The sequence below is a fragment of the Gossypium hirsutum genome, chromosome A07, assembly GCF_007990345.1.
Source record: "Gossypium hirsutum isolate 1008001.06 chromosome A07, Gossypium_hirsutum_v2.1, whole genome shotgun sequence".
In the NCBI taxonomy this organism is placed as follows: domain Eukaryota; kingdom Viridiplantae; phylum Streptophyta; class Magnoliopsida; order Malvales; family Malvaceae; genus Gossypium; species Gossypium hirsutum.
The window spans coordinates 20,757,033-20,829,121 of record NC_053430.1 but is presented as its reverse complement, the minus strand read 5'-3'; the positions used below and the strand labels follow the sequence as shown (position 1 = coordinate 20,829,121).

Sequence of the window (72,089 nt, the reverse complement as noted above, 5' to 3'; positions counted from 1 at the left end):
TCGCAATGAACATATATGATGAATTGATTATTCATCTTTGATACTAAATCTGTAAAATAAATTAAAAACAAAAAAAATATTAGTTCCTATTACAAAAAATATAACTTGCATCTCATACTATTAATTATCAATATATAGTCACATTATACATAATAGTAAAATAAATAAATAAAAAAGTAAAAAGTAATTAAAAACTAATATTACCAATTCAAACTTGATTTCTGAGGTAAAAAAACCCTGAATTTCTCAAATGAAAATTTATTTTCAATTTTAATTTCTAGCATCCTTTTTTCTTCCCTTCTCTTCTCTTGTTTTGTCTGCTTAAAACTATAACTATAAGTAATCAAAATTTGGTTTTTTTTTCGTCGGGAGAGTGGTATATATAGGGTATTGGTGTTGCCACATTGACCAACGGTACCCACTAAAAATATTTTTTTCTCATAACGGTCATATTTTTAAAAATTTTAACCCGATGCCGCCTGACTAGGCATCACTAACATCCTTCAACTTTTTTTCAAAGCTTTTTTTTTGTGTTAGCCATTTTTAAAATAAAATTAAACCGGTGCCGCCAATGCGTTAGGTGACATCTATAAAAAAAAAATTTCCCATATTTTTAAGCTATACAATTGAAAATACATGTATTTTTAAAGAATACATATCGGTACTACCATTGTATCAAACAGTACCAATAAAAAATTATATTTTTAAAAAAATAAAAAAAATAAGATGGTGCTGCTAACCAGTCAAACGACATTGACATTTATTATAAAAAGAATCTCAATTTTGTAATTAATCTATTTCCCATTCCATTTTTATATTTAAATTATTTTAAATTATTTTATAAAATAAACCTTCCAAAAGTACTTAGAAAAAAAATAGTAAACAAAACCTAGGTCTAGGTATATTACAATTATGAATCCAATCATGATTTAATGATTGATTTTGGGTATGGGTTTTGGATGTGTATTGTTTTCTTTTGTATTTTGAACTTCAAGAAAGTAAATTTATCAAATTTTAAAAAAATCAAACACAGATTTTAATTTAATATAAATATATAACATCGTCTATAAAATTTAATTTAATATAATTATGAATCAAAATTAAAATTATATATCAACAATTATATCAAATAAAAACTCATATATCACGTTAAAATTTATATATAATTTTAAACTTTACCCAAAAAAATAACTCTAATTTTGTGAAATAAAAATAAAAATCTATTTGAAAAAAGAGAAGTCACACTAGTTCTCAAGGTGAGTTAGCCCATTCAATACAGACTTGTTATACCCAAAGTGAAATAGGCTAAGGTTCAAGGGAGCCCTTAAAGGGGGAAAAATGAAAATCTGGCCTTACAAGAAGGTTCCTCATTACTTGCTAAACAATAAATAGGCAGTCACGGTTAGACTATAATGTCATTCCTATTATGTAATCTTCTTTCTTTTTTACTGCTCTATTGTAATATTCTTGTTAATTATTATTATTTATTCTTTCCTGTGCATTTATATATAGAGAACTCCAACATTTAGCTTATTAATTAAGGGTGTTCATGCATATCCCCAAAATTATAGGATCAATCCGTAAACTGTGCTTTAATCCTGGATTTTATTATTCATGATATTAGTTTTCCATTCACATCCGAAACTTAATATGTATATACATATAAAAGGAATAAAGAAGATGGGATTGCTTATACTGCTGCTCTCTGTTAAGCTTTATCCGTTTCTTGCACTTCCCAGAGCTTTCTTGCCAAAACCCTACCTCACTCTAGCTATACAACACTGCCTTTGTCATTTAAATCAATCTGTATAATAAATGCTATCATGATAAATATTTATAATAAAAATGAAGTTGCAAAATAATGATGCTATTGTATTCTGATGTAGGTTGACAGACAAGCATATGTCTTATATATACATTTTGATAGTCCATTAATATGCATGTTGCTAAATTTTAACTCTAATGTTTCAATGAAGAACAAAACGTTACAAATAGAAGTCCACCCAAGCGATTGCCAATGCCAGTGAAACTAGGTGATAAACAAAAATCACAACAGTAAACAGGCGTGGCGTTGGTGGCAGAGGAAGAGGCGCAGGTGACAGAGGCAGAGTTGTGTTTGTCGGAGGGGGCATGAATCATTCCCGTGGCTCTAATGGTGCAGGTAGCACCCTCCATTTTGGCCTTCTTTGCCTATCTCTTTTTCCTATATTTCTAAATATCTAATTTAGGATCATATTTTCTAAATATCATATTAGGTTACATTAAGATTGTATTATAGTGGTGATGCTCCTTTGGTAGGGTGTGATTCAACTATCGATCATAAAATTCATTTGCAGATAGATTTTTAAGGTGAATCGCAATATATATATATATAGAAGGAATTTTAGATGAATAATTAATTTCTCTTTAAATTCTAACTCTAAAAAATTTGTTATTTTCTTTTATTTTTTAGTAGGAGATTAGTATTAGTATATTTGCAATTGTTTTTTTTTCCAATTATAATTAAAAAAATCTCATTTAATTTTTTATGTTTTAATATTTATTAATTTTAAAAAATCTAATGACAAAATTATTTATTAAAATATGTCTATTTAAGTTTAAATATCTCACCATCTGTAAGTGATGAAGTCTTTAGAACAAATTTTAGGTGACCTTTTATCACCCACAAAGTGTCACGGGTTATGGATCAAAACCTATGACTAATGTAAAAAGATCGTTTCATTGAGGCCAATTGATTAAATAGGACTCATTCGACCAACTTGAACTGTCCTGATTCGTAGAACATGTGGAAAAGTCTATCTACTTAAAGCTTTGGGGCCTAGTGACGCACTTAAGGAAAATTAGGGTTGCTATGGTAAATATGAAAACTAATCTTAGAAGATTTGTAATATTAGAAGATTTGATTTTGTAGCCTTAGAGGATTGTGTAAATCCCTTAAGAATCTCAATTGTAGATTGACTTTAATCTAGACCGTAGATGTAAAATAAATTGTATCGTTGGATCTGGAGGAGTTCAATCTTCCCCCTCATTTGTAACATCCCATTGTATCCAATTGATAGTAATTGAATACTATTGAGAGCATTTACTCAAACACTTGGTATGCTATTGCTTTCCTATAGTTTTTTCTGTTCTCTCGTTACTTCTTTGTCTTTAAGGTGCTTCTACTTTATTTTTGGTGCATTGAAAAATTTTTCTTGATAATTCTTATCTTTTGAGAGAAAGGTCAACTTAGGTAGATTCGAAGCTAAGGAATTGCCTAAGGTCACACGGATTGTGAGCTTAAAGTTCTAGCCCTGTGACAGTTGGTATCCAAGATAAAGTTTGAAGGCGCCTATTAAGATAACGAAAGAAGTAGACGATCAGATTGAGCCAATAAAGACTCGTAGGAGGGTCAGAAATACTAGCTAATCAAGGGATATGATGTTGGCTTCAGAAAATTGAGTGGTTAATCTAGAGGAATCCATGGGGGATGTAAGGGAGGCACTCGAGGTAGTTGAGGGACGCACTGCAGAGTTGGACTTGATGGAAGAGCAACTAAGGGAATTTGTGTTCGAGTCTTTAGATTCCAGTGTAGAAGGAATGTGAGGGGTGTTCAATTACACAACGGATAAGCTGACAATAAGGAACAATGCTCTCGAGGCTACGATGGAGGCTCTGGAGGAAACTAAAGCCATGAAGAAGACTTTGAACATGAGAATTGAGGAGCTTGAGGGAGAGCTCGTTGTGTGTAGAGCCACTGTAGGTAAATAGTTATTGGGTGCAATACTAAACCCCGATATAGATATCCCCAAACCAGAGAAGTTTAAAGGGCAAGGTCCACGAAGGAAGTGGGCAACTTCTTGTAGGAAATGGAATAATATTTTCATGTTATGGGCATCAAGGATGAAGACGCTAAGGTAAATACTACTACTAGATATTTTATTAATTTCGCTCTTCTATGGTGGCATTATAGGTTCACTGATGAGAGATGAAGCGATACCACTATTGAGACTTGGATGGAGTTTTAGGATGAATTTAAAAAATAGTTTTGCCTACAATATGTCAATGAGGAGGCTCAAGATAAGTTGCACCTGCTTATGCAATAAGGCACTGTTCGAGAGTTCATTGAGTTGTTACTCCAAATCTTTGATTCGAGTGAGAATGAGCCATTCTACTGGTTCAAGGATGAGTTTTGAAGCCTTGGGCGAAACAAGAGCTATGTTGGCTAGGGGTCAAAGAGTTTACCAAAGCCATGGTCAAGGAAGAGTCTTTTGTCGAGCTTGGTCCAAGAAAAAACAAGTTTTAATCTTCTAAGCCCAATAAGATAGGTAATGGTAGAAGAGACCATAAGGAAAAATAAGATAAAAATGGTGATGGTGAAAATGATAAGAATGGTGGCAATGGGAAACTACCTAATGGGAATATTGCTTCTGTCTTAAGATTAAGAAGATTGATTGGATTTCAAAGACACTTTGAGAGGCTTAGTGTTTATAGCCATAGATTGCTCACTTTGTCCCCCTTTGTGAGTTTCTTCTTATTGTCCTTTTTCGGATCTTGGAATGAAGGCTTTAGATTTCCAGAAATTGCCTTACTCAACTTCTTATCACGAGATTGAGTGGCTAACTTTTCAAAGGCTTTTGGCTTAATGCCTTGAAGACTATAGCGTAATCGCTGTTCATTTCATGGATGCACATGTCGAGGGCTAAAGATTCTGACAATCTTTCCTTGGAGTTCAAATTTAGATTCCTCCAACTATGGATGTAGTCAATGATTGGTTCATCTTTCTACTGTTGTGCCCTAGTAAGTTCGATCATGCTTACAATGGAACGAGTGCTGTAGAATCTGTTGAGAAATTCACATTTAAGTTGTTCCCAATTGTTAATTATTCTAGGATCAAGGTCAGTGTATCAGTCGAAGACATTTCCTTTTAGTGACCAGACCAATTGTTTCACCATGAGATCACCACTAGTTCCAGCATTATTGCAAATCTCCACAAAATGAGGACATGATGGCATGGATGTAACTACCCAAAAGTCAGTAGTAACGGAAAGTATGGTTACAGGACTCCGTTTTCGTAAAACTGACTCGTAAATATTTTTATTAAATATTTTCAAAGATATCTTAAAAGTGAATTGAATTTTCGGATAGGTAAATTTGATGAAATAGTGTTTAATTGGAATACAATGACTAAATAGTATAAATTAATAAAGTAAGATTTTTAAAGAAATTATAAATAGAAATTGAATATCTAGGACTCGTAAAATAAATAGATCATTATTGATATGTTTTAATGATGGCTGGTTATGTTTTGTAGTATATGTAATATATATTATGTTATAATACTTAGTTATAATAATGAGTAAATGAAATAAAAATAAAATGAAAACAAGTAACATAGCGAGGAGAAAGAGGAACAGCTTAGCATTTTTCCATTTTCTTGTATGTCAAAGATGGGAAGAAGAACTTGGGAGAAACAACTTAAGGTTTTGATTTTTTAAGGTTAAATTGGTTAGTCAATTTAGTCCAATTTCTTGTAATTTTTATGTTTTTGGGATCCCGGTATTATGAGTTAGATAACCCATGTCCTATTTTTTGGTACTGCTTAAGATTTTAGATGTTACCATTTTTGAATAGCTAAAACTTTAGGGGTTAATTTGATAGATTTTTAGATTAGAAGTGAAAAATGACTAGATTGTGAAATTAATTGTTGATTTTGGGGAATAAGGACCAAATTGTAAAAATTTTGAAATTTAGGTGTAGAAAAAAGAAATAGAGAGAGTTAAATTTGACTTACAGTGAAATTGGCATAAAAATTTGAGGTTAAATGTGGAAGTTAGGCTAATCCCGATTTTAGGGACTAAATTGATTAAAGTGCAAAAGTTATATAAATTAGCAATTGAATGTGAAATTGTTTGTGTATTAATGAATTGTATTGTTTGTTTAATTTTGTAGCTAAGGTCGACCCAGATTCCTTGAAAAAGAAAGGAAAAGATAAGATCATCGACGAATAGCTCGGAGTTTACAGTTTGTATTTCTATAATTCAAACTATTTAAAATGTTGCTTTTGTATATTGCATCATTTGGTAAGTATGCATATATATATATTATTGAGATGTGAATTTGAATTGGAATGAGATGATTGTATGATTATTAATGAAAATGTGTTAAATTACATAGTTTTAAAGATATTGTATAATGTGATATTAGTTACGCACTTCATAACACGACTGTGTGTCTTCTTGATTTTATGTGTAGATTTTTCCACACGGCATCAGGCTATTATATGGCAGTATGACCTTAATTCGAATACACACAGTTGGCGACATGACTGTGTGACCTTATTTCGAAAATTTATACGGGCGGACACATTGATTGGAACACGACCGTGTGATCCATATTTCAATTTGTACACGATTTGGCCACATGATCATATTTTTGAGCCACATAGTTTAAACTCTATCACACGGCCTGGCTACATGACAAATTCAATTAAAATTTATGAATAAATAATGTTGTAGCATTTTCCAAAATTTCTATCAATAACAAAAAAATTTATATATAAATTTAGTAAATATTTAGATTTACTACTAATACATTAAATTTAAATTACAAAAGATTCAATTAAAAACTCCAAGATCGATGAGGTAATTGCGGAACTTGATTCCGTCTCCTCATGAAAATCCAAAACCCTGATAAATAAGAAAAGCCAGCCAACCTTTGTGTGGATAATTACGTCATTTCACCTCACGCCTATCCATCGCCCTGTACCTTCCCCAATCTCTCACTCCATTCAATGGACCTTGCGCCAAAACCCACGGCTAACAAGGTAAATTGGAGTTGGACCTCCGCGTTAATCGGCGCAGCCTCGGCCACGGCCGCCGCCGCTCTCATCAGTGCCAAACCCAAAGACCCAACTTTCCACCTCATCTCCATCAAACTCACTTCCTTCAAGATCAACCTCTCCAACATCAACGCCGACCTAACCCTCACTGTCCACGTCAGCAACCCCAACATCACCCCCATCCATTACTCTTCCACCACGATGTCCATCTTCTACGACGGCTCCTTCCTTGGGGAAGCTCATGTCAAAGCCGGGTCCCAACCGCCCCGCTCTTGCCGGGTCTTGGAGCTACCGGCTCGTCTGGACGGGATAGAGTTGGCTCACCATGCGGGTAAGTTTTTCGCGGACGTGGCCAAAAGAGAGATGGCGCTGGATGCTAAGGTGGAGATTAGCGGCACCGCTAAGATGCTATGGTGGGAACATAGGTTTAAAGTCCACGTGGAGTGTCATGTTACCGTTGATCCGGTTGTCCTTGATGTGATTGATCAAGAAAATGAATCCCAATTGGAGCTTTTCCTTGCTTCGTAGTTAATTGCTGTATATGCTCTAACTTACAATGGATGTACAACTATGTCTCTGCTTTTGATTTATGGTAATAAAAAGTTTACATCAAGTTGTTGACTTGTCATATTCAAGCATGGATAAGCTCTATTGTCGAAGCATATCTTTTGAAAATAACCCAACTTTGGGTGGAGAATCAAATGTATAAGCTTCATAATCATTGCCATCTGTGTGGTGTAAAAATCCCCTTGTTTATCAAGTACTTAAAATCATACATATGTAGCAGGGGAGCTATGATGTTATATTGAATGTTGGAGTTGCATTTGATTAGGCTTTGTGAGATTGGGAAGTACCGAAAAGAAAGAAAAATGGTGTTAGTTTCAAAATTCACATGTCGAAGGCGGAGATTAAGATGAGTAAGCTTTTGGGGTAACATTTCAACCTTTTTTTTTTTTTAAACTACACATGTTTTGGTATGGTATCCGCAATTAAATTGATAATGAAAAATTTTATTCTAATTATTATAATAAAACATTTAGTCCTTAATACTTACATATCCTATTAATTTGATCTCAATTCTAAATAATTTAATAAATTTAACCCTTCATATTTATAAATTTTATAATTTTAATTTTTAAATTTTTTAATAAAAAATTTCAGCTTTTAAAAAAGAGACACTCTACATCATTAAATTTGTAAACCACCACCCAACCAAAAAAAAAAAACTTGTCCAATAAAGCAAATGGTAAGAGGCACTATATTGATATCAAAGTAACCCAAATTTTTTTTTTTTAATTTACAATGCTCAAAACTCACAATTTTAGATATTAACTTTTTTTTATCATTTAACCCATATGATTCGTAAGCAATACAAGGGATATCTCAAGAAAACAAAGACATCCTTTTATATCCCATACAATAAAATATACTAATGCAATGCATGGGCTAAATATGCGACTATTAATTAAAATATATTTAATCATTTTGTAATTTATACATATGGTTTCTAAGTGTTTTTTTAGGATAATTACATTAGTAGCCATCTAACTATTAGTAAATTAAAAATAATTTAAAATTTTTAATTGAATACTTGAATTTAAATTTAAACTATGTAAATAAAATATTTTTAAAATAGATTAATAAAAAATAAACTTTAAAAAAAAACTTAAAACAGTTTCTAAAAAAAAATAAACAAATTTTATAAAGAGTTTTATAAAAAAAAATTATTACAAATAGATTTCATAAATAAAAAATTAATAGATTTTATAAACGTTTTTTCATATATATTTAATCTAGGAAATTATATATATCATATACAATAATGATTTAATACATTAATTTTATTAAATAAGATATTGAATTACAAAATATATAAAATGATTTAAACTTAAATATAATATCAATTATAAAATTTATACAAAATCATAAAATTATATTTTTAATTGATTTATACAATCAAATTCGTGAATCAATTAATCATATATCCAACTACTAGGATAAATTGCACAAGCTAGATGTGTGTGTGTTTTTTTTTGGGGGGGTGTGGTTTACAAATTTATAGACGTAGAATGCCTTTGTTTTAAAAGTTGAAAGTTTTAGTTAGGAAGTTTGAGGATCAAGTTGATAGAATTTATTAATGTAAAAGGTTAAATTTATTGAATTATTTAGAATTAAAATTAAATTAATAAAATATGTAAATATTGAGGACTAAATGTGTTATTATACCAATTAAAAAAAATTTTATTATCAATTTAATGATGGATGATAAAAATATAAACGAATTCAAGTGTTAATATCAAAAATGGTTGGATCACCGTTTGTTTAGTAGAAAAAAAAAGACGGTAATATCACATGATGAAGATCTCAAGTTCTTTCATATGTCATCTTCTTTCTTCTTCTTCTTTTTTTCCCTTAAATTTTGATCTTGCAAATTTCTACCTATAATTAATACTGTCTTTTCTATATAGTATTATTAAATTTTATTGCTATTTAAAGAAAGCAAGAAAATTGATAAAAATAATCGCTCATCTATAAAAATATCATAGAGGTACTTATATTATAAGTCGGATTACATTTTGTCCTATTTACTAAAATAAATAAATAAATTAGTCACTGTACGTTAGATCAAAGAATAAATTTATCCTTCTGTTAAGAATTTCATTTATTTTCATTTATAAAAACTAGCCTCAGTACGTCAGTATGAGGTATAAGTGGCACGACACATGTCACTCTTTGGTTATTCTGTCAGTCATGCTAGTTATTAACAGTAGAAATAGATGAAAATTTTAACAAAAATGACCAATTTGCTTTTTGATCTAATGTACAAGGACATTTATTTTTTTTCGAGTAGAAGAAGCAAAATGCAATATGACACTTAGGAGGTGTTTGGTTCGTTGAATGTAACATTACGATATGTTACATTTTGGAATGAGATTATGGTGTTTGAATTTCAAAATTTCGGCTATCTCGTATTATACTCTGTCATCTTATTACGGTCCATTCCTTAAGTAATCTTAGATTATGAGTGTAATATTAAATTTTAGACCAATTTGCCCTTTGTTTTTTTTATCATTCTAAACAATTTAATTTTTTTTCTTAAATAAAGTCTAGGACTAATTAAAAACAAAAAAAAATATTTTTTCTTAATAGTGAACAAGTCTTTTTTTTTTTAACATCAATCTCATTATAAGTTTTTATCATATCTACTTTTTTTTATACAATGGCTAGAACTACCTATGACCCCTCCTCAACTCTTAAATAGGGAGGATAATGCGTTTTATCGCACTCGAACCCACGTCATCCTGCACTGGCAACAATGCCAATACTAATCGAGTTAAGACTCAATCGGTAATAGTGAACAAGTAGATATCATACAATACAATTTTAATCATTATATTTTATTTAATAATTTATTTATTAATATATTAATTATGATTGGTGTAGCAATCATTTTTCATAAATTATTATAATTATGATTTATAAATTTATTGCAACACAATATATTTATTTATTAATATATAAATAAAAAAAGATTGTAACAATTTATCAAAAAAATTTGGAAATTGAGACTAAAAAAATTAAAGAAATTAAACTTATTTTTTTAAAAATAAATCTATAACAATGACAATTAAATAAAATGTACTTATAGATAATCTTACATTTCATCAACCAAACACTTAAATAATACATTTTAGCCAAATGAACAAAATAAGATAATCTCATATTCCTCTTGTAATGTTGCATTCCCAGAATCTTATTATGAAATGTAATTTAAAATTCGGTAAAGTAAACACCCTTTAATACAAACACCTTCATAGTAATTTTACCCACATATGTGAGATGCACGAGGGATTGTAAATATGAAGATGCCAAGCCAAATCTAACTTGAGAAAAGCAAAGTCAGATTGGGAATGTCTACATCAAATGAAAAAGGAATCTAGAGTTTTCTTTGCCCTAATCATAAATGCTATCATTGCACTGTAAAATGGAACATTCATTCAAAGGGGGTGAACCAACAATCCATTCTCATATCAATTCCATGTGATATTTAATTTATTTTATGTTTTCCAGTTAATTACATCGTTTATTTGAATCCTCCTCATATGTCAGTCCAACCAAATTTTTGACCCTCCAAAACTTAAAATAATAGGTCCTAAGATGAATGAAAATTTGTAAGTGCTAACATTGAATCAAGAGATTTTTAATGGATTATTGTTCATTTTTTTCCCTAAATGCTGTTTTTTTTTTAATTATTTTTCAAATGTGTTCTTTTAAAATGTCAAACGCATGGGATATGATGACATTATCCTACAACAATCATTAGTGCTAAAGTCCAGACTATTAGATCACATCCCAAACTTAGGCTCTAACTGATTTTTGAAAAAAAAATCATTTTAAATTTTATTTTAAAAATTAAAAATATATATGATAAATTAAAATAATTTTTTTTTCGATAATGAGAACACTCTTGCTAACTATTTTTCTATAATCGAGATACGAAAAATAAAATAAAAAAGTTTCCGTTTATATAAATTTGGGGTATTAGATTTAATATTTAAAAGCTTGTTAGAAATTTTTTATGTATATTTATATGAGTTTGAACTAGAATTAATTTATTTAAAGTTAAAATCTATTGTTTTCATCATTTTTAGTTTTACAAAGCTTTTTTAGTGAGAACAATGAATATAATTTTTAAATTTTCAACCAATGTTTTATTCAATATTTTCTGTTTTCCAAGAAAATGACAACTTCAATTCCTTAAAACCAAATGAAACCTTAGAGCTGTACTAATCACTAGCAAAAGAGAAAAAAAAAACAATTAATTGCTTACCCGACTTAAATTTGTTGGTCCTCAATGCATTTAGGAATTACCTTAGCCTCTCATATCAAAATTAAGTTAAGCAGTTTCAAAATTTTAAGTTATCTCTTATAATTGATAGCTTCGATGTGTAAACATTTCAAATTTAGTAATTAAGTTGAGCAACATTACAATGAGGTAAATGTTGTAAAAATAAAAAAAAGCATAATTTTTTTAAAATATCCTCAATATTTATAGGTTTTTGGGTTTGAGCCCTTAACATCTTTTTTTTAGATTGACACTTTCAACGTCCTGATTTTTCAGAAATCAACTCAATTTTAATGATAAACGTGAGTTGACCATAAGTCAAACTGTAGGTCAATTAAGTAGCCTATATGGCATGCTACATAAGCACGAAGTGATGTCATTTAGAAACAAAATTGTTTAACATTTTTTTTTTTTGCTTCAATCTTCTTAAGCTTCCCCTCATACTTCTCCTTCAAGCATAAATCCACCAATTCAATCACTTCCTTCAATGTCTTCGAAACAACCTGCAATTGTTCCTTACAAAGAGCATTTTTCGAAAAGTAAGGATGGGTCAACAAGTTCGATAAGCACAAAGGGATCCATTCCAGTTCCAAAATTATCATCTTCCACCTACTGAGAAACCCTTTCACTTCCATTGTCTTATCAACTGCCATCGGAACAAGCTTTTTATGCGTGCAACTATCTTTCATCCTATTGACAAAATTTGAAGAAAAGAAAGAAAACCTAGAATAAACCTAACCATTAACAATCCACATAGATCATAATCACAGCAATGCAACAAAGGCATGAAACTAGAAATTAAAAAAAAAGTATTGACCTTATCCATGAAAAAAGGGCCAACCCATTTGAGAAAAACAACAACCAATAACCTTAGAAAGGTAAGTAAAATTCTCAACTTCTCCTCCCTCATCATCATTATTATCATCATTGAAAGTCATTGAACTTTCAGAACAAGAACCCAAATTTCCTTTGTTTGTTTCCTGAGAAAATTAGAGAAGGTGAAGCAATAAATAGATAGATGAATTGAAAAGCAAATAAGGGTATCAAATATATTGAGAGCAAGCAACTTTAAACCAAACGAAGCAACGTTTGATTTTTCTGGTTTTTTATTAATTTAAAAGAAAACTAAAACCCTAAAAGGGGTTAGAACAATTAGTCCTCATTTAGCTTCTTACAACAGTGAGGAGTGAAAGGAAAGGGAAAGGTGATGGGGGTTGGAACAGTAATGAGTGAGAGGGAAGGGGGCAGCGATGGGGGTTGGACACAATGGCGACAGTAGTTAGAGGGTAAGAGAGAAAGAGGAGAAGAAAGAAGAAGATTGAATACAAAATGAAAAAAAAATGTTAACAATTTGTTTATAGATGAAGTGACCTCGTGCTTATGTGACACGCCACATAGACTATTTAGTTGACCTGCGGTTTGATTGGCGGTCAACTCACATCTTCTGTTAAAATTGAGCTGATTTCTAAAAAATCATAACGTTGAAGGTGTCAATAAAAAAAAAGAAAAGGTTAAGGGCTCAAACCCAAAAACATTAAGGGTATTTTCGATAATTATGCCAAATAAAAAGTCCTATAAGCTTGCCGTTCAATCTTTCTCCAGTAATGTAGGATAAAACTTAGTTAAAGATCAATAAAACTTCATTTGGCTTGTAAAATTGGCTCAAGCCAAAGTATGTATAAAAGTTTGATTTAGGCTGAAATCTTAAGCACTAGTTACTCATGGATGAATATCAACTAAATGTGTTATTCTCCAACTTCCTTAAATTAAGCACTCAATTCATTTTCGACTCTAACCTTTTTTTCACTCACTTTTTTATCTCTCCAACCTTCAAAATAAAGCATGATATACAAACGAAACAACTAAAATTAATTTTCAAAAGAAAATAACTAAATAAAAGAAACATTCATCTAAAGACACAATGAAACACTTTACTTTTGATTTTCTAATTACTAATAATATGTGCTTTCACTTCTATTTCTATTTTATTTTGTACTTTTTCTTCTTTTTCCTCTTTTTGATTGAATGAATATACATAATCAAATGAAATAAAACAGAAAAAATTACAAAGGAAAAGTAAAAAAAATCATGTTTTATCATCACACACACAAAAAAAAATCCATATTCATGTCTCTAGCTATTCCAATTGATACTTAAAGCTAAAATAATGAATCTATTCAAGCACTGAATACTTAAAGTGAAAAAACAAGGGACTAAGAAGGGTTAGGCACTAAAGTGAAAAAACAAGGGACTAAGAAGGGTTAGGCACTAAGCCTTAATTCACCTAGGTTATAAATCAAACATTTAAACAAATAGGTGATTAAACAAAGAAAAGGGCCTATAAATGTTCAAATCATGAGCACTGAGGATATTTATATATGCAACGTTAGCTTGAAATATCAAATGATCCAAAGATAGCTTAAATCATTCCTTCCACTAAATTTCACCTCAAGATAGATTCTAGGTTCAATTTTAATGCCATTTACACTCATGTAATCAATCTCTAGCTAACTACTAATTCAAAATATGTAACGCCCCAAATTTCTGTAATTTCGGCTTTTGTGATTGTTGAACATGGAAATATCGAAACTTTTGTTTTGATTCTTTTTGGTATATATATATGTGGTTTAAGAGGTTATGTGCTTTGGGGTGTGTTTGGGAGGTCCCAAGTTCAAGTTTTAACTTGGGCTAAATTTTGGGTTTATTTGAGTAAAGCCTGACTGTAGGTCAGTGGGCTTATAAGCAATTGATGGTAAAAACCTAACAGAATGAGCCTGTTGGTCAAGTGGTTAAAATGTGTATTGGTGTGTTGGAGGTCTAGAGTTCGATTCTCTGCAGTAGTGATGGGATTATTTTTGCTGCAAGTTTCAGTAAAGTGTTGGGTTTTATTAAAATTCTGAGTTGAGGGTTTTAGCAAAAATTAGGGGTTTTCTTATTTCCTTCTTTTTGGCAAAATATTTTCTCTGCTGTTCTTCCTCTTCCAAACCCTAGTTGCTGAACTTTTCTTCTTCTTTTTCCCTTCATCTCCATTTTTCTTCTCATTCGTTTTCTTCTTTTTCGATTAGTTGTAGCGTGTTGCTAGTGATTTCGTTGGTTCGGTAAGTTTGGTTTTTAATAAAAGTTAAGGGATTTCCTTAGAGATTTTTTAAGAAGGATTTTGGTTGCTGTTTAGGGAATATTCTAGGGTCTGTGGATAATTAATCGAGCTCTTAACAGCGAGGAATCATCATTATTCGTTGAAGGTAAGTAGATCTCTCATTTCGAGATTTGCCTATTCTTAATAATCTGACTTAAGAGACTGATTTTGGGCTCTGTATTGTCGATTTTAGGCTTTAGAGTGCTCGTGGTTGGATTAGCAGCGAAAGGAACCAGGTGTGTACTCTGATTACGCAGAAAATGAGTTTTGACGAAAGCCGAAAAGTAGCCTGTCGACGCCACACGGGCGTGTGGTCTGCCCATGTGGTAGCCTGCGTCGCGATACACGAACGTGTCACTGACGAGCCAGGCCGTGTGGGCGCCACACGAGCATGACAGACACGGGCATGTGATGGCTTGTAGGCCGTGTGCAAGGCACGTGCTCAGGCAAATAGGCTGTGTGGGCTACACGGATGTGTAGACCCACACAGGTGAACCATATAGGCGTGTGGAAATTTGGGCCAGGCCGTGTGATCCACATGGGCAAGACCAATTTGGGCCGTGTGACCTACACAAGCGTGTGGGCCCACACGAGCAAGGCACACGGGCATGTGAGCCCCTTTAATCTGAAATGTTCTGTAAGGTTGCACGGGTTGCCCAAGTCGATTGTGACCTGTAGTAGGGTCGGTAATCTTTATCTAGACTCTTAACTCTGTGATGTATGGGTATGCATGATATACTTAGCATGATTATCTGATCTGTTCTGTTCTGTAAATAAAGGTATGATTTGTTTGTCTGCATTGTAGCATGTCATGCTTGTATGATGCATTGCATCGGGGTGGGTTTGACGAAGTGAAGGGAGTACCTGAAGGCCTTCATAAGCCCGTTATCTGACAGCTAAGCTGCATACTTATGATATGTGTTGCGATGCGGTACTTTATAGTGTGTAGGGTTGGATGGGTCGATTATATCCCCATATACGGTGTGAAGGGATGGGTGGGTCGATTTTATCCCCACATGGTGTATTGGGTTGGACAGAGATAGTGTGTAAGGTTGGTGAGCATGATATTTCTGATATCTGATCTGTTATGCATGCGATATATGTATGGCTGAGGCCGAATAACTGTATTCTGTTATTTGTTTGTATGCATGTTGTTTATGGGGATGTACACACTGAGTTGCGAAAACTCACCCCTTTATTTATTTATCTGTTCAGGTAAATCCCCAGCAGTAGATGGATTGGTGTGACAGAGGGCTCAATGGTGACCACTGGTAAACATTTACGGATTTTTGAGTAACACTTTATTTTGTCTGCTTTATTTAAATATTTATTTTGGGTTTATTTTGGGGATTTTAAATTGTTAAATTATTGATTTATGAATTAATGATGTTTTAGCTGCAGTGTTAATGAAATGTTTTCACTTAATATTTGGAATAGAGATTTCACGACTTAAGTAAAGATAACAAATTGGACGACTTTTAACTTGCTAAGGTTTTTTCTAAAAAGCACTCACATGTGATGCCGCCAGATTCGGCCATAGCGACTAGGCCGGGTTTGGGGGTATTACAAAATAAGTGCTCAAAGTTTTAGGGCAATCAATTTTAGAAAAATAACATTAAAACTTGAATTATGCAAAACTATCTCTTAATATTAAAACATGGCATGGTGTATCATCATCGAATTAAAACTAGTAGATCTCTCTTTTTTCTTACCTATTTTTCTTTTATTCACTAAAAATATCCTAACCTTAAACAATCAAAAGCGAACGAAAATAACAAAAAAAAGACACTTGAAAACAAGCAACTTAAGGAATTAAAAACAATGAAAGTGTGCTTCTTTTCCCAAACTTAAAATCACATTGCTCTCAATGTGAGAAAGGCATGATCGATACAACAAAATAAAAAATAAAATAATAAAAAGGAACTAAAAGTATGATAGGTAAAGAAAGAAAACTCATTTAATAATTAGTTACGGTGTTATTTGTTGGATCTAATGCCCTAACTGTAATATTTTTGTCTATTTACACTTGTAATTTTTTCGAAGAGATTGGTTAATAAAATTATTCATGAATTACATTAATATCTTTATATTGTCCCCATGTGGTTTTTACATGTAAAGCAAAATAAAGGAAAATATTGGCTCACTGGCTATCTAATGTTTAAACTAATACAAAGCGGTATTACGTGGTCGGGTCGTAATACAAAGAGACAACTTATATTAGTAAATGAACCTAAACATGTCCTTATATTAGTAGACAAACCTACACATGTCCTTAGTCTAATTGAAAATGAGTAAACTGATTGAAAGATTAATATGTCGTCTATCAAGTCCAATTGGAGAGATACCTTGTCTTAAGCATCAGAGTGGATAACTCCCAAAAGATAGATACATAGATGTGACTGACTGGAATAACAGTATATTGGATTGGACCCAAGAAGAATAGATTATGAATCCGTTTATGGATTTATTCACTTGTGATATTCAAATTGTGACTTACCTTAATCTTGAGTGGATAATGGACTATGTATGCGTGACTCGTATACTTTAATGTAAGTAAAAGCCTAAGTTCAAATAGATAAGAAATTGAAAGTTGGTGTATTGGGTATACGACTTCTACAGTATATAGCATCATTCAAAATAGCGAAATTCATAGCCCAAGACACGAGTAAATAATTTTCTCCCATTGGCATTACATGATAGATGAAAAGTAAACATGGTATGGGTCATTCGGCTTTGTAATGGATGACTTGATTACTATTTGATAGTAATTGACTTTTTATTAAGAAAGATGTTGATTACCATGAGATAAAATAGGATCCATATAGGTAGAACGGATTTATCTCAAAAAGATTAAGGATATCCTATGAGGGTAACATACTTATGATAAGGTTATTGGATGAACATTGATTAGTGGTATGTCATTAGAGAGAGCTCAGTCACAATACTATAGTGGAATGACTTCGTAACTAAATGAGCTTATAATTTATAGGAGAAAAGCTGGAACTTAATTATAAATCATTTGAACCCTAATCACATATGTACAACCAGTCTCTTCGCTAGCTCATTGAAACTAGAAATGAATTGCATGTTGGATCAAATGTACAAAAATAGATAGAAATTGTAAAGTTAGAAAAATGAGAAACATTTGGAAATGAATGTGATTTTCTCTAAATGGAAATGACATGAAAAATTAATTTATGATTTTTCAAATTATTAATTAAATAATTGAAGTTTGAAAATGAAATTAAATTAATTGGTCATTGTGAATCCATTGCATGTATAAATATTAAAAATATCTTCTTATAGATTCTTTTATAGTAAAGTTGTCATGATTTTAATGGAATTAGAATCAGGTTGAGAAAATTATTTAATTGGAAAATTAATTTTATTTTGAGAAATAGAAAAAAATGTATTGGGTAGGGTTGAATTATAAAATGTTGGTTAAAATTTCATTAAGTACTTATAATTGGAAATAATATGGGAGAGGCCTAAAAGCCCCCATGTTAATACTAGGGATAACAAACCCTAGTATAATTAACTAGGGTTGCCGCCTCTAATTCTAGTTAGACTAGGATTTTGTTTCTTTATTGAAATAGATTTTTACTAATTCAACAACGCTTTCACTTCTTCTCTCTATAAATAGATGGCACTGGTAAGGCTAAACATATAACTTTGAGATATTGTTATTCTACCGGAAAATAGTGAGAATTTTTTTCTAAGTATAAATTCTAGTTTTCGGAATAACAATCCTACCAGTTTAAATTAAAGTGAGATTTATTTTCCCGCTAAAAGTAAAGTAAATAATTTCTGGTTTTTTGTTTGATTTGAATTCGTTCGATCCCACACTAGAAGTAGTTTGTGGTACTTGAATAACAGAGAATGTCATTTGGTTGAAAGCCGAGAAGAATAAGGATCCTTCTAGCCAAAAACACATGTTCGATTTCTATAAAGGTTTATTGTTATAAAATCACAACTGGATCGGTTTTCAAAATTTTAATTTTCTGTTGTACAAGAAAATAATTTTCGAACCAATTTTTTTTTCCAACATCATTCTTATCTAGAAGCAAGCAACTATTAAGCCTAAATGGTGACGAATTTAGAGTGGAGTAGTCTACCATATCATTATTTGCAATGTAACGCCCCAATTTTCGGGAATTCTGTGAATGTTGGCATAGGTTTAATTATGTTAGTTGGCCTCTAGAAGGCCCAAGCTTAAGATAGAACCCGACAATTTTAGTTAATTTTTGTTCCATAAGAAAAATGAGGTGAAATTATGATATAGAACATATGTGAAAATGTTTGAAAATGCTATAGGCTAAATTGAAGTGGCCAAATAAATAAGAGTGCAAAATAGGAGGATTTGCATGACAAACCTCCCATTTTACATGAAGTGGCCAGCCATCATGTTGTTGTAGACAATATGAGCACTTGATATCCATAATTCATGGTACAAATTGATAATGGGTTAGGTAAATGTTCCATGATAATGGATTAGGTAAATATTCCATGATAATGGGTTAGGTAAATGTTCCATGATAATGGTTTAGGTAAATGTTCCATGATGGGCATTTCATGTCTTTTGTATTAAAGAATTAAATGGATGAAATATGAAATTTTATTAAAAGAAAAAGGGGTGAAAAGAACAAAGTTTTGTCCATCTTTGTTCATCAAAGCCGAAAGTTAGAGAAGAGAAAGGAGAGGAGAAAGCTCTTGAATGTTTGGTCACTTAGGGAAGAAAATTGAAGGTAAGTTCATGGTAGTTTGCTTCTATCTTGATGTTCATGAGTTCTTCTTGATTCTACCTTAACTCTTGAAGCATATTTTAGTTTTTAGTTGTGTTGTGAGCATTTGGTCATGAATTAAAATGAAGGAAATGGTTGTTGTTTCATGTTCTTTTAATGAAAAATGAAAGATAGGTAAAGTTGAGCCAAACAAATGAGCATGCATGTGCCTTAGATGCTAAGGGAAAAAATCGGCTAATATATTGTGCTTGAAAATGATGAAATGGAGATTATACTTAAGTAAAATCATAGATATGTGATGATTGATTGGTGATATACATGTTTAAAAAAAACATGCATGCAAGTTATGTGTGAAAGAGTGATTTGGTAATAAATCTGCTTGGGACAGCAGCAGTAACGTGACTTTGGAAAATCACCATAAATTGTGGGAGATGAGTTAGAAGCTGCATAAATTATGTAATTAAAGCTTAATGAGTCTAGTTTCAAATGGAATAAATGAGAACATATTTTGAATTCTGTACAATGAGAAATTTGATTCGTAAGTGGTCAAATTAGTCAAACAGTGAAACATGCGAAACTTTGAGAAAAATCTGGTATTGATTGGCCAAACCAAAAATTCTGAAAATTTTATGGATATAAGATATATGAGTCTATTTTCAGGGAAAATTAACGGAACTTGATTTGGAGTTTCGTAGCTCCAGTTATAAATGATTTAGTGACTATTGCTCAGGAAGACAGCTTGCAGTGAAATTATGATTATGTGGTAAACATTGACAAAAATTTGTTAATGAGTTGCTTATTGATTTCTTATAAGCTTACTATGATCTGTAGGTGTGGTTGACCGAATATTGTAAGGGGTTAATACGTAGTTTGTATTTGAATAGTTAGATTAACGTGTTAGTAATTCAATTGTAGGCGGTTCGTGTGTGGATCTCGTCAGTATATCGTCGCAAACAGGTGTGTAACTAACACCCTCTTTCTTAGTCTGGATCGGTAAAAGTCGAAAAGCCGAAATGCTGAAAATCGGTATTTTGTAAATTTGCGAGGTGCGAATGCTCGTGAGGTAAATCGATTAATGTTTTTGGTAAGCTGCAAAATTTGGACTGCAAAGTGCATGATTTCTGTGCCCTCGATATTTTTGGGCTTAATGGGCCAAAATTGGAATGATGGGCCAACGTGCCCAATTCAGTAAGAAACCTCGGTACGTGATTCTGTTAGTACGTGAAAAGTAAGAATATGCATGAAAAACCCTAAAATAGATAAATTACTGAAATACCATTAAAAGTGGAAAATTTACAGTTTTACCCCTAGTAGATAAATTACCGAAATACCCCTAGGGTTAAATTGACCTAAATGCATGTTTGACTGTTGTTATTTACTGCATGCCATGTTGTTATTATCTGATGCATGGGATTGGGATATTGACGGAGGAAGTACTGAAAGTGGCTTATCCACGTACTGGAGGCTTTGCCTCAATTTACTGTTAACTGAGTAGCAAGGCTGCAACTGTGGAGTGTTGGGCTGGGTGGATTGAGCTATTCCCCACATGGAGTGTATGGCTGGTACGGGTGGAGTGTAGTGGTTGGTGGGTTGAGTAGTCTCCCCAAATGGGCTTGCATATGTTTACTGATGTTGCATGTATTTTAAAATGGGCCTATGGGCCATACTGTTATCTGAATAAGGGGCTAAGGCCTAGTTTATTGTAATCTGAAAAGGGCTCTGGCCCAGTACCACTATTACCCAAATGGGCTTGCATATGTTTACTGATGTTGCATGTATTTTGAGATGGGCCTATGGGCCATACTGTTATCTGAATAAGGGTCTAAGGCCCAGTTTATTGTAATCTGAAAAGGGCTCTGGCCCAGTACCACTATTACCTGAATGGGCTTAGGCCCAATGGGCTTGAGCTGACTTGGGCTTTAAATGGGTTTTCCTTACACACTGAGTTTCCCCAAACTCACTCCTTTTAATTTCATCCACGCAGGAAATCCCCAACCATAGTGGGCTTGGAGCTGTGAGGGAATTCGGAGTGGCCACCCGTTCTGAAAGTTTGATTTTCTTCTGGTGAACTGGACATCCTTTTAATTACGTTTGAGGTTTTAGGCTTTTAAATGTAATAAGGCCGCTTATTTATGTTTGATAGTTTTTATATGTTTTATTAAGATAGGTAATATTTATATTTAACTGTTGAAATTGGATAGCTTTAGGGCGCGTTTTCAAAAATAGTAATTGTTTTCAAAATAACACGAAAACAAGCAAAGCTTCCGCAATGAAGATATTTTCCAAAATTAATCACTTTTCCTAAAAAGGACTTAATCAAATCGGTTTCCTAGAAATATACATGACATTAAGGTATGGCAATGGTGGTTTGCATGTCTAGGATTGGATCCGAAGGGAGTTTGGTACTTAAGCAGTCCGATGGACTCACCTCCTCTTTTCCGGTTTCCTACCTGGTGCACAGCTTCCATTCACTTTAACCTATAATGAAATTATCTTTTAAAACACTAAGTAAGTTTTTCTGGATCAACAATATAAAATGTTTTGAACGCTTCGATGTGGCATGTCGGATCCGGTCATAACGTCTGGGCCGGGTTTTGGGTGCTACATGCAAGTTGAGACATGTGTTGATTTTGAGTCGGTAGTGTTTCAAAATCGTGTAACATGTATAAAGATAAGATTTGCAAATGTTGCTATATCCTAGTTACATATGATGGAACACACTGACATTGTCATCGTGGTAAGTGAGCTTGTTGAACTACTCCTTCATTTGGACCAAGTATTATGTCACCCAAGAAGCCTAAGAAGATAAGTAGGGCGAGCTCTTTAGCAATTGTTGCAATATAACATGTTGTTAGACTTGCTAAAAAAAATGAGGATTTAGAGTATGACAGATAATTATAATAATATGGTTGTTGGTCTTGTTGAAGAAGTCACAAATATAGGTGAAGGTTTTAGTGTTATGATAGCTTATTTTGTTTTTCCTTTGGTTGTTCTGGTGACTTCTAACAATGAAGAGGGGAAATATTGTTCTTTAATCTTAAGGAGGGGAAGGCCCCCTTTACCTACCCCCTTATCTTTTCAAAGTAACGATTATTGCAATAGAAGAAATTAGGGAACACATTGTCATAGAGGTTTTTGTCATGTTGGTGATGTTGGGCACGCAAAGTTGGCTTCGTTTTTGTGCTCTCTAAGGATATCTTGATATGATAAAGCCATGAATTCTTATTTGAGTGCTTATAGACGAGACTAATTATTGATGCCAAATCTGTTGAGGGGTTTGTGAATGGTTCACACCATGGTAGTGCCATGAGCCACTACTAATGTTTATGAAGAGTGGAGAAGAGTCGAGACTTGGGCAAAATATTAATATATGAGAAGAGCTTGTAGTCTTCTTGATGATTAGAGGAGCTTATACAAAGGAAAAGGAACTTGATGTAGGTCATTTTACATGATTACCTTATAATAAGGCTAAATTTCTTCTAGAATAAAAAAAAAACCTTCTTTTAGGATGCGACTAGAAGTGATATGATTTGATTGGTCTTGGAATTTTAAGGTGTGACGTAATGTGACTATAATTATTTAAAGGTTAAAAAGGTGAGGTCATGTGAAGATGACCTTGTCTTAAGCAAGCTTCATCAAGCTAATTGAATTTAATTGCGAGGTGAGCTTTATGCATTGTAGGGATCAATTGTTGGGTATAATTATTTTTATTAAATAGGTTTAGTAGTTAAAGTATCAAACTTATTTTTAATTTTGAAAGCATAATAATTATGATTACAATCGATTAAAAGAGACAAATAAACAAAAAAGGGACAATTTATAGATGTAGAGAAGGTTAATATATATTTTGCCCTCTATACTAGTCCAAAAGTACCTAGTTAGTATCTAAATTTTTTCTAAACATAGTTGGCGCTTGAACTTTTATTTCATCACTCGGGTTCGAATATCAACACTAACACCATTAATTTGTGCTGATGCGGCACTAATAGCCAATTCGATGGTAAAAAGTGGTAGCATCTTAACATGCCATGCGGCAAATATAAATAAAAATAAAAATATTTAAAAATATATAAATTAATAAAAAATATAAATTCTTTTGACATTAAAAATAAACTTGAACAAATGTTTATCCGGATTCATTCTAATATGTTTTCTTAGTAAGTTTATATATTTTTAATTCTTTTTACAAAATATTAGTTTTTTAGGCTATTATTATTTTGAAAAATATATAAAATATGCATTTATACAAATATAAAGTAAGTAGAATTAAAAATATATAAAAAATATAAAAAATATAAATTTATAAAAATATAAAGTAAGTAGAATTAAAAATATATAAAAAAATATAATATTTTGAAAGAAAAATATAATATATACATTTATAATAAAAATATATAAAAAATATAATATTTTGAAAGAAAAATATAATATATACATTTATAAAAAATAAAAAAATATAAATATAAAGAAATAAAAATTATAAAATTATAAAAATATAAAATTATTAAAAAACACGTTTTGTCTAGTTTTACCTTTTGTTGAGTTTCATTCTTGGTTTGAATTTTTTATTATTAATTTAAAATTTTCAAAATTGTATATATTTTTAATTCCAAAACAAAAAAGTAAATAACATGATATTTTACAAAGAATATATAAACTTATTAAAAACACATTTGAAATGAATAAAAGCAAATGAATGTCTAAATTTGGATGTAATTAGATAGCTATTTGTTCAGATTAAAAAAAATTATATTTTTATTAATTTATATACATTTTAAAGATTTTACTAATTTTTTATTTATGTGGTATGTTTAGAGATTTTTATGAGTCAATCTGTAAAAGTAAGAATTTCGATGCGAAGTGTATAATCATGAGTGTTGAACTGTAAATTCAGAAATAAAATATGATGGATATTTAGGGGTGATGAGGGATGATTTAAAATGGTAAAATTAGAGTTGATTTCAAGTAAATATCCTGGAATAAATTGAATACAGAGTGGGTAATTGCTTTTGTGGTTAAACCATTTCAAAATTCCGAAATTTATCCAATTGAAGTAGAATTATGAGTGAAGACATTGTTGAGGCAGTGAACCCAAACGTAATTAATTAAGAAAAAGAAATTTATTTGCAAATCTACTTAATTGTTTATTTGCAATACTCCTTGATGACTAAAAGACACCAATTTCTTTTTCTTTTTCTCCCCTATATTTTATAACATTTGCATGAAAATCTGCTAAATAAACTTCATTTGTTGATTGTAACTTTTTTTTTTTGGTTACCGGTGATTGTAATTATTTATGAAACTTGTTCACTATCTTCTTCATCAATATCACCATTTATCATTTCATCTTCTAAATCATCATCATCCTCAAAATCTTCATCTTCCAAAACTTGTTCATCATTAGGCTGCACAAATTGCAGCTTCAAACGCCCATCTTCCCTACACGCATGCAAGAATTCTTGCGTGGGGATCCTCACCTGTTTCAGCACAAATCTGCCATCTTGCCTGTAAGATTTAAAGCAAAACCATGGCTTCCCACTTTTCCCAATACATGAAATCGGCGGTGGAAATCCTCCTCCACTACTTGCTCTTGACCTCTTCATTTCACCATTCTGATTCTCCATTGTTGAATGCTTTGTTGTTGGTGATGGTGCTTTCGTCTTTTTGCTTTCCCAGTCTTGGTTCATCTCATTGTTCACCTCTTCAACACCATAGGAGCTCTCAAATCCAAGCTCTTCAGTACACAGCTGGAGGCTCTCAGGGTTCAACGAGAAGCTATCACTCTTCTTATGGCAATTAGAACTGTTTTCACCATTTCCATGGGAATAAACACCAATACTCCTGGAGACCTTCAATGTAGGAAAGGAAGAGGTAGTAGAAGAAGAGTGGGAAATACTTAAATTTTCCTGGAAATGAAGTTCACCAAAGAATTCAGTGAAAGAAGGTTTTTGGTCAAGGGGTTTAATCCCAGGCTTCCATGAAGAAGAAGAAGAAAGGGATTCAAGCAAAGTAGGGTTTTCAGGTAATGGGTTTTCAAAGATGTGTTTAATGCTTCCACAGGCAGCCATGGATGGGCTTTCCAGTGTTGTTTTCTCTAAAGCAAAGAAGAAAATACAAAGGGATTCGAAGTTGATTGAGGGCTTAAAGTAAAAGGGGGGAGAGGTAGAGAGGAAGGACACGAGAAACGACATGGGGTTGATTGAAAAAGATTAAAAAGGGAGGGTCAAGTTGCTATTAATTTGAGGGAAAGTTGAGTTTGGTACCTCTTCTAGTGGAGTGGATCAAGCAAAAATGGAAAGCTAGGGCTGATGAATTTATTAAAAATATTTATAAAATTTTAAAAAATAATTCGATTAACCATTTATTCTCCAATCCACTTTCGGTTTTGAAAACATTTACACCTTGGTAATTTAGAGAATGGAATGCTTATTGTTGGATGGTAGGTTTTAACTCTACCACCTTATTCTGGTAAAGACATTATATTACTTTTTATTGAGAATTTTAAGCTTTAACATAATCTTTTTTTTCTAGAAGGAAAGAGATATACATATGGACAAACCCATATATATGAAATATTAACTTACAATTAATTTCACACCAAAAAATCAAATATATTCGAATTTTTAGTCTTTTTAAATTTTAATATAATCATCATGGCTTTATTTTATGATATTTTTCCCAATCCTGAAAAGAAAAAAAATTTTATTGCATTCTAGAAATTAAGTGTTACCAATGATAACATGCCACGTAATGCCAATGATGAAATGCCATGTAGCAAAATGGTGGTGTCCAGGATGTAATGATGTGAGTTGTGAGACAATTTGCACCCTCCACTTCTCTTTATTTTTTTCACATTCAAACAAACTATATTGAATTATTTCTTCAATTTTAACCAGATTTTTCCAAATATCCGTCTGCATCAAGCTTCATCATTCAATATATAGGTAGAGATTTAATATTTTAATGATTTATAAATCATGCATAATAAATTTGAATAAGTGTTGAGATATATATATATACATATTTTTTTTATATTGATATAATAGATGTATCATGTTAATTTTAAATTTTATGTGTATGATAAATATAATTATATTGATTAATTTAATAATTTTATTTTGAAAATATTAATTCAAAGAAAACATATAAAAAAATTAAAACACTTTTGGTAAATCATTAAGAAATTAAAAAATGAAGTGATAATAATTGAGAAATTTGTAAAAAAAACATTAGAATATACATTAAAAATAAATAAAAAGTTTTTTACTAATTCGTAATAATTTTAACTATTTCTAATTATATATATAGCTTGTTGAATTGTTTTCAGTTCAATCAATTTATTTAATTCGATTTTAATAATCATAATTAACAATTAATCTTAAATTCCATTCTCGCTTAAAAAAGTCATTGGTTATAAGATTTAAAATTCTCAACAACCAGGTTCCACCATGAAGGCCTCCTACTAACTACTTTTTCAAATACTGTTATTAGTTTCCCATACATATTGAAGCTTACCATAATTAGCAGAATTGATTTGAAACCATTACTTGAAAGAAAAAGAAATACCCTTAAATTGAATTCATAATCTCAAATTGGGAATGGTGGAGATTTTAGGGGCAAATACAAAAAGGGATTATAAGATAAGTAAAGTGAGGCACAAAGTAAGTGGTCATTTTCACCTTTTTTTTTTCCACCACATCATTTTGGAATATGCTCAACCGTTCTTCTTATAACATTTTATTTTTTTTTAACAAAAATGTTTATCGCAGATAACAGTAATTATTTTTTTTATTGTGAGTGTTTTTTTAAAAAAGGTAAATAGTTGACCATGAAATGTTATCCGTGAATATTGAACTCTAACCTCATAATTAAGGGATAAAGAGATAAGATCAATAATTACCGCACCACAATAACATATTTCAAAATCAGCAAACATCGCACCACAACAACAAGGTAGATACTTTATAACGCATATCCACTTCCCTTTTTTCTATTGTATATCAATGGCTACTATTTTTCATTTTTGGTGGCCTCTCTATGCCTACTTATCCATTCTATTCCGATATTTTTTTATTCTAATTTCTAAAATTACATCAGAATTTTAGCCACTATTTTTTAATTTTATAATATATTATTTTATTTATATCAAATACATATTGGATATATTATATAAGGAAAACATGAAACATATTGTTGATATTTGAAAATTTAATAAATATTATATGGGCAGTTTGGATTAATTATTTTATAAATACAAGTAAATTCGTATCTATATTTTAAGCCACATTAACAAATTTATATAATATTGACATCATCCATAAATGAAGACGGAAATCCTATCCATAAACACCTTGAAGCTGCAAGTCACAGTGATAGACCACCTCTGGAAAGTATCTGTGGAGTGTGTGGTGTGATCTTCTTTCAACAATCACCACAATGTGTATTGGCTTTGGAGCATCCAACTTTATACTACGTCTTTTTCTTTTTTCCATTACCAAAATTTGAGAATAAGTTAGCTTTTTTGTATCAAAGCAAAGAAACAAGCCTCATATTTAGATTCTTGCTGGGAAAAGTTTTTTTAACTTTTATGCAGAATATGTGGAGCAGTGAGGGAATGCAGATAAAAAACCAAAAGTTAAGTGATCACATCAATCAGGTTACAATGTTAAATGTTAGGGGGTCATGTATTGAATTGTTTCATCCATGATTTTATACTAGGTTAACCCAAAACGCTATTCTATCACACCAAACTTGATAGAATATGGGTTAAGGTCGTCTAACTGGTGTTTTTGAGTATCCTTCATCGCCATGCTTCGAAACGTTCTGCCCTTGAATCTATGCGGCTCAGGTTGCGTATTCCTTTGGCTTTGTCAATAGCAAGTATGGATTGATTTTGTTCCCCGGACTTGAATTACTTGACTCACCAATATCATTATTTCTAGCCGGAGTTGGAGTATTTTCAGCGGAGATCTGTTTGTAGTCCGAGGGTATGGGACTGTGTTCTTCTCCATCTGCCGTCTCATTGTTTTGACTATAGTTCCTGAAACTTGCTCCTAAAGGTTCTTGAGCTATAGATGCGGTCTCTTTCTCTTCATTATCTTTTTGGGTATATGTAATGCAGGAGATGGAAGGCCTCTGATCTCCATCATCATCAAAAGGCTCCAGATAGGATGCCTCTGTAGGCTCTACCATTGAATACTCTTTCTCGTAGGGTCTTTGAGATTAGTGTCTTGAGAAAGTTCATCACTTGGACGGAATACACCAGTGCGGTCAAAGGATCTGCCATCTGCAATACAAATAAGCCATGGCCCATGAGAGATAGTCATCGAACCAACAATCAACCCAAATTCCATCTACACTGACCCGAGTCATGTTTGGGGCAAAAACCACGGCAATATTACGGGCATTCATCTTGTTGAGATGTTCTTGCTGGACAACATCAGCCATGAGATTGATGGCCCAATCCAGTAAAGCATATTCTGTTGGAGGTAGAAGCCTCGCAAGCTCGGTACACTGCTCTTCTGTCTCGCACTGCATTACTTGTTGGGGGTCTAAAGAATCCAAAACTCCACTTGGAAGTTCTCTGAACCAAGCCTAACAATAAAACCACCAACTTAGCATGTTACAACCTGAAAAATGAAGTGCTAAACTTCATACATGATACAGTTAAAAAGTCATGTTTCCAGGATGTATATTGGTATGCATAAGCATAACATGCATGCATATGAACAAGGATCATGACTTGAGATCTGTTGAGAGTGTAAAACTGTTGTACCAGCATTTGTATAGTTAGTTAGAAATTAAGTAACAGTATGTAATTAGTTATAGTGTTAGTTACATTTTCTGTATATATTTACTGCATTTTTACTCAAAGGAATTAACAGTTATTCATTCAACTCTTTTAGCTTCTTTTCTTAACATGGTATCAGGCTAAACCTTTTTCCTGATCATCTTTGATCTAGTTTTCTTCTTCATTCTTCTCTTCTCTTCTTTCTTTTTTTTTCTTCATGGCTAATCCTTCCTCTTTCAATTTGCCATTTGGCCATCCTCTTTATTTGCATCCTTCTGACATGCCAGGAATGCTTTTGGTTTCTCATCAGCTCACTGGAACTGAAAACTATTGCGTTTGGAGCAGGTCTATGCGTATCGCCCTTCTTGCCAAGAATAAGCTTGGTTTTATTGATGGTTCATGTTCCCGTGCTGACTTTGATGCTGATCTAATGCCTCATTGGGATAGATGCAATGCTTTGGTTCTTTCTTGGATCCTTAACACTGTTACTCAGGAACTTTCTGCTGGAATTGTTTTTGCGTCCAATGCTGCCATTGTTTGGAAGGATCTTCAGAAACGATATGACAAGGTTGATGGTTCTCGTATTTACTATCTCCATCGTGCTATTTCCACTCACACTCAAGGAGCTTATTCTATTTCCACTTACTTTACTAAGCTTCGATTATTTTGGGATGAATATGATGTTCTTGTTCCTTCATCTACCTGCGATTGTGATCTTATTCGCCGAAATGCTCAACTTCAACAACAACGTCTTTTTCAGTTTTTGATGGGTTTAAATGAAACATATTCTAATGTTCGATCCCAGATCCTTTTGATGCAACCTTTGCCCACAGTTAATCAGGCTTACTCGCTTGTCATGCGTGATGAAACTCAACGAGAACTTGCTTCTCCACTACCTGTCTCGGAACCTACTGCTCTTCTTAGTCAGCAATCATCAACTTCTTCGGTTTCCAAGAAGCGTTCTGATTTGTCTTGTAGTTATTGTCAAAAACGGGGTCACATTCGAACCGACTGCTATCGCCTCAATGGCTTTCCTGCTGATTTCAAGTTCACCAAGAAGAAATCACCAACTGTCAATCAAGTTGTTGTTCCTTCTTCTGATTCTCCTGCTATGCCTGCTTCTTCACCATCTATTGTTTCGGCTCCTACATTTACTGCTGAACAGTATCAACAGATCTTGGACCTATTACACAAGAACTCTTCTGTGCAAGCTGTAGCTCACATGGCAGGTATATCTTATGCATCTGATCCGATTCATTGGATTCTTGATACTGGGGCTTCTAATCACATGACGCATGCTTTTAATGCTTTAATTCAACCTGTTGCATGTGCTAACAACACTTTTGTTAAATTGCCTACTGGTAACACAGCCACCATCACTCATATTGGTACTCATAATCTTACACCTCATCACACTCTTAAAGATGTTCTTTACATTCCCTCATTCAATTTTAACCTTCTCTCCATTTCTAAACTCACCAAAGATCTCAATTGTTTTGTTTCCTTTTATCCTACATTTTGTGTTTTACAGGACCTTTGCAGTGGAAAGATGATGGGGATTGGTAAGGAACAAGATGGTCTTTATCTACTCCTCCCTCAACCCTCCTCAACTCCCACTTCCCTACCCGTACCTCTTCCTGTACATTCTTCAAATGTTACTTCTTTATCTGTTTTTAAGCATGTTGATTACCCTCTGTGGCATGCTAGACTTGGTCACACATCTTTTTCAAAGATGAATAAAATACACTTTTTACATAATGGCTCTGTGCATTCTCATAACATTCAAACATGCACTGCCTGTCCATTAGCAAAACAAACACGCTTACCCTTTCCACAAAGTACTTCACGAGAATCAAAACCTTTTACTCTTGTCCATGTCGATCTCTGGGGTCCTTATCGCACTTCAACTCATTCTGGTCATAGATATTTTTTAACCATTGTTGATGACCATACTCGAATGACGTGGATATATCTTTTAAAACTTAAGAGTGATGCCCTTTTTTACCTTAAGCAGTTTATTATGTTAGCCAAAACACAATTTTCTGGAATTGTTAAAACTGTTCGCAGTGACAATGGTCATGAATTTTTTACTAAAGAAGGTACTTTCTTTTTTCAATCCCTTGGAATCATTCACCAATCATCTTGTGTCCACACACCTCAGCAAAACGGTGTGGCCGAACGCAAACACCGCCATCTTTTAGATGTTGCCCGAGCATTAAAATTTCAATCGCATGTACCTGTTAAGTTTTGGGGGGAATGTGTTTTAACAGCTTGTTACTTAATTAATAGGTTACCTTCTGCAGTACTTCGCTGGAAAACACCTTTTGAGCTGGTGTATAATAGGCCACCAAATCTTTCTCACCTTAAAATTTTTGGTTGTCTTTGCTATGCCACAGTAACCAATCTGCATGATAAATTTTCTCCCAAAGCTACACCATCCATTTTTATGGGTTATTCTCAAGTCCAAAAAGGATATATCCTGTTCAATCCTGTTTCCCAAAAATTTTTGTTAGTCGAGATGTTCTATTTCATGAATCTGTCTTTCCTTTTACAACACCCTCCAAAGATCAACCCCTCTTTCCCTTGGATGACAATACATTTGGTTCTTTGCATGATCCTGATTTTCTTTTTACCACTTCAACACCACCACCACCACCTTCCCTCCCTACTTTCTCTATTTCTTCTACCCTACCAACATCTTCCTTACCCTCTTATCCAAACACCAAACCATCTGTCTGGATGCAAGATTACATTTGTCCTACTTCTTCATCTTCTTCTACTACTGCACAAGGTCAGTATTCAATCTCCAACTTTATAACATGTCATCACTTACCTTTACACACTCATTGTTTCGTTGCTTCCATCTCTACCACCTCTGAACCTCGAACCTACCAAGAGGTCATTCAACATGATTGTTGGAAAGCTGCGATGCAACAGGAAATTCAAGCTTTAGAAGCAAACTCAACTTGGGAGGTTGTTCCACTCCCACCAGGAAAACGTCCCATTGGCTGCAAATGGGTGTTTCGAATCAAATACCATTCAGACGGCACTATTGAACGCTATAAAGCCAGATTAGTGGCTAAAGGCTATAGTCAAAAGGAAGGTATTGATTTTCAGGACACGTTTTCCCCAGTTGTTAAGCAGGTTACAGTCTGAATTGTTATTGCTCTTGCTGCTTTATTTAACTGGCCTCTCATTCAAATGGATGTCTATAATGCATTTCTTCAAGGTGACCTTCATGAAGAAGTTTACATACACTTACCTCAGGGATTTGGCACTCCAGGGGGCAATCATGTATGTAGACTGCTCAAATCCCTTTATGGATTAAAACAGGCCTCAAGACAATGGAATTTGAAGCTCAGTGAGGCTCTCATCAACACCGGTTATGTTCAAAGTAAGCATGACTACTCTATGTTCATCAACTCATCTGGTAGCAAAGTTGTTATTTTGCTCATTTATGTTGATGATCTCTTGATCACTGGGAATGACAAATCCTTAATTGAAGACTTACAAGCAACTCTTCATCAGAATTTCAAAATAAAGAATTTGGGTACTCTCAAGTATTTCCTTGGCATAGAAATAGCAAGATCTAAAGAGGGTATCATTATGAATCAGAGAAAATATGTTCTTGAACTTATTAATGATCTTGGTTTGACAAATGCAAAGCCTGCAAATACACCCTTGGAGCAGAATCTAAAAATGACAAGTCTGGAATATGATGCAGCACTAGACATACACGATGCAGATACAGAATTAGAAGATGCAAGCATATATCAAAGATTAATAGGAAGACTCCTATATCTCACCAATACTAGACCAGATATTGCATTTGGAGTACAGCACCTTAGTCAGTTTATGCAGAAACCGAAAAAGGAACATTATGAGGCTGCTTTGCGTATTGTGAGATACCTCAAGAAGAATCCTGGTCAAGGTATTTTTCTCACAACAGAAGGAACGACAGATATACATGCATATTGTGACTCTGATTGGGCTTCATGCAACATGACTAGAAAGTCAGTTACAGGATATTGTGTCAAATTGGGAAATTCTTTGATTTCCTGGAAATCCAAGAAACAGAATACGGTATCTAGATCATCTGCAGAAGCAGAATACAGAAGTATGGCTACCACAGTTGCAGAGCTAGTCTGGTTGAAAGGTTTATTAGCTGAGTTGGGAGTTAAAATTTCAAAACCAATGTTGTTACATTGTGACAATCAAGCTGCCCTTCAAATAGCTTCAAATCCGGTCTTCCATGAAAGAACAAAGCACATTGAGATAGATTGTCATTTTATTCGAGAGAAAATTCAAAAAGGTGACGTGGAAACAAAGCACATCTCAACAAATGAACAAATGGCAGATTTACTCACTAAAGGATTAAGCATTCCTCAGCACAAATACTTAGTGACCAAGTTGGGAATGAAAGACATTTTTCATCCTCCAACTTGAGGGGGCATGTTGAGAGTGTAAAACTGTTGTACCAGCATTTGTATAGTTAGTTAGAAATTAAGTAACAGTATGTAATTAGTTATAGTGTTAGTTACATTTTCTGTATATATTTACTGCATTTTTACTCAAAGGAATTAACAGTTATTCATTCAACTCTTTAAGCTTCTTTTCTTAACAAGATCTCTCAAAACAGTTTCCTATGATGGTTGAAGAGTATCAGTGAAAGAAATGCGAAATTACAATTATGTACAATAAGTTTGCCTTGTCATTGAACTCCATAACCTCGTTTAGGTTGAGATGTTTGTAAGGGAATATGATGAAAGAGAGATTAAATGTACCTTAATTAGTCCAGCTAAACAGTGTGCATCAATCTCTTCTGGAACTACGCCACGATTTAGTTGTTCTCTAACATACTCCTCCTGACTGTTGTCTCCAGTAATTCTAAAAATCCCTTCTGCCTGCATGCCAAATATTATAAAGCTTAAAAGGAAACCAGAAAGGTGTAAACATATTGGCGTTGAGCAAAGAGAAAGGATGAAGCAAGAAACAAAACCTGCAAGCCTCCTAGAGCAAACAAATGCCTTTGCATTAACAAGAGTATTGCAGGCACACTATTCCCTCTTGAGTCATAGGATAACTGCATTGATTCTGTCGAAACTCCAAAGACATTTGCACTGCCAAATATATAATTAATAATACTAATAATAATAAAGGAGGTTTTATAAAAGGAAAAAGGATAAACCTGGCACTAGGAACTCTGGTGGGAACTTCAGGCTCAAACTCAACAGGCAAACCCAAGAAGCCACGGAACCTATCAAATGTAACATGAGACACATGTCTGACATTGGTTGGGATACCGATGTCCATACCAGAAAGCTCCCTTCCTGTACCAGAGGTCCAAGATTTCCTGAACAATGTCACCAGCAAAGCTAACACAGACAATTGATCCCCCTCTTGCTTGCTTCTCTTCTTTAATTTTCTCTCTTCTTCAACTCTTGGGTCACCACCTGTTACATTAACAAAGCCATCCCCATTACCATGAGCGAAGCTTAAGGATGTCTGGGGTGCACAGGACAACGCACCTTCATCATCATCATCGTCGTCAGACGTAGTAGAAGAAGAAGAATTCTCAGCGCTTGGAGGTGAAGAGAAATGAAGGACCTCCGTCATGGCTTCCAACAAAAAAAAAAAAAGAAGATTTTTCTTTTCTCAAGTTGAAAGAAAATGGCGTATAATGCTGGACGTGAGAATCATTAAGTGATCATAAACAAATAAAAAAAAAAAGTGGGAGCTTGAGGTTGAAACTACAATGTTTAATGCGCTATCTGAATATTATAGGGAGATGAAATTTGAAGCTGATTTATTGGTTATTTTTCAGAACAATAATGAAATGGTGAGGAGGAAAGAAAGTGAAGGAAAACAAATTAAATTTCTTTAGACCTCACAACTGTCTTCTTATATTATCGTTTTTCTTTTCTTATATCAGTCGTGTATAAGTTACTTAAAATAATCTCAGGAAAGAAATCAAAGGATTTTGTTAGGAGTTTTTTTTTTAGATATAATAGAATAATCACAGCATATTTAACATATGATTAATATAGCATATCTAATATTCATGTTTAAATCATTTAGTTGTACTGCTTTCAAATTGATTGGTATAAAGCAAATGATTCCATTTTTGTATTTGTAAACTTTTTCCTCATTTGTATATATTAAAAGATTTTTTACTTAATACATAAATTGGTATTTAAGTTTGACATTGTGTTAACTTTTTTTTGGGTAAATTATAAACATAGTTATTTTTATTTACCTTAGATTACATTTTAGTCATTTATGTTTGAAATGTTACGTTTTAGTCACTTACGTTATCGTTTTGTTACGAAGTGATCACTCTATTGTTAAACTCCGTTACCTTCCTAGCAGTAGTCTTATGTGATAGTCCAAATGAGTTTTAAATGCCAACTTGGATGTCTAGTTACTGGGATGAAAATAAATTTTTAATTAAATAAATTTAATATGGACTACCACGTAGGACATCCAAGTTGACATTTAAAACCCATTTGGACTACCACATAGGACCACTATTAGGGAGGTAACAGAGCTTAACAGTAGAGTGACCACTTCGTAACAAAACGATAACTTAAGTGACTAAAACATAATATTTCAGATATAAGTGACTAAAATGTAATTTGAGGCAAATAAAAGTGTCTATTTTTTATAGTTTACCCTTATTTTTTGGTCTTATCAGGGCACTTGTATATGACGAAAGTTATATTTTTTGGTACTCAAAAGTAACCATGTTAGCTTTTTAGTGTTTAATTCAAGTTTTGGAGTTGATTTGATGAAAATTTATAATTAGCTAATAATATTAACAATTAACTTTATCAAATCAACTCTAAAAATCGAATTAAATCACATCTATCAGACTTTATTTGACAAATTAAATGCAAAATACAATGAACACTAAATTTATTCTATTAATAAAATCATGAAAAATTCAAACTTAATATTATTAGGAATTAACTTTCATCAAATTAACCCTAAAACTCAAATTAAACATTAAAAATGTAACATCATTACTTTTAGCTACTAAAATATATAATTTTTATCAAATTCAAGTACTAAATTGGAAAAAAATATATATATCATATTAAAACACATATTAAACTTAAATACCAATGGAAGATTTTTTTAAGTGCGTTCAATCCATTCTCTCCTTTCTTTTTTCCTAATTTAAACAAAATTTTTTAAAGAAAATAAAACATCGAAATACATTTCAAAATCCTTTGTAAGTTCATTAAAGTAAAAAATTAGAGAAAATATTAATTTATAAAATTTTGATATAAAAAAAAATTATTATCATTTACAAGTTAAAAAGACATTAACAACTTAAATTTTTGGAAGTGAACTTGGGGGCCCCTTATTGAAAAAACAGTTAAAATGTAACCTCAATCCCTATATTATGACAAAATTTGATATCAAGCCTCTATACTTAAAATGTTAAAAATTATTATTAACATTGTTAATATTTTTTTATCAAAATTCATTAACTTAATATGTTGATTAGGTTATATTCATTTAATATAGCATATACTTCACAAAAAATAAACATTTCAAATTAATAGTTTTAATGAAAATACTTAAAGATTTAACGTTTGAAAATTGACTTTGATGAAAAAGTTGAATATTTAAAAATTAATAATAAAAATGTGAAATAAAAATTTTATAATTTAAAATTTACATATCTGATCATGTTTCTTACTTAAGGGTTTTTTGGATGGGTATTTACTTCTAGTGCGATGTGTTTATATATTTTTTTTGTCTCATGCTATGGTATCTAATTTCACCGTCATCGCTATTTTTACACTAACAGCAGATAAGCGCACCACCAATCCGAAAATACCCTTAGTTTTAAAAATATATCAAATACATTTTATCACTTAAATTAGTATTTGATTTTTCCCTAATTCTTTTATTCATAAAAGAAATTAGATACCAATTAGATAAAAATTAATAAGTTCAGGGGCTGAAATATACATTAACCCATTTAGAAAAAGTAAATGTGGACCAACACTCAATATCTTTGGTGCCATTTGAGGAAATTAACCTTTTAAGCAACTAATTGTTTTGTTTTATTTTTCTCTTTCCTCTCGTCTCGCTTCCTGTGGAGGCTAAAGCGGCTCCTTTCTTTCAGCTACCCACGCTTTCAAGCTTCCAACTTTCCCAGAAGCTCCAAGGCTGAAACCGAGGAGAAGACGCTACAATTACTAATTTGGGATTCCATCCTCAGTTTTGGCCAATACCCTTTCCAAGGTATAAAGCTCTCGGTATTAATTTCATCATTTTATTTCAAGCTTTATGTCCTTAGTTCTGATATGGGTTACTTTTATTCGACTCGTTCATGCTCAAAATTTGGTCCTTTTTGAGTAAATTAGTCGATGCTTTTGATTAGTTTGATAGTGGGTACCATACCATGTGTTTCTTTTATGTGAAACACTGCTTTGCTCCTTTGGATTTGGAACTGGTAGACTGTTGTTTGCCTTTAGTCTGCTATATGTATATGGCGTGGAAAAGTTATTGGCATTTGTTATATCTAATTTATTTTGTTTTAAAAACTTTTCATTGGGAAACTTTTTTGTTAAAGGAAGCCATTCTTGTGTTTGATTATAATGAATATATATAGGCTTCCTTTTATCATTTCTGATTCGGTTTGATTTTATTGTAACTTGTTATAACCAAACTGAAATTCGAATTCAATTGCTATGGGTGCCTAACATCATGTCATGGTCAAGATTTTCTAGTAGAATTTATTGTTCAATGTTCATTGCTTTCTTTTTTGCTGCTGCACTTGCAGTGACGCATAGGTGCCTAACATCATGTCATGGTCAAGAATTTCAAGTAGAATTTCTCTCTTGAATCACTCGAAGAATCTACGGATTTTGTCACACGAATCAAGGTAATCACCATGTTACCAATATTCAAATTTGGGCCTTTTAATTTTGCTTGTGCCATTGGAACTTTTACTTGAAGAACTAAGACGCAGGTATTTATGCTTGGTTGTAAAAGCCTAATAAGCTAAATTATTCTTTCACAGTCTTGCTTTAGCCTTTAAATGGTAATCCTCTGAAATTTGGATACATCCAGAGTTCAAAAAATTTTTCTTTTCCATTTCATATTTCTCCCAAGTCCAAACCTTAATGCAAGCATGCTATTCTAAGAAGTGTATTACCTGAGTGAACATTTTTTTGTTGCTCCAGATTTTTTCCTGATTCTTTATATTCGAGTTACAAGTTCTTTAAAGCTTCTTCTGGGTGTGGCAACAATGGTCTGATGCCAAGATGTGAATTTAGCACAAAGCCTCTAACGAGGTCTTTTGATTTCCTTCCTTATGGTTCTCGATGTTTAGTGAGATTATCTTCCTTTAGCAGTCAGCGCCAATGTGCTTCTCATGTGTCCCATGCTTCCACTGAGAGGAAATCCAAAAAGACTCTTTTGTATCTTACTGCATTAGTGTTTGCAATGGTGGGAAGTAGTTACGCTGCTGTCCCATTATACCAAAGATTCTGCCAGGCTACTGGGTATGGTGGTACTGTCCAACGCCGTGAGGTGAAGCTGAGATTATGCTATTCTTTATCCTATCCTTTTACTATTTTCAGGGTTTTCTTCTTTTCTTTTTTCTATTGGTTTTCAACCAGAACATATATTTGTTTTCTTTAGAGTGTTGAAGAAAAGATTGCTCGGCATGAAAAAGATGGGACAGTAGCAACAAGGTGCGCTTTCTAGGCTTTGGATGTAAGAGCTTATCTTTATCTATATTTTTCATGATTATCATCATAATATCCTTTCTGTTAATTTTATTGTGATTCTATTTCAATGCTTAGTTTTTGTACTGCTTTATGTGTTAAACCTGTTTCTGGGGTTTGTTTCTGCTTGTAACATTCTCAGTTCTACTTTTTGACATTTTCTGCTTAGATATGTATATGTTTCTTTGGTTAGTTGTAATCATGATTATTTATTATTATTATTATTATTGTTTTTAAAGTGAGATTTGTGGAAGAATGAGACAGAAACGAGTTTCTATGAGAGTGATAAGGCTTTATTCTAACTTTTAGAGCATGAAGTCATTCCCTCAATAAGAAACCAGTTACCATTCTTCTTATTAGAAAAATGATGGGAAAACGTTGAAACTTGTTTGTTGCAAGAAACATTTGAGTATGATGGGGAAACAACTTAAACCAATAATGGTCTTACAATGTTATTTCTGAAACAAATCAAGAGGGGAATGGGATGTTTTATGAGGTAAAACCATAAAAGGTGTCATAAGACAGATTGCAGGGTATCACTCCCTTCCGATTATACTTCTTCTTTATATACAGATGCGACTTTTTTACAAGAAGGTAACAAATAGGAGTGAGGTGGTAAATTTTAGTATCATTCATCATTTCACATCAGCTAGTTTGTTCAATTCAATTCATGCATTTCTAAAGATGCTATTATGAAGCTGTTAGACTTGCATCACGATAGTATCTTTCTTGTACTTCTATGCCTTTGTTTGAGAAATTTTCTCTTATCCTTTTAGGGAGATAGTAGTGCAATTCAATGCTGATGTGGCGGATGGAATGCCCTGGAAATTTGTTCCAACTCAAAGAGAGGTTCTCAATTTCTCTGTTGTTTTTGGGCACTGTAGAGTGCTTCTTTTATCAATTATTTCCTTATTTTTTTTATTTTTCTGCTAGGTGAGAGTCAAGCCTGGAGAAAGTGCTCTTGCTTTTTATACTGCTGAAAATCGAAGTTCAAAACCCATAACTGGTGTCTCTACATATAACGTCACCCCTATGAAGGTACTGATACTTACTCATGCTCCATTATGAAATTTGGATCTTTGAAATTTGTTATTTCTAAAGTTAAGTTATTGGTGTTTGTTCAGATCTTTGTCAACCTCTCAAACGTTATTTGGTTGTGTGAGCCGTTAGGCTTTTTAACCATTTCTTGCTAGCTTAGGTTTGACTTGTGCTGTTTAGGCTTGAATTATGTACATGATTTAGTAGTCTTCCTTTCAATATTTTTGTTCAAATAATTTATTCTTTGTCATATCCTTGTTACTACAATTCTAGTTTGGATTGAGAAATTTGTCTGCTGAGCTCTGCTACTCATTTATCCTCTTGTGCATGTCATAGATTCCATGACATACACTTCCTTTTCTCTTTCTCACTCCGTGTCTAAATTTATTTCTGGAATTTTTTAGTGGAACCCGCATGAGTCTATGCCTAATCTCTTATCAAGCATGTTTGAAGGTTTCCGGTATCATTATTTTATATTTATAGTTTGCCATTGGGGCTTCTAGGTGTCACGATAGGAGAATCTGCAATATTGTTTTTCTAATGGTCTTAGCCAGGAAGAGTCTGTATTCCAACTGTTAATTTAGTCGGAATATCTCTTGATGAGGGTATCTTCAAGTTTGAGATAAAATTATTGCAATCAACTCTTGTTTTGATTTTCCTTTTGCAAGCAAAAAAGGAAGTAATATTTATGTAAGATAGGCCCAAAATATCCAATAGCTAAGATAGAATTCCAGTCCTGAAGATGGCCCGTGAGGCAGGTTAAAGCTCACTTTCGAACCACGCAGTTGTTTTCATATGTTTGTACCAATACTTGGCTTTCTTTATCCTCTAATTTTTTATTTTTTACTTTTACATAATTTGATTATCCTTTTCTACAAATTGGATGACCAAAGAAACATTAGGTGAAATACAATGAGCTTGTTATGAGATGATAAGCTAGAAAGTGGAAGAAAAAAAACCTTTAGGGCGAAAAAATTGATTACATAGGAACACATTAACTTACTGGTAATGTTTGTCATTATCATATTTCAAGCCTTAAAACTTTGACTCGGTTTCTTGCCTGTTCGTGTTCCTCTTCAGGCTGCTGTTTATTTCAATAAAATCCAGTGCTTTTGCTTTGAGGAGCAGCATCTTCTTCCTGGAGAGCAGATTGACATGCCTGTAAGTCTTTTTACTGTTGAAAAGGCAAAACTTGTTGGTGATCGTCAACTAACCTGGACTTTCTTTCAGGTTTTCTTCTACATAGATCCTGAGTTTGAAACAGATGCCCGAATGGATGGTATAAACAACCTGATTTTATCATATACTTTTTTCAAGGTTTCCGAAGAATAGAAGGGGGATATTTAAATTCATAGTGAAAATAGAATGTCATTCACATGAGAATAAAAACTATTGGTTAGGATCCCATTTTCATATACCGGGAGAAGAGGGAGAAGAAACATTCTTTTGTCGGAATTATTTTGTTATTACAGTCTCCTTTCACCTCTTTATGGTGGAAACAGTCTATTTTTGTACCAGGCTCCTCCCTCTTCATACCAACTTTTTCAGTCATTCCCTAAACAAAACCAACTGCTTGTAGCTAGGGTTTATTATTGTTATACTAGTTATCATTTTCAATTTCCTTTCGTTGTTTCATATGGGTACTGAAATTTGCAAAAATGTTTTAGCATCTAACAAGGAAGTGCAGAACTTGTGTAAAATCCTTGGTTGTTCTAGTATGGAGTAAATGCGAATGTCACTGTCCGTATGTGTTTTATCTACTATGGAGTTCCTATCACTGTTTGTCTGCGTTGGTCATTGTGAGTTTTGAATCATACCAAGTACATAAATGAGGATATTCATCGTAATCTCTTGATATAATTCCTAAATCTTGTGCATTGAAAAAGAAAAAAAATAAACATAATCAAATTAACTAAAAAGGGTAGGTTTTAATATATTAGTTAGTAATAAACTAATTTTAATTGGTAATATTTAGTTATTTATATGGTTTGTTTGCGACAACAATAAAGAAAATGTTTTTCGTAGTAAGTTTAAATTTATAATAATAATTTTTTATTTTATATCTAATGTTTTAACACTTGTAAGTTAGTGTGATGAAGTTGTTGATGTCATATATAACAATACTAAACCAATTCATTTCGGTACAAAGAATAATATTTCTATTATCTATGGAAGATGGGAACCCTATCCCAAGTATAACTTTAAAAGAAAAAAGGCAGCCTAAGCCCTGTAAAATCTTCATCCACTTCCTCTTTTATTAAAAGAATCTATATTTAACATCAAATTCAACTATAGTATCATCTGCTTTTGAATCTTTTTGTTTAATAAACTAATGCTCTTCTATCAACTGAGTGTAAGTGATAAATGCTTTGCCTCATTCCCTGCAGACAAAGGAAGCAATACATCAAACTCATATTTGTTGTTGGTTTCTGTCGATTTCCTCATAATTCTATTTTCTTTACAATGTAAAGTTCATTGATGAAGAAGGGACCTGTTTGATGTTCATTGGATCATGTCTACAATAATTAATTACTAAAATGATTTGAAATTTTATTTCCTTCAACTATTTTCGGGTTTGATTATCAAATAAATTCATGAATCTGTCAAATCTCATATGCTGATGCAAGGTTTCCATGATTCAAAGCCATGGGCCCTGAAGTTGAAAGCCACCTAACTCTTTTAATTTTAAGTTTTCATATTTCTTAAAAGCAATTTCATCTTCAAAAACACACTCAGATGTACATACATTCAAAGCAGTATAGGTTTTTTTTTTAAAAAAAAAAGTAAAACAGTATAGTATTAATTAGTTAAAAAAAAAGTACACTATTTTGATTTAGAAGGTTTTGTTCCATGAGATTTGTAGATTAGATTTTTTTAAAATATGAATTAAAATATTACACGATATAAAAAAATAAATATGATATAAATATATGAATATATTAAATTTTATATAACTATTAATATGTAACAATTTTATAAAAGATTTATTTCAGATTAAAGTAATATGCATAGTATATAAATACACAAATTATTACACTTATAGCAAAAAAAATTCACAGGCAAAACTACTTTGCCTTGAATGTGAAGACCCAAAACTGCTTTATGTGTTAAATAGGTAGGGTAGTTGATTGAGAAAGAGTTGAAAATGAAATGGAGTAGACACATTGATGCACAACAAAAGCTGATGCCATCAACTTTGTTTAGGGGCAGGTTGTAGTTTTGGAGGTTTTAAGGTGAGAAAAGGGGGGAAAATGGATACTGGTGAGAAAGTGGCTGCCGTCTTACAGAGTTCCTCATGACTTTTGCTTTTGTTGATGGAAGCCAATTTGGACTTTTGTTCGGCTCAAGACAAAGAAGAGTTTCAATACACCAAATACATATATGTCATGAATGGGAGTTTTACGGCCAGCCAGTTGGTGCATATGTAAAGTTGACAGCAATAGCATTCAGCATCCTAGGGGTCCTGCTGATTCATACTAAATTGTTGAAACCTTACAATAAAATGATTCCAAATTCTCTACCAGATGATTGAACACCCTTTTTTAATATTACAAAAAATGTTATTTTGTATTATATTATATGTCTGTCGAAGATTAATTGTCTCAATCATCCGGATAACCAATTTTAATGGAATCATTTTGAGTGACCGGTATCCACCATCTAGACTGTGTCCAATAAAATGTGGCTACCTGCTGACTCCAAAGGATTAAAGAGAAGGGTTTAGACACATACTATTATGGGCTCACATGTATGTAAGCATAGAGATGAATGCATGCTCAAACAGTTAATATAATAACAGGGCATTGAATATCTCACATTATACTCCTCTTCTCTGGAATTTGAATTAATCTGATGATCCTTCTATCTTTAAATCCACAAGTTTTCAAGCAAAGATTAAGTATGCTATAACTAAGAACAGAACATTGGAGACAACAGATAATGCCTGCAACACAATTCAAATCACGGAGAATAACATGACTGGGTTGTTGAGAAAATTAATGAAGATTGTAGGGGAGGTATAGGGATATACAGTTTATGTTTTACTTACAATCTTTGTGCTGGGTGATGTATATACCATCCCTGGAAGATAACCTTGAACTCCAATGTTATAAACTGGGGTTCCATTAGGGTAATAGAGACCATAGTTCCCCTCTGATGCAGGACCAGGTTTTAAATTCTCATTAAAGAGTGCGAAAACATATATGTCAACCGGGACATTCGGTTTTGCCGGTGTGCTTTGTTTTTCTTCTATTCTTTTCAACAGGTTCCCATTGTACAACCCTGCATTCTCCGGTGTAGCTCCTGCTTCGTCATCATCACCTCGGGAAGGCCAACCGGTTTCCGAAATCCGGACTTCGATATCAGTATGCCCCATTGCTTTGATAGCTGAATAAACAGCATCAACTTGAGCATACAACATGTTGTCATATTTCAAGTTGGTAATTGGATCCACTGTCCCTTGATTAGACTGGAAAAGCACATAATCTAGTGGAACTTCATTAGGGTTGTCCTTGTATGCAAAATAAGGATATGCATTGATCAAGAAAGGTGACTTAACCTCAGCATGAAAATTGAGAATTCCGTGAAGATACTCGCCGAGATCTTGCCTAAAAGAACCGGCGGAAGGCGGAAAAGAGATGCTTAAGATATCGAGAGAATGCGCGGAAGTGACGGTTACTTTTTTATCAAGGCCAAGATCAACAAGAGCGTTGTAAACAGTTTGCATTGCAGGGAGGAGATTAGACCATAGCTGATGATCATAGGTTTTGAACACTTCGTTCCCCATAGTTATGCAAGTAATCCGGGTTTGAGGCAGGTGGGGCTGAACTCGCTGCTGAAGCCAGTTTCGAGCTTTGATAGGATCGGTCATGTTGGGTAGATACTCGTTACCGAGTCCGATAATGAAATCGACATTTGTATGGGAGAAGGCAAGAAGAACGTTAAGATCAGCGTCGTAGAGCTTCACTCTGCTGATATTGAGGGATTTGAGAAGATAGGCGACTCGAGATGGAGATGGAAGATTGTTTGCGATTTGGCCATAGTTGATTCCAACTCCAAGACCAAGGATTTGGATTGGAGAACCTGATAAACACCATAAAAACAAAGTGAAACACAAATACTAGTGAAAATTCAAGGAGAAAAATGTAGTTGTTTTTCATTTGTTGAGCAACTCAAGAGTTGGAAACCTGAGAAAAAGAGAAGTAGGAGAAGAGAAGAAGCAGCCATATAACTCATCTTAATCTGTTTCTCCATCTCTCCATTATAATTTATAATACTTTCTCTGTTTCCTAATCCAATGTTTCACCACTTTATTTTCGTAATAAGAAAATATATATCATGAAAAATTAGATGCAGAGGATTCAACACAAGTGTTAATGTATCATATATATATATAAAATTGAATTCGAAAATTATTAATATTTATTTACAAAATTACCTTTGACGTTTAAATTATTTGATTTTGCCTCCTTGCTGTCAGAACAATATACCGTAGATAACAAATGAGACGGAAAAGAAAAAAAGAAAAAAAGCATGCCAAATTGTATGAACGGCTTCTCCAATATGACCATCACGAGAAAATCAAGTAGATAACTTTGAACAGAGATTCCCATTGAGAGAAGAGAAAGAAAAATAAACAAAATGAATTAATTATAGAGAGGTGTCTAATATATAGTCAAAAGTTAAAATGATGTATCACCTGTTTTTATTCAATTGGTTAATGTGCTACATGGATTAACAAAAATTTTAGCGACAATAATTAGCTTAAATAATTATCTTGATTAGAGTAATCAAAATAAAATAAATCTTATTTTAAGGTGTAATTTAGTTTAAAGATTTTTTTTCCTGAGTTTTGGATTTTTGGGGTGTGAATATAAAGAGTTGAAAATTTTATGATATTAATTTCAAATCACTCGTATAGATATTTGAGCAAAAGTCTCTATTGAATGGAAAAAGACTTGTAAATATCCCAAGTTGTTAACATGTCATTTATAATTTGAGTTCATTTGGTTTTAGTTTCTTAACAAGTTGAAAGCCTTCGAATTTAATGGTTTAGACATATGCATTTAGTTAAGTTTGGATTAAAAAAAAATTCGTTTTCTATTTAAAATATATTAAATTATTGAAATAATATCTTATAGATTATTTTAAATAAAAATATTATTAATTAAAGAGTAATTTGAAGCAAATCAATTCATATTTAAACTTATAATAAATGTCTTAATTCAGGGTGGGCCGTGGTTGAAGCTCTGGAATTGCTGAGTGCTGTCTAAGGTAAAAGAGTTTGTATGGAGGTGTTTGCGGCACTTTGTCCCCCCGAAGGCACGGCTGATTGAAAAGGGTGTAAACATTGATGCTATGTGTGCTCGGTGTGGATTCATGTCTTAATGTATTGTGAATGTGAGAAATCTGTATGGAGAACGGTTGGTTTTCAGTTACAGCAGGCCACTGTTACGGCACTTGTTTTGTCAGAATCTTCACAACAATATGGAAAGAAATCTTCTTTACTTGCATTCCACAGAATCAAATACAAGTTTATATAGCATGCAGACGTACAACTATTCAAAAACTGAAGGTATTAACTGTTCCCTAACTAATAACAACTTAGTAACTGAAACTGTTACTCCTAACATTCCCCTTACTAATCAGCTTTTGTCATCAGTAGCCACTTGTTGACTTAAATCATACACACATAACTGTTCTCGAAACTTAGTGAAAACTCCTACTGATAGTGGCTTTGTCAATACATCTGCAATCTGATCTGAAGCAGAAACGTGACCGACTTGAAGAACACCATCTGCCACCTTTTCCCGGACAAAGAATAGGTCCATCTCAACGTGTTTAAACTTTGAGTGAAGGACAGGATTCCCTGCTACAGCAACTACGGCTGAACTATCACACCAAATCAAAGACTTCTTAGGAATTGACACATTCAACTCAGTCAGCAATGACCGGATCCAAACCAACTCAGCAGTGAGATGAGCAACACTCCTGTATACTGCTTCTGCCGTCGATCTAGAGACTACTTGCTGCTTCCTTGAGCTCCAAGAGATTGGATTTCCCCCATGAAACACACAGTATCCAGAAGTGGATCTGCGATCATCCACATCAGAACCCCAACTGGCGTCCGAGTATCCTTCAAGAAGGAGGTTTGACGATCGAGTGAATGTCAGTCCATGATTCAACGTCCCTTGTAGATACCTTAAAATTCGTTTGACAGCCTTAAAATGAACATCCAAAGGTCTGTGCATGAACTGACAGACCTTGTTAACAGAAAAAGCAATATCCGGTCTTGTGATAACTATATACTGCAAGGCCCCAACAATGCTCCGATAATGATGATCATCCTCTACTGGGCTGCCAGAAGTAGAGGAGAGATGACACGTAGTGACCATTAGTGTTGGCAGGCTATTCGACCTGTCCATGGATGCCCGTTGGAGAAGATCCAAAATATATTTTTTCTGGGAAAGAAAAAGTCCTTGTGAGGTGTAACGAACTTCAATACCAAGGAAGTATTTCAGCTTGCCTAGGTCCTTTAATGAAAACTTCGCATGTAGGTGATGGACAAATTCTTCTATGGCCTGAGCATCATTCCCAGTGATGATAATATCATCGACGTAGACCAGCACATACACTAACTGGGACTCAGACTGAAGAATGAATAATGAGTTATCTGCTTTAGAAACTACAAACTTCATGGACACCAAGAACTCTCTCAACTTATGAAACCAAGCCCGAGGTGCCTGTTTCAGACCATACAAGGCCTTCCGGAGCTTGCAAACTAACTTCTCACCATTGGTCCCTTGTTGTTCGAATCCTGGAGGCTGCACCATATAAATTTCCTCCTTCAAATCCCCATTTAGGAAGGCATTATTAATGTCAACCTGCCTAAGGGACCAATTGAATGACAGTGCTAGTGCAAGAACAGTTCTGACTGTAGTTGGCTTAACAACAGGGCTGAACGTCTCTTGAAAATCGATGCCCGCTTCTTGTAGGTATCCCTTGACAACAAGCCTACCCTTGTATCGAGCAACTGATCCATCAGCATGTCTTTTGATCTTAAAGATCCATTTACAACCAACCGCCCTACGCCCTTCAGGTAGAGGCATGAGATCCCAGGTATGGTTGGCAATTAAGGCATTGTATTCAGCTCGAGCAGCTTCTGTCCAAGCAGGACTTTGAAAAGCTTCGGTTATATTTAAAGGCTCCTTCTCCATCATAACGGATGCTAAGACTTTTGGCTTAAAAATTCCGCTCTTGGACCTAGTCTGCATGGGGTGAATATTATCTATTTCTGGAGCTCTTGTACTACACTCAGTCTGATCACATGAGGGAGACATGATCGTTTCAGGAGAACTGTGAACTAAGGAATGAGACGGTGTAGACCTTGGTTGTGCTGCAGAAAAAGGTACCTCAGTAGTGTTGCGGACCGGTGCTACTACACTGCCAGAAGAATTGTGGGAGACTACAACCGGAAGCATGGTCTGTTTTTGACAAGAATCCCTTGAGGAATCTGCAGGAAACTTTGAACAGAAGCCGTCATGAAATGGAAATCTATCTTCATTGAAGCGAACATGTCGAGTAAGGTAAACACGACCATCTTCATCAAGACACCTGAACCCTTTTACATTCGGAACACCCCCAAGGAAAACACAAACTTTAGATCTAAAATTTAGCTTGTGTTGTTGAAAAGGCCGCAAATCTGGGTAACACGCACAGCCAAAGACACGAAAATTACCATAGTCAGGCTTGCGATTATAAAGAACTTCATATGGACTTAATTGGTGTAACACAGGAGTAGGGGTCCTGTTTGTTAAGAAAACTGCATGCGCAAAGGCATAATACCAGTACTTCAACGACACGCCAGACTGAGCTAGGAGTGATAACCCCATATCCACAACCTGCCTATGCTTCCGTTCAGCAACTCCGTTCTGTTCAGAGGTGCAGGGACACGTGATCCTATGTAATACCCCTAGACGAGAGAGTTCCTTAGTTAAAGCACGATACTCGCCTCCCCAATCAGTTTGTAACATCTTAATAGATCTACCAAACTGAACTTTGACCATCTGATAAAAGTTGACAAAACAGTGAAAAACCTCAAATTTGTTTTTGAGGAAATAGATCCATGTGTATTTACTATGCATATCAACAAACTATACATAGTATGAAAAACCATTTGAAGGCATGTGAGCTGGCCCCCAGACATCAGAGACCACAAGTTCAAAAGGAAATTTGTATACAGTATGTGACAGAGAGAATGGAAGTTTGTGAGCCTTGCCCATCTGACAGGCCGTACAAATACGATCCAGATGACTTTGTACAAAAGGAACTTTACAAGATTTCAATACTTGAGCGAAGGCAGTAGAACAGGGATGTCCAAGTCTGTTGTGCCAAAGAGTAGCAGTTGAGAATTGAGCACTGTTGACTGAACACGATCTAGACTTCAAACCCGATCTGTCAATACCAGAAGCAGTCTTGGAAAACTGAAACCTGTAGAGGCCATCATGCATGTGGCCCTCGAGAAGAATCTGCCCTGTCTGAAGATCCTTCACAAAGCACAAAAAAGAATGAAATTCAAAGAAAACTCCATTATCTTTAGCGAACTGCCCTACCGATAATAAATTTTTACACACAGTAGGTACATGTAAAACACGTTGAAGGCGTAGAAGTCTAGACCCAGCCACAATAGAGGAAGAACCTATATTAGCTATAGAGGCAGACTTACCATTGCCCATAATGACTTGTCCTGTACCTGTATAAGGAGAGACAGACACTAGATTAGAATCGTCAGGTGTAACATGATTCGTGGCACCCGAGTCTGGATACCAAGTCTGACCAGAGGTTGTAGATGACGAACAAGAACATGAGCCAGAACAATGAACAGGAGAGCATGCTGTGGCAGAAGCCAACCCTTGAGCTTGATGAAAATTAACCGAAGTGTTTTGACCAAAGAAGTCTTCATCAAACCGATGATAACAGTTTTGCACAATATGATCAACTTTGCCACACAGTTGGCATTGAGGTCTTGACCGAGACCAACCACGGCCACCACCTCTGGTTCTTCCACGCGACCAGCCACGACCTGAACCACGATCCCCTTGCCTGAAGTTTTGAGAACGAGGAGGTTTCGAAGCTGCTGAATCATCTTGATATTTGGTTAGGTTAGCCTGCACAGGAACTTCTGAAAGTAGAGCCAACTGTCTAGTCTCACAATCAATAAGCATGTCAGTCAGTAAATCTAAAGAGATGGAAGTGGCAGACGCAAACACTCGTATGGATTCATATTCAATGGGAAGTCCAGATAGTATAACACTAATTTGTTCCCTTTCTGTGACCAAACTACCAACAGCCGTTAAGCTATCACACAAATTCTTCACCTTCAACAAATACTCTTTAACTGTCAAACCAGCTTTCTTGATTGAGTATAATGCATGACGCAAACTCGAGATCTTGATATCCGACGTAGTGCCAAACCGTCGCTCAATAGTATTCCAGAGATCAACACTTGTTTTAGCTTTGGTAAGATGAACCAAAACTTCATCCGTGACAGTTGAAAGAAGCCAGGAAGCCAGAAACTTATCTTGTTTTTTATGAACACGGAAGGCCGGATTGGCAACAAGACGTCCATCAGCTTCAGCGATAGTCACAGGAGGAACCGAAACAGTTCCCAAGATAAATCCTTCAAGATCGTAGCCTTCAAGAATCAGCAACACCTGATGTTTCCACAGCAAGAAGTTGTGTTCTGCAAGTTTGACCGTATCATGTTTCTGAAAATAATGAACAGTCGACGACCCACCATTTTCAAGATCAGGCAACTGGGTGGCCGCACTAGTGTTGGAGGAATGACGCGGAGTCTCATTCCCTGCTTCAGTATTCATGGAAAAAGAAGAATGATTCGGAAAAAAATCAGAAAAGAAAAATATTGGCTCTTGATACCATGTCAGAATCTTCACAACAATATGGAAAGAAATCTTCTTTGCTTGCATTCCACAGAATCAAATACAAGTTTATATAGCATGCAGACGTACAACTATTCAAAAACTGAAGGTATTAACTGTTCCCTAACTAATAACAACTTAGTAACTGAAACTGTTACTCCTAACATGTTTCAACTCTTCTTGATTTGCCAAGTGGTCGACAACAATAAAGGGGGCTGACGCTGATTTGGTCCCTTTGCTTCCATTGAAACCTCTGCTGTTGGAAGGCCGTGCAAGTGCCAGCCGAGCGAATTATTGCCCTTGCAGACGAGCTCTGGCGTGCTTGGGAGGAAGCTGGCCGAGTGTATGTAGCTGCCGGGGGTGAGAGGAAGGTGGCCGATGCAATAATGCTGGCACTTGGGTTGGTCCTATGTCGGGGTGATTCAAGTGTAATGTAGACGCCTCACGCTTTGTCATGGATGAGTCGGTTGGTTTTGCGGCTGTTATACAAGACTCGTATGGGCATGTGCTTCGAAGCTTCACTGGGCGAATGGAAGGACTGATTGAACCTTTATTGGCTGAGGCAATTGCCATTCGAGAGTCCCTCTCTTGGCTTAAGTCGCTTCATTTGGATCGGGTAGTTATTGAATCAGATTGTTTGATGATAGCTGAAGCACTACCCGTCTCTTACAACATCAACAATTGGTACATCCTTCATGATTGCTTGTGGTTACGATCATCTTTTGCATCTTTGTTCTTCTGTTGGACTTGTCGGAGTGTTAATAAGGCAGTTCACCCTCTTGTTAGGGTGGCCTTATTACATACATGTTCTTTCCACTAATGTTCAGTCTATTTGTATATTCTGATCTTACTTCTCTTGTGCATCATAAGAACGAGGGACCTAGGACAGAATGCAGCACAGGTAAGCTTATTGGCTAGAGTTAGTTTGTCCCTTTTCTTTGTCTCTTGTTTTATTTATTACTATAATTGATGAATTGCGGTTTTAATTTTTAAAAAACTTATTTTTAAGCAATATTTTAAACTTTGACGTCAATTATTTAAATATTTTATTTTATATAAATTTATTTTAAAATAAGTCATTAGAATTTTTTTTTCAAATTTTTATGAATAACAATTTTAAGATATAAGTGCAAGTACAATGGCAAATACAACATTCAAATAATCTATAATTAGACCCATAAATGATAGAATTTGAACTAGAACATGCTATTGCGCAATGTACACATATTTAATTATTATAATATACATTTTTAATAAAATAAGCTAAACATTTACAAATTTTAATTAAATAAAAATTAAAATTAAAAAACTCATTTTAAATAAATTATTAATTAGAATAAAAATTATAAAATAAAAATAAATAGATCATATATTTAATATCAATATATCAATGCGTAATGTAAATATGGTTAGTAAATCTATTTAATTTGATGAGAACCAAATGAACAACTAAGAATTCAACTTGCAATAATTTTAATTATTTTATTTAGGATAAATAATAGTGAGTAGTGAATTTAATCAATTGGAATTTTCTAAATGATTTTAAATCAAAAGTAGAATTTTATTTTTTAAAAGAAATATGATAATTTTTCTATGAAATACTTGAAAAAAAAATGTGAAATTGTTGGTAGGGATATCAATTGGGTGAGGCGGGAGATTCCAACTAAGAATTATCATCCTCATCCCCGCCTCACGACCCGCAAGACTAAAACCATCTCCACCCCATCACCCACGTAGGTCTCCAAACTCACCTAATCCCTGTTATATCTGTCACGCAACCCACTTCATATAATATATTTATAAGTATCAGAGAAATAAATATAAACCAATATTTTTATGAAAAAAAGCATGAAATACATGTCATCCGGACTCCCGCCACATATGTAACATTATTTTAACTATCACCATTTAAAAAAAAAAGTCGTTGTGACCCTTTAATTGATAAATAAAATATAATTTCAATACGAGTTTAAAAAATTCAAAAAATAAATTCCTTACATAATATCCAAATACAAACAATGTCTCAAATACATCCTAAATGTCTTCAAATGCAATACAACTGCAACAATTCCAAAAATCAATCAATACATGTCACTCCCGTTGCTTCTATATCACATTCATCTTCTAATTCTTCTATCAATTGTGAGCATTGTATCTCTTTAACTTTACCCAAAACTTGCATATGAGAAATTGTGTTGAGTACTCTTCTTTTTTTCTAAATTGGGTGAGAAATTGTGAAGTGCTCTCCTTTTTTTTTCAAAAAAAATAAAAATAAATAGTGAATGTGAGTTGAGTATTGTTATCAAAATTAAATTTTTAAAAATGTTTATTTTTTAAAAATGCTTATTATATTATGCGAGACGGGTATAAGGTCTTATCCACACCTGTCCCACCACCGACGGCGGTCTAATTTTTGTCCCCATCTCTGCCCCAACACCCGCGAAACCTGTACCCATTAACGTCCCTAATTGTTGGGAGGGGCGAGCATAGTTCCCAAAAGTAATAGTTTTCTTGAATTGTAAAACAGACTTAAAAGAAACTTTGGTTATACAAAAGAAAAAGTCTTTTCCTTATAAGGTATTATATAAATTTAATTGCTAATAATAATGGGATAAATATCAATTTTATAAATGAACTTTGATTTAATGTATAATTTGATACATGAATTTTGACTTGATGCAATTATATACATGAAACTTGAATTTTAGTTCCTATGTATACATGAAACTTTAGTTTTGATTCAACTATATATATTTAAAGAAATAAATACATAAATCTATTTTCATATTGAATTAATATAATTGTTTGTATATACAATACATCAACATAAAATGACACTAATTAAATTAATATAATTATTTATATATATAATACATAAAAATTATTTAATGTTTGGCATATGACATATTCTTCACGTTATACAAGCCTAAATTTTATGCTATTCACATATGATTGTTTCTATTTTGTTTAGAGGTATTGGATTTAAATATTAAATATAATATAATATAATATAATATAAATTTGGAGAGAGCTTACATATAGTTTATATATGGGAGGACTCGAATCTGAATATTTATGTTACATTTGGTAAGAGCATTATTTTCTATAAATGTTTTAGTATATAAGTTAGCAATAAATTAATTCAATTGGTAATAATTAGTTACTCCCATGACTTATTTTTAGCAAAGAAAATATATATTTTTTTACTTATTTTGAAGAGATTTTATTTTTTATGAGAGTTATTACTCATCTTTCTAATTTTAAGTTTAAATTTATACTAATTATTTTTTATTTTATATCTAACTATTATAATAGATATATGATAATAATTTTTTTTTACTACTAATCAAACGTGATATTAAAGATTTTGACAACCATATAAAAAAAAAGGTTAAAAAGTTAATTTTTTTAACTACTAAAGATCAAGATGTGACAACCGTATAAAAATAAAGGGATATATCATATTTCAAATTTTATTGTAAAAAGAATTGTGGAGTATAAAAAGATTTGTATTTAAGTCTTCAATTAACACCGGTTTTAGACTTAAATTTTAAATTTTAGAGAGAGAGAAAAAGGGGAGAAGAAGAAATCCACTTACACTAATATAAAAACTAAAATAGTTTTTTTTTTATCTTTTCATATATTTTTGTATGATTAATATTTTAGTAATTAAACCGTTAAATTTATCAATATAATTACACTTATCGTGCATGTAAATTTTAAACCAATTATGACATGAATATATCAATATATTTTAAACCAATTAAACCGTTGAATTTATCAATATAATTACACTTAGGTATTTTTAAAAATAAATAAAAAATGGACATAAAATAATAATAGTATTAGCTTAGGTAATTATGACATGAAGAATAATAGACAAATTAAATGAATAAACAATAAAATGAGCTAAACAAAGGACTGGGTTGAAACCAAGACAAAATTAGAGGTGCAAAATCGCAATAAAACTAATGGTGACATTGAAATGGGATCGAAATGAAATATGCACAAAAGTGGGCGAGCCGAAATGGGAATATTCCCGTACCATCAAAACGACGTTGTTTTAACAAGTACCAAAATGTAATTGAAATAATATTTTGGGCGAAATTTAAAAAAAGTAACAATGAGCTGATTTGAAAGGACCAGAAAGGAGGAGGGACCAATTGCACAATTTGTCCCAAAAGCAGAAACATGTAGATCCTGGGATTTGTGGCGCCGTTTCATTAGTATTATTTAAACTAAAAAAAATTTATTTCATTTCTAGCCCTATTTTTTTATAATAAAAAAACAGAGAGCATTTGCTCTCTCCCTTTCCCTTCCTCCTTTTGGCTAGAGTTTTGAAACCCATCATCGCCGCCGTCGTCATGCCTCAGTGAAGCCACCGTGGTTTCCACTGTAGACGGTGACCGTGGCCAGGCGAAATCGGGTTTTTAACCCTCCTTGAAATGAGCTCGACGGCAAGGGCTTCCTAGACCGAAGAAGATCAAAAGAGGAGGAACCCCACGACCTCCTTGGGTCGAATCTAACGACGGAGAAGCAGTCTCCGACGACGGGGTTGCATGGATTCGGGTAAGTTCCTTTCTCCTCTCTTCTACTTTTATTCGCCTCTTTTTTATGTTTAAAAGTAAGTTAAAAAAAATAAAAAATAAAAGAAGATAAAATAAAACAAAAACAGAAATAAACAAGAAAACCAAGATCAAAGGAAAAGATCGAAATCCCTTCTAAAGTTTTTATTTTTTTCTTTGATTTTTGATATGTGTGAGTAGAAAAATACAATGAAATTTTGAGGCCTTTATAGCCAAAGTACAAGATTTGTTCCATTTTTTTTGTTTTCTGCCATTTTCTTGTTTTTTTCTTCTTTGTTCTTTTTCTTTTGTGTGTTGCAGGTGATGTTAGTGGCGTCTGACGGGCGTAGAGGTGACGGTAGGATGCGAAGGCTGCTAGTACGGTGCACATGGGCAGCGGCGTATAGGGACCTAGGGTTTTCTAATTTACTAAAACTTAATTTAGGTATTCGGGCCTGGGCCATTAGGGTTTTTGTTAGTTTTGGGCTATTGGGGTTGGGTTTTTTTGTTGTTTGTTTTTTGTTTCTTTTTTTGGTTTCTAATGGGCCGGGCAAAATAGGCCTCTTACAATGAAGAAGATAAATCTATGATATAAAATTGCATAGGTCAATGATTGGTTCTTTACTCTATCTTATTACAAGTAGACCCAACATTATGTTTAGTATTTGCTTGTGTGCTAGATATCAATCCTGTCATAAGGAATCTCATTTACAAGCCATTAAGAGAATTTCTAGGTACCTTAGAAACACTCCTAATTTAGGACTTTGGTATCCTAAAGATTCATTCTTTATCTTGCATGCTTTTTTGGATGCAAATTTTGGAGGTTGCAAACTAGATAGGAAGAGCCCAATCGAGACTTGTCAATTCATAAGCAACATGTTAATTTCATGGTTTTTAAAGAAACAAAATAGTATTGTGTTGTCCACCACCAAAGCGCAATACATTTCCATCGATAGTTGTTGTGCTCAAGTTTTATGGATGAAACAACAACTTAAGGACTATGGAATTGATATAGATACTATCCCTATCAAGTGTGACTAGTGCTATTTATCTCACTAAAAATCTCATTCAACATTTTAGCACTAAGCACATTGAAATAAAACAACATTTCATTAAAGATCATGTCCAAAAGGGAAATGTAGTTGTAGAATTTGTTGACACCGTAAAACAATTAACTTATATTTTTACAAAACCATTAGATAAAGAAAGATTTTGGACACTTAGAAGAGAGTTAGGTATTCTCACCTTACCTTGATTTTGTGTTTAAATAAATCTTTTTACTTTGATGTTTTCAAAATGCTTTATGTCTTAAAATTTGCTTGAAAAAGTATGAACAAATTATTTCTATGGTTCTCATATGCAATAAGTTAGGGGGAGTTGATATTGCATGACTAGTTTATTTTTGACTTATTTGGTCTAATTTACATGATTGTAGAATGCCTTTGAATATGCTAAATTAGACTTTGTTGGATGTTAATATTCAAATTTTGCATGTCTTATAATACTCTGTGTTTCATATACATCATGCTTAAATTTGACATATTTAAGCATATGAAATCATTAGAATTTGCTAAAAGGCCATTCTAAGTTAATTTAGAACATATTAGAACAAGTCAAGTTGGGAAAATTTTCTGCACTTTGAAAAATAGATTTAACTTTTTGTATCTATACTAGTACTATTTTATCGATACATTTTAAAAAATATTGATACTCATTTAAAAAGTATTGATACTCATTGGGTTTTAAATTGTAACACCCCTAACCCATATCCGTCGCCAGAATAGGGTTACAGAGCATTACCGGAGTTTACAAAACAAATACAATTAATTCATGTTATTTACTATTCATATCTGAAACTAATCATATTCAATCATATTGTCCCTTAAATGAACCCTCGAGGTCCAATTATGCATTTGAAACAAGTCGAGACTAAATCAGAAACTCAGAAAATTGTTTGCGAAATTTCAAAATTTTTTCTTAAGTGCAAGGGACACAAGCCCGTGTGGCTCACACGACTAAGTGATACGCCTATGTCCATACCCGTGTAACTCTCTAACTTGGGTCACACGACCAACCACACGCCCGTGTGCTAGGCCATAAGAATAAATTTAATTTTCAATAATTAAGTGCAAGGATCACACTGTAACACCCCAAACCCGGCCTAGAAGTCTAGACCGAACCCGGAATGCTACATTGATCAACGAAGTGATCATGAGAAAATTTATACAAAAACAAGTCATTCAAAATTTCCATTTTCAAAACCAATCAAAATGCTTAATCGTTAAAATTCCATCCACAAGTTTAACAGGAATAAATGTATGAATCTAAAGTTTAAAACAGTAAATGTACCACAATTTATAAACCATACAGTTCAAAATGAAACAAATACCAAGATAGTATCATTAAACAAAAAGTGCATAATTGTTGTTCACAAGCCTATCCGAGACCTCCGCGTACTAAGTCTAGCATCCAGAACTTCGAACTGTACTTGAAAGGGGAAACAAAAGAGGGGGTGAGCTACTCGAGCTCAGTGTGAGATCAAAACCAATTAACTACAGAATCAGGCACAGAAAACCAGTAGTAGTTCTGAAACGAAACATACTTACAGAGTTGTACAGAAACAGTTGGTGCGTTCGAAACGGATGTACCAGCGGACAGCAATATTTAGAGCATATCGAAATCACACTCAGTTACACAATCGCAAATACTACTTAGTCCAGTAACAAAACTCTTAATAGTCACTAGTTTCAATTTAGTCAGTCAGATACAATCAGAGTTAACAATTTCACAGTGTCATAAATGCTTTTCAGTCAAACAGTAAAATAGATAGTCGCACTCACAAAACAGTCAATAAGATGCATATAAATGCAGTTGAGTTAAAGAAAACCTACCCATCCAGCTAACAAACCTCTCTGTCTCCCATCACTCCTCAATAGAGCTATTAAGCTCATCCAACCAAACACTCCATATAGGACCTCGAAAAGCCTATCCAACACTACACTCCAAATGATGTCATCCCGGGTTGTCCGGCAATGATGGCCATCAACATTGTCCACGACCAAGTATTGAGACTTCCCACGACCCTCGGGGTATTGGGGCTAACAGTATGCAAACAAACTGCTAGTCACGTATATTACGCAGCAAAGCTAGCGTATAAGTTGTATTGTGCAATGCGGCAAACCGCGGTACAAACATGCAGAATGAAATGCCAGATTAGATAGTGGTACGTAGTGTAGCTAACGTACTGTTGTATAGTACAATGTAGTAATCCGCTACACCGTTATCAGTAAAGTTCACAATCCTCAGGGTATTGGGACTGCCCAAGTCCCTCTTGGTAATAGGGGTTATCAGTGAGCTGTATGGTGCCATGCGGTAAATTGCAGTACAATCATGCTTGTCCACGACTCTCTGGGTATTAGGGGCTATCAGTAACCAGTAGATCAGCTGCCAGTTCAGTCAATCTTCCTTCTTTTCAAAATCCCACAAAAACAGTATATGCATATGTATGTGCAGTCAAATGTACATAATCAGAATACTAGTTTCAGACAGTTAATCAGAAGCAGACACTCACATCCAATCAGTCAGTTACAGAATAAAAAATTTGGACACTCATAACTCGAGTTCAGTATCAAGCTTATCGCACAACCAATCACAAATAACACACACATCGAACCCAGATCAAAGTCATAATTACCCTCAGTAAAGCTCAGTCGAGGGTTGAAACATACAGAGTTGCGATTATGCTTAAATTTGACCTAAAATTATTATTTAGCGAGATAGGGCCACACGCCCGTGTGCTCTAGCCGTGTGGAGCAATCCAGGCCGTGTACGGGCCCAAACGTCCGTGTAAAGGGTAGCACATGACCGTGTGACAGAGGGACACGCCTGTGTGAAGTAGGGACACGGCCGTGTGAATAGGTTGTGTAACCTATTGTCCAATTTTGCTAAAATAAGGTATAGGGCAGACACGACTGTGTGAGGGTCTCACACGTTCGTGTGCCATCAGACACGGTCGTGTGTTCCAAAATACACGCCTATGTGGGATCCCTAATCCCTAATTTCCCTAAACTCACATGCCCGTGTGCCGATGGGACACGGCCGTGTGAATTCCGACAAAATCCCCAAATCAGTCACACGACCATGTGGCACCTAATTTAGCCCGAAAACCCTAGTTCCTAAATCCACATGACTGTGTCCCGTGGCCGTCGGGGTGATCATGAAACCATTCTACAACAGCCCTAAAACTGTCGTTTCAGCCACCAGAACCGTTCCTAACCTTTACCCTATCAACATATATCAGAAAGTGATAATTTCTTATCTCTTCCATCAACTAAAAACCCAAACTAATGGGTTAGCATACAATAAAAAAATCAAATAGAAAATTTGTAAAAATAATAAACACATAAAGTAACGTAGTTACAGTTCGAATCCCACACCTGTTTGCGATCGGAGAAGACGACAGAGACATGAGATTCTTGAATCCATAAATAAACTGTTTTAGAGAACTATTTTGAAAAACCAAAAAGTAAAGAAGAATGGAGAAAGTGAAAGGAAACGTAACTTCCAAAAATAAAATAAAAAAATAAAAAATCAAATAAAAATAAAATAAAATAAAATCTAAAACAAATAAGTTACCAAAATAAAACTATTAAACCTCAAAACGTGCTTGCAAAAACTCGAACCTGCAACCTTAAGGTTCACCAACACTCACACCACCACCAGACCAACAGGCCCATTCTGTCACTAAATTGCATGACTAAACACATATGTGCAGCCTCCTCACTGTCCCTATGCTCAAATCCCAAAACTTATAGGCCTAGAATTCAGGGCGTTACATACACGGCCAGGTCACACGCTCATGTGCTAGGCCGTATGGCACACACAGCTGAGACACAAGCTCGTGTCTCTGCCCGTGTGAGCAATTCGAAGCATTCTGTTTCTCAAATTTTAATATGGAGGAGGCACACGGCCAAACCACACGCCCATGCGCATGACCGTGTTGTCACACACGGTTGAGATGCACACCCGTGTCTTTACTCATGTTGACAAAATAAGGCAATTTCCAAGCCTTATTTCTCACCCAACCTGGCATCAACCTATCCAACCAATTTTTGTACTATTACAAATCACAATAAGACATTCAATTTAAGTCAATTTCAAGTTCAATACATGCCATAACATCCCATTTATCCAAATATTTAATCTTACCTAAATGGCCATATATGTATTACCCCGAAAATTTTTATAATAAGATATTATCCTTGATATAATAAAATAAGGAAATAAAGTGACAAAAAGAGAAATTTTGAGTAATGTCAACATTGGGAAGTATATTATGATATATTAATTCAAGAAATGACTAAACCGTAAAAGTGAGAAAATTTTTGTTGCACAAGAGTAAATATTCAAAATTTGAGGGGTTAAAGTGTAAATATGAAAAAGTTGAAGGACCAATAGTGTAAATATTTTAAGGGTGGAATGATTTAGAAACTAAGGAAAATGGATGAATTAAGACCAAATTGAATAGGTAAAGAATTGTGAGGGACTAAATTACAATAATACCAAATTAAATGATGACTCAAGGATGGAATTTTAAAAGATCATAAAGGGTAAAATGGTCAATTAGAAAGAGAGAGAAATCTAGAAGGCGATGATGATGTGGAGATATTTTAGATTAATTAAATAAATAAATATTAGTTTATTAATATTTTAAATTGATTTTTTAATTTATTTTTAATTTATTTTTTTTATTTCACGTAATTTATAAGGAAAGAAAGATGAAGAATTCTCTTCATCTTTCCCATGCATCAACATGTGAAGAAGAGAGAAAGAAAGAAAGTTTTTCTTTCACCAAAAATCCACCATTTTCACCTAGAAATCAAAAAAAATTCCATAGCCATCAAGAGAGAAAGATAACAAGAAGACTATGGAGAGCTAGAATATCAAGTTAGATTCAAGAAATAGAAGCTGGAGGAGAGAGAAAATCAAGTTAAAAATTGAAATCAATAGAACAAGGTAAGAACATCAAGATTTCAATAAATTTTAAAGTTTGATATTATTGAAAAAGCATGGAAATAATGTTATAGTAGAGTTTTCTTATATATGGCTCTATGTTCTTGATATGTTAGTGGAGGGAAATAAGAGAAAGTGATGGGAAATATTATAGAGAAATGGAATGAGGGTGTTATAAACTTGGTAATTAATATTTTGCACTAAAACAGTTTTGGATAGCAGCAGCTGTCTAATTTTGAAAAATCACCAAAAAATGTGGAAATCGAGTTAGAGGTTGAATAAAATATGAAATTAAATTTTATTGAGTCTAGTTTCTCATAGAAGAAATGGTGTAAGCAATGGAATTATAAATTATGAGATATAATAAATTTTGTGAGACAAGGTCAGAATGATTTCAGATTTTCCTGTTCTGATTTTTGGAAAATCATTAAAAATTGTAAAAACGTATTTTTGGATTTAAATTTATTTTTTTAGATTCTTAATGAGTCTATTTTCAATAGAAATAAATGGTAACATCATCCAAACCTCGTACTAAGAGATAAGTAATTTTTAGTAAAGAAATGTCGAAACTGTCAAACAGTAGAACAAAGATAAATTTAAAGATTTTACTTTACTTATTGGCTAAATTATAAATTCTAAATTTTTTATGGTAGAAATATATTTGAGTCTAATTTCAAAAATATTAAGCAGATCTTAATTTGGAATTCTGTAGCTTAAGATACAAATAATTTAGTGACTATGACTCAATTGGATAGCTTGACATGAACATATAAGTAAATAGTGGAATTATGTATATATTAAGGATGTGGAATGGAGAGAAGGATGAGGAAAATAAATATATGAATATTTAGCTAGCAAGGGTTTACATTAAAAATGGATAATTTACATGTTTTAAGCTGAGGGATTAAATTGAATAAAAGTAAAACTTTAGGGGTAATTTTATAAAAATGTCAAAAATAACCAAATTGAGGGAAATTAATTATTTTATTGTTTAAATTAATAAATTGAATGAAATTATTAATTTAATATTGGGTGAAAATCGGGGAAAATAAAAAATTACCAAAATGCCCTTAAATCTTGGTGTTTTTGCAATTTAGCCAAGTAAGTTTGTGTAAGTAAATTTTATATATTTTTATGCTTGTATTGGATGTGTGCATACAAATTATATAAATACTATGAATATATTTGAAATTATTTGCATATGTCCAATAAGCCCGATAAATGATAATGCCCGATAAGTGACAAGTTCCAGTTGAATATTGAATATCGATGGATAAAGGTGATTTCCCATATTGAGGTCCTGTATGTGTTGCTAATGGGATTTAGCTCAGACGAGTAATCCTTGACCTTATTACAGAAAGGATTTAGCCCGGATGGGTAATCCTGATATAAGCCTTCTCAAGCATATGTTAAAGACAGGATTTAGGTTGGACTGGTAATTCTGCTACATAGTTCTTGTGAGCATCCTGATTGGTAGTGAATTTGCATGTGTTGCACACTATTATAACTCTTTGTGTAACACCCCATACCCGTAACCCAAGCTGGAGCGGAATACAAGGTATTACCTAACTCGATCTCATGTACTCAAACGTTCCCTAAGTCACCAAGACTTGGTCCAAAATAGAGCTTTTTCAACTTCTACTTTAAACTTCTTATTATGGGCCTACGAGCCCCAAACCGACCATTGAAAATTATTAGGGATCAACCCAGGTCCTTAAACCATCTATAGAAAATTTAACTTTGAAACAAGGCACAATCCCATGTTGAAGGGTAACACGCCCGTGTGGCTATTTCAACATGGTTGTGTTGTTGGCCCGTGTGGCTCGCACGGCCTAAGTAATATAGGGACACGCCCGTGTCCTTCACCAGGGAGGAAATAATTCTAATTGCACACCTACAGGGGTTTTCACACGGCCTGGCACACGCCCGTGTCCCTGGCCCGTGTCCTTCACATGGCCATGACATGCCCATGTCCTAGCCTTTGTGCAAAAACATGGACATTCTGTTTCTGATGTCAGCATTCCCAAAATGTCACACGGCCAAGGCACACGCCCGTGTGCTAGGCCGTGTCCATCACACGATTGAGACACACAGTCGTGTCTCTACCCGTATGTTTATTATCATGCATACTAACTTGAAATTTTTACGTGCAGGGGACACACGGCTGGACCATACACCTATAGGGCAGACCGTGCGTCACACACGGCCTAGACACACGCCCGTGTGTCTACTCGTGTGGAAAATATAAGGCTATTTACCAAGCCTATTGCCCCCTTACTTGCGCAACCTACATAATAGCAACCACATTCAAGATAAGACTATCTCATGCAACCAAATCAGCCACAATAGACAATGTTCCATTTGTGCATTTCACTCATCTATGAAAATAACATCTTTACATATGAATCAAAATGAATATTTACCACCATTCAAGGCTTAATACAAAATGAAGGGTTTCCAACCCAAGCCAACACATTTTGTCAGTTCTCAATGACACAAAAATAGTAAAGTCTAAGCCCTATACATGCCATATTCAAAAATATAAATCAAACTATACCAAATGCTTTGATTGATAGTGTGATCGATATCTCTAACTTCCGTTGATCCTTGAGCTAGATAGGCGGCACTATAAGAAAATGAAAAAGGAGAGGGAGTAAGCATAAAGCTTAGTAAGTTGCACATAAATAAATATACAACATAACTTTACCATTCATCAACAAGTACCATAATACACAAGTGACATAAGCAAAACTTACTCATCAATATTCAATACACCTTATATAGCATATATCGAGCTCACATTTCATACATACCATATAGGTACTTGTACCACTCACAACGCGGTTATACTTTCCTTATTAATTTGAAATAGTAACTTTCACTATTGAACCGTTTGGAATACTATCAAATATTCATTAAGCCTCAAACATGGGGTAAGGTGCCGATGCCATGTCCCAAACATGGTATTACACTGACACATCTTGTAGCTGATACATGTCCCAGACATGTCTTACATTGGCTTACGTCTCGAGGCCGATCCATGTCCCAGACATATCTTATACTAGCACTTGTCTTAATGTCGATCCCATGTCCCAGACATGGTCTTACACTGGCTCTCATAATGCGGCTGATGCATGTCCATGACATGTTTTACATTAGCTTACAATAACCCATATGTTATGGCATGGATATTCGATTTATTTCCTAGGTTCAAATAGAAACTCTACTATCTCTATTACCATTATGCTTTCTCAATTCCTCAATCAAACAATTCATGCTATATTAAATTCAAGTACAATTCAGCACATACATTAACATTGTAGTTGTATTATTTATATACAACTTACCTCGGATTACAAAATGTGGCGACTAGTCGATTTAATCGATTTGCTTGGCTTTCCCTCGGTCTAAGTTCAGATTCGGTATTTCTTGATCTATAATAACAAAAATGTACTTATTTAGTCACTAATTAAAATTAGGCACTCGAAAATTTATATTTTTGATAAAATGACCATTTTGCCCCTAGACTTTGACAAAATGACCATTTTACCCGTAGGCCCGAAAATTAATTTTTATAGAATTTCTCCACATCTTAAGCCTAGCCGAACCCTTTCTACTCTTATAGCTACTCCAAATTCCCACTATTTCACACACTTATCATTTATTTTACAACTTATGCAAAATAGTCCCTTTAGGTGTTTTTATGCTAACACCTTTCACAAAAGTTATTTATAAGACAACTAAAACTCATTTTTTTCCATAAAACCTCAGCAAACATTACAAATCCTTTCATGGAAAAATCCTACACTCTTGATCATTTTGCAAAATAGTACCCTCATTTGAAAGCTCATGCTTCAAAGGTCTCAAAAATGTAAAAATCATCAAGAAAAACTATCAAAATCACTTACTTGTGAGGATTACAAGTTGCTGAAATTTTTAAGCTTTCAAACCCCCTTCAATGGCTAATTTTCAGTGGAGAAAGAAGATGAAATAGGGATGATATCATCTTGCCTTTATTTACTCCTATTTTAGTCAAAATAAGCCACCTAACTTACCAAACTTTGAAAATTTGACCACCTTTGTCTCCTATGGCCGGCCATGCCTCCCTAAAGGGTCTAATTGCCCTTTAAAGACCCCCAATTTAGGTTCTCTAGCTATTTGACACTTTTAGCTATCAATTTAGGACTTTTGCATTTTATACGATTTAGCCATTTTTTCTCAATTGAGCACACGAATGCCAAAATTAACTCATCAAATTTTTTTATACTCTAATATAAACATGCAATGACTCCAAAATAATAATAAAATAATTTATTTGACTCCAAATTTGTGGTCTCAAGACCACTATTCTGAGTAGGCCCTAAATTGGGTTGTTACACTTTGTGAGCATCCTGTTACATGATTCGATCGTTTGTGATCTTGCATACGTTGCAAACATAAACGCAGCTCTTTGTGAGCGTCCTGACATGGCTCGCTTGAACTCTCTGAGACATGGCCATCCGGTGCTCCTGTTACATGGCTCTTTGTGAGCAATTATGAGTTTCCTAATTTAAAATTTCTTTGTGAACTTCCTAAGATTTAGCCCGGATGAGCATCCTGATATGTGGCTCGAGAGTGTGCTTTCCGATTATGTACACTAAAGAGGTACCAGTGGATACAAGTTAACTAAGTGTACTATATGAGTATCCATCGATATTTTAAATAAATTCAACAAGCAAAGTTTTGATAGGGTTAAATATGAACTAAAGATAAGTTGCTATGGAATGAAATATGAGATATGAAAATATGGCATGAAAAGAAAATATTTTTACATGTATCTGCCTGAAATATATGAAAATAATGTTACATGAAATATGAAAGTATGAAATGTTTATATATGAAAATGAAATGGTTTTATGAATACGTTTATCTATGAGAATAGATTTGTATACCTTGAGTGTACTATCCGTATAGTTATTGTTATCTCAATTGATTAATGAGTAAAGTTCTAACATGAAATAGATTGAACTTAAGATGAATTAATATGAAAATGTAATTGAAATATAGAGATATGTTTTGAAAACATTATAGGGATGCAATATATGGTAAGGATATGTGTTAGGGCTTGTGATCAAAAGGATTAAATGTACCATGGATGTTTATATTGAAATGAATGAATATAAATCGGAAGTTCGTTGGATTGGAAAAAAAATTATGATTTTGTGAAAAATTCTCTGAGATTCTGACTTAGTCCTGATTCATTTCTAATGCATGTTTTGAGCGTCGAGGGTCCATTAAAAGGACTATAAGATTAAATATGTTCAATTTTGAATATGAATAGTAAATAACTTTTGAAAATTTTGGTAATACTCTGTAACCCTATTTTGACGACGGATATAGGTTAAGGGTGTTACAATATAAACATATAAGTATATTTTACCCATCCATGCAACTATTAATATATTTATGTAACTTTCATCATTCAACCATTTCAATACACACATCAAGCATGATAGGGCCTTATATAACTACATCAAAATATGCTTAACACTAGCCATTCCAATAGCTAGTTACAACCAAAACATTATCATGTCAACATTGGCTAATTAGCCTATACATGCCATTATGACCAAAATTAGTTTTCTAGTTGTGCCAAAATGAGACAAGGGATAGTGCGATGATACTCCAACTAGCTTCCAACCTTTACGAGCTTCCGAGTACTCCAAAACAAAGGAAAATAAAACAGAGTAAGCATTTAATGCTCAGTAAGTTTGTATAACTGGAAGTTTAACTTACAACTCATTTCCATTAAAGTAAACATACAAAATGCATCCAAGAAATTTGGCTAATAGCCTAAACACCCAACTTTATCAAAACATGTTAGTCATTGTAATTCACACAATTGTCAAGAAACATGAATGAGCTCATCATGTAATAACTTTCATATACATATACTTTTTTTATCATATTTCCATATAACATGTACATTTCATGACAAATCATTTCAAGTTCATTTTAGTCGTGTTAGAACTTTGCCTGTTGAATTTATTTGAAATATCGATAGGCACACATATAGTACACTTAAAATGTACAAAACTGTAATCCTTCAATTCATATTCAAGGGTACTCATTATAGCACATAATCAGGAAGCACTCTCTCGATCCATATAACAGGAAGCTCATGTGGGCCATGTAATAGGAAGCTTATCCAAGCTATAACAGGAAACTCATAAGAGTTTAAAACAGGAAGCTCATGTGAGCTTAATAGGTAACTCCGAAGAGTTATTATCAGGAAGCTCCGGATAGTCATATATCAGGAAGTTCAAGCGATCCTATATCGGGATGCTTATAAAGAGCTGCAGTTTATCCGTAATACATGCAGGATCAATACCGATCATATAACAAGACGCTCACAAAGGGCTGCGGTATGTCCGCAACACATGCAGGATCAATACCGATTGGGATGCTCACAGGAACCATGTAATGGGAAGCTCAAGAGGTATTATAACAAAATGTTTTTCCAAGTTATGGCATGTCCACAACATATGCAGGATCACAACCAATACGGGAAATACTGTATCCATCGAGTTTCATTTATTCAAACCGGACTTATAACTTATCGGGCATTATTGGACATGTGATCAATTTCATACATAAGATAAGACATTTATACAATTCACAAATATACATCTTTCAATTCAAACATATTAATATACATGATTTAGTTACACGAACTTACCTCGTCACTTGCTCGTATATAGAAATCTACTAATCTGATACTTTTTCTTTTCCTCGATCTAACTTTTTATTTGATCTTTCCCGATCTATATAAATGAATTTAAAATCAATTTAACACACTTCATATTCAATTCAATCGAACTTACATCTTAGGAAAAAGTACCATTTTTGCCCATATACTTTTAATTAATTCCAAGTTCGTTTTTGGGCTCGGAAAAAGGAAATTCATACAATTTAATCCTTATTCCAAGCCTAGCCAAATTTTCCATATAACATTTACAGCCCATGTAATTCATAAAATTTAGAATTTTTTCATGAATTTTACATTTTTACAATTTAGCCCTTAAATCACAATTTCATCAAACTTCTCTTTACAAAAGTTGTTTATCTATCAACAACCTTTCATTTTCTACCATAAATTTTAAAATTTCAGCATACTTATCCATGGTAAAATTTTAAAACTTTGATAACTTTGCAAATTGATCCCCAAAATAGATAGATTAGGTTATTACAATCTCGAAAATGTAAAAATTACTAAAAACGGGACAATATTGCTTACCTAAGTACGCTTACTTGATGTCTTTTCTCTTAGCTAGGGTTTCCATAAAAGTAAATTGGGGAAGATGATGAAATAAGATGATATTAGATTTTTATCATCTTTAATTATTTCAATTTCTAATTTAGTCCTTTTCTTTTCTTGAATTTTCATGGATGAGTCATTATAATTATCTACTAACGCCATTTAATGGTCAAATTGTCATATAAGGACCTCAAGTTTTGAATTCCATAGCTATTTACTATCTATAGCTGCTAGAACTCAACTTTCACATTTTATGCAATTTGGTCTTTTCTATAATTAAATATGTAATCGGTAAAATTTTTATAATGAATTTTCATATGTCTTTCCTATCATAATGCAGACCATGTAATAATATTAAAATAAATTTTCTTTCTAACTTAGATTTGTGGTCCCGAAACCACTGTTCTGATTTCACTGAAAACGGATCGTTACATAAATACTCTTATAGCGTGCTTTTCCAATAGATTAAGAAAACCTACAAATTTTTTAACCCGTTTTTGAAAACCTCTCAACCCTAACTTCATAAATCTTCAAAATTTTCACTTTTTCTTTAAAATCTTGACACAAAACAACCAACATTGCCATTTTATACAAGGATTCAACAAGTTTGCTTTGAATTTTCATCATTTCCAAGCAATTTTGAGGTAAAATTCATTTTTCTCATTTTGAATTTTTGTTGAATTTTTGTCAAATTATTTGTTGAAAATTATGTTTTTAGGTTTATTTGGAACCTATATATTGTATTTTCTTTCAGGAGGTTGCCTAAACTTAGTCAAAGTCTTGAAAATTTTCTTTAAACCCTTTGCCTACAAGGTGTTTGATAAAATTTCCCAACTAAATTTTTAAGTGCAAATATTGTTGTCTTTAGTCTAGTTAGTTATAATGCCTATTAAGAAATGTCCTCATTTCGATCCTTCGTCTTCAAATACATCTAATGGTCAAACTGTTTCGTTTAGTGATTGCTTTAGATATGCAAATGATTCTTAAAGTTTTGACCATTATTTTTCTAAACTCAAAGTTAACGTTTCATGGACACTTGATTTTTATTTCTTAGCCAAAATTAATTTTTGATTTCTTGAAACTTTAGTCGAATGGCATTGGATTGACCTTTTTTTTTTAAATTCGTTCACCAATGTATGCTAATCTTATTTAAGCATTTTATTAGAATTCTAGACTAAAACATGATGAAACGGGTGAGACAGTGGTTGCCATTAACTCTGCACTTATGAAAACAGCTATACGTCTCACCTTGGAAAACTTTAGATAATTTTTAAAACTTCTTCCCAATGGTGAATCGAATGAGAAAGGCTCTTACAATCTGGCGTTGAACATTCGACGCTCGTACACATCTGAGCTAAATGTCCATGATTGTGTTTTGCACCATATTATCACATGGATATTGCATCCGATTTCAAAACATGCAATTCTTCGATCCACTGGTTATTGGTGGATTGATTGTTTTCATAGTAATAGGCATCTTGATCTTGCTATAATTTTGCTTTATGAAAAAACCAAGATCATTGGCAAGGAGCTTTCTAGCAATCTCACCTTGCATTTTGGAACCTACGTGTCTTATATATTTACCCGCCTAAACATCCCTACCAATGTCAATCCTTCCATGTTCGTTAAACTTCAACCTATTAATTTTTCTGCTCTTCATCGTGTTGGCTTCAAATTGAATCCTCTTATCGACAATTGGGTTAAGGATGGCCAACCCAATTCCCAAGAGGTTGATTATGAAGACGTTGAAGATGAGCATGAAGAAATTCCTCCACCCGAGCTCCTATCCATGCCACTTCTTTTGCTCCAACTCAAGAATAAATTTTTTCAATTGACACGCTAGCCATTCTTGGAGTGATCGGATCATTATGGGATGATTTTTAAAGGCTTAGACATTAGGGTGTCTAGGATGGAAGATAATTTTGAATCTAGGATGTCTAGGACAAAAGAAAATATTGCGTATCTTTTGACTCAATTCCCTCCTCCTCCACCACCTTAAGAAGACTAGAGTGCATCTCATTTTCTCATGCATTATAATCATTTTCATTGCACATTTACATATATTTATGTGTTCGAACTTTAATTCTTATTTTGGTATCTTTTGTAGATACTTGGAGGTTTAATGTTAGTTATTTGCTTTCAATTTTTAAATTTCTATTCTTGGACTTACAAAGTCTCTTTCTTAAGCTTTATTTGTTGACTTTTGATATAATAAAAAGGAGGAGAAGAGAAAGGTAAATTTAATTGGTATTTGGTTGATTTTTTTATGATTAATCTTTTAATGCCAACACCTAAGTGACCAATTTTTCATTCTCAAGTCTTTGTTTCAAATTCATAAAATCAAGTCATTGATTCAAATTAAACTTTAACAAGGGGAGTAACAAATTCAAAAATAAATTTACTAAAATGTTATGTTATATCAAAAAGGTAGAGATTGTTAAACTGATTTTATTTGATAAATTGTTTTGATATAACAAACAAAAATATTTTTGAATAAAGTTTGTTTTTTAACAAAAAAAATTCTAAAATTCAAAGCATAAAAATCATTTCAATACTTACAAACATCTTAGAAAATGTTGTGAATACTTGGAAAATTCTGGACAAAGTTCCAAAACGACTTTAAACTCTTTAACTCGATTGAAACATTTTAAAATCGATTGAAAAATTGCTCTGTACAAGAAGTATGGATATTTTTCAAAAAGTATTAATACCCATACAATTTTTATCAATAACCTTTTCAATATCAATACTAAACTTGCTTACTGACTTGAAACAAAAATTGAACAAAAGCAAAGAGTACCAATACTTTTCAAAATATATCGATACCTATTGTATTTTTATCAATACCATCTTTTGATATCAATACCATTTTTGTATTTTGACTTGATGATTTTTCAAATAATCACAAAAAGTATCGATACCCTTTCAAAAATATCAGTACATTTTTCCAAGTATTGATAAAATGTCTTTGGTATATTGTAAACTAACTTTAATGGCCATTGAATCAAAGATTAAATGCTAATAGTATCGATACTTGTAGAAAAAGTATCGATACTTTTTGTTGCAAGTGAATTTAATGATCTAATATTTTCATCCCCAACGGTTCTATTTAATTCCTCAACAATCACAATGGTTGAAATCAATTAGAGGGTACAAA

At 33.3% G+C, this 72,089-nt stretch overlaps 6 protein-coding genes and 1 long non-coding RNA gene across 12 annotated transcripts; 3 read left to right on the top strand and 4 right to left on the bottom strand.

The window, feature by feature from the left end:
- Positions 1-6,350: 6,350 nt before the first annotated feature.
- Positions 6,351-7,433, top strand: LOC107953255 (uncharacterized). Its single transcript, XM_016888495.2, has one exon. The coding sequence runs from the start codon at positions 6,773-6,775 to the stop codon at positions 7,346-7,348; it is 576 nt and encodes a 191-aa protein (XP_016743984.1). The 5' UTR covers positions 6,351-6,772; the 3' UTR covers positions 7,349-7,433.
- A 17,212-nt stretch (positions 7,434-24,645) lies between these two features.
- LOC107953256 (uncharacterized) lies at positions 24,646-25,892 on the bottom strand. Its single transcript, XM_041117740.1, has one exon. The coding sequence runs from the start codon at positions 25,733-25,735 to the stop codon at positions 24,839-24,841; it is 897 nt and encodes a 298-aa protein (XP_040973674.1). The 5' UTR covers positions 25,736-25,892; the 3' UTR covers positions 24,646-24,838.
- Positions 25,893-28,388: 2,496 nt separating this feature from the next.
- On the bottom strand, positions 28,389-28,736 carry LOC121232198 (uncharacterized). The gene has a single exon (XM_041117739.1). It carries the CDS (start codon positions 28,734-28,736, stop codon positions 28,389-28,391), a length of 348 nt encoding a protein of 115 aa, XP_040973673.1.
- Positions 28,737-28,806: 70 nt separating this feature from the next.
- Positions 28,807-35,188, bottom strand: LOC107953257 (rho GTPase-activating protein 1). The gene is made up of 4 exons (XM_041117738.1): positions 34,523-35,188; positions 34,334-34,454; positions 34,119-34,238; positions 28,807-29,138 (listed from the first exon to the last, which is right to left on the bottom strand). Exons 1-4 carry the CDS (start codon positions 34,948-34,950, stop codon positions 28,815-28,817), a joined length of 993 nt encoding a protein of 330 aa, XP_040973672.1. The 5' UTR covers positions 34,951-35,188; the 3' UTR covers positions 28,807-28,814.
- Positions 35,189-37,397: 2,209 nt separating this feature from the next.
- Positions 37,398-41,738, top strand: LOC107953261 (cytochrome c oxidase assembly protein COX11, mitochondrial). Its single transcript, XM_016888503.2, has 8 exons — positions 37,398-37,593; positions 38,135-38,236; positions 38,538-38,886; positions 38,998-39,050; positions 39,860-39,932; positions 40,017-40,121; positions 41,202-41,282; positions 41,352-41,738. Exons 2-8 carry the CDS (start codon positions 38,157-38,159, stop codon positions 41,451-41,453), a joined length of 843 nt encoding a protein of 280 aa, XP_016743992.1. The 5' UTR covers positions 37,398-37,593; positions 38,135-38,156; the 3' UTR covers positions 41,454-41,738.
- A 525-nt stretch (positions 41,739-42,263) lies between these two features.
- LOC107953258 (glucan endo-1,3-beta-glucosidase 14) lies at positions 42,264-45,792 on the bottom strand. Of its 6 annotated transcripts, none has more exons than XM_016888497.2 (4): positions 45,559-45,792; positions 44,170-45,203; positions 43,938-44,064; positions 42,264-42,502 (listed from the first exon to the last, which is right to left on the bottom strand). In XM_016888497.2, the coding sequence occupies exons 1-3, from the start codon at positions 45,731-45,733 to the stop codon at positions 44,005-44,007; spliced, it is 1,269 nt and encodes a 422-aa protein (XP_016743986.1). In that variant the 5' UTR covers positions 45,734-45,792; the 3' UTR covers positions 42,264-42,502; positions 43,938-44,004. The 6 variants fall into 6 exon arrangements, with proteins under 6 accessions (XP_016743986.1, XP_016743990.1, XP_040973670.1 ...); XM_016888501.2 differs by lacking the exon at positions 45,559-45,792 and adding an exon at positions 45,308-45,484; XM_041117736.1 differs by lacking the exons at positions 42,264-42,502; positions 45,559-45,792 and adding exons at positions 43,046-43,813; positions 45,308-45,484.
- A 9,520-nt stretch (positions 45,793-55,312) lies between these two features.
- LOC107956522 (uncharacterized) lies at positions 55,313-56,247 on the top strand. The gene is made up of 2 exons (XR_001700144.2): positions 55,313-55,627; positions 55,945-56,247. It is a non-coding gene; the product is annotated as an uncharacterized lncRNA (long non-coding RNA).
- The last annotated feature ends 15,842 nt before the right edge of the window (positions 56,248-72,089 follow it).

What these genes read in the sequence shown, in the direction of transcription:
- LOC107953255 (XM_016888495.2), top strand. Translation starts at nt 6,773, where the DNA reads ATGGACCTTGCGCCAAAACCCACGGCTAACAAGGTAAATTGGAGTTGG.
- LOC107953256 (XM_041117740.1), bottom strand. Translation starts at nt 25,735, where the DNA reads ATGTCGTTTCTCGTGTCCTTCCTCTCTACCTCTCCCCCCTTTTACTTT.
- LOC121232198 (XM_041117739.1), bottom strand. Translation starts at nt 28,736, where the DNA reads ATGGTAGAGCCTACAGAGGCATCCTATCTGGAGCCTTTTGATGATGAT.
- LOC107953257 (XM_041117738.1), bottom strand. Translation starts at nt 34,950, where the DNA reads ATGACGGAGGTCCTTCATTTCTCTTCACCTCCAAGCGCTGAGAATTCT. An exon ending in ACCAGAGTTCCTAGTGCCAG is followed by an intron (nt 34,455 to 34,522) that starts GTTTATCCTTTT and finishes TATATTTGGCAG; the next exon opens with TGCAAATGTCTTTGGAGTTT. An exon ending in GTTTAGCTGGACTAATTAAG is followed by an intron (nt 29,139 to 34,118) that starts GTACATTTAATC and finishes TTTTATTGTTAG; the next exon opens with GCTTGGTTCAGAGAACTTCC.
- LOC107953261 (XM_016888503.2), top strand. Translation starts at nt 38,157, where the DNA reads ATGTCATGGTCAAGAATTTCAAGTAGAATTTCTCTCTTGAATCACTCG. An exon ending in GATGGGACAGTAGCAACAAG is followed by an intron (nt 39,051 to 39,859) that starts GTGCGCTTTCTA and finishes TTATCCTTTTAG; the next exon opens with GGAGATAGTAGTGCAATTCA. An exon ending in ATAACGTCACCCCTATGAAG is followed by an intron (nt 40,122 to 41,201) that starts GTACTGATACTT and finishes GTTCCTCTTCAG; the next exon opens with GCTGCTGTTTATTTCAATAA.
- LOC107953258 (XM_016888497.2), bottom strand. Translation starts at nt 45,733, where the DNA reads ATGGGAATCTCTGTTCAAAGTTATCTACTTGATTTTCTCGTGATGGTC. An exon ending in AAATAATTTAAACGTCAAAG is followed by an intron (nt 45,204 to 45,558) that starts GTAATTTTGTAA and finishes GGTGTTTATCAG; the next exon opens with GTTCTCCAATCCAAATCCTT. An exon ending in CATCACCCAGCACAAAGATT is followed by an intron (nt 44,065 to 44,169) that starts GTAAGTAAAACA and finishes ATTGTGTTGCAG; the next exon opens with GCATTATCTGTTGTCTCCAA.